Genomic DNA, 72,089 nt, shown 5'->3' with positions numbered 1-72,089 from the left:
CCGTAGAAAAACGCAACCGGATTTGACCTACGGCTTGTGTATTTGACGTTTCTTCTGTCCGTTTGACCTACGGCTTGCCATACACACTCTTGACATTGCCTTAAGACTACCTAATGGACTACAGATGGTTTTGGTAGGCATAGAAGCCATTTTCAAAGTCCGTTTGCGTTTTTCCATAGAAAAACGCAACCGGATTTGACCTACGGCGTAGAAGCCGTTTATGAAGTCCGTTTGCGTTTTTCTGTAGAAAAACCCAACCGGACTTCAAAAACGGCTTGTATTTTGGGCATTTCTTCTATCCGTTTGACCTACGGCTTGTTCTATGCCCCCGCCCAACCTTTTTTGAGGAGAAAGCTTGTCTCTAAGAGTAACGACGACGCTGTTGTTGCTCCCTAAAGGACTTTCATGTGTAAAGGTGAGAGTTGAGCTTCGAATGTATTTTGAGCTGGTCAAATTAAGTCATAGGCTGCATCAGACGATCCAGGTCACTTTGCTCGACATGCGCAACGCCCGGTCAGACTACTGACCATGGAGGAGATTAATGAGGTCCGCCAGCGACAAATGCTGGATCTCCTATGATCTACCTATCCCAGCTAGCTTTTTTAGCTGCTTGGTCCACACCCAGTAGTTTAGGATTCCATAATATTTTATTTTGTCATTTTGTCATCTTGTTATTCTGACTTTGTATCAGTCTACCACATTGTAACTTTCTGGTCTCATAGGTCACTTTGGCCTTTTGAAGAGTTAATATAACATTTCATTTCATTTCTTTCTTTAATTTTAATTTTTTACGCAAACCATAACTCTCTCTCTCTAGTTTTAATTTTCTACGCACATTTTTCTCTCTCTATCTCTCTCTTTAATTTCCTACACGCACACACACACTTCTCTCTTTCTCTCTCTCTCTCTCTCTCTCTCTCTCTTTCCTACACACACACACACACACACTTCTCTCTCTCTCTCTCTCTCTCTCTCTCTCTCTCTCTTTCCTACACACACACACACCTCTCTCTCTCTCTCTCTCTCTCTCTCTCTCTCTCTCTCTCTCTCCTACACATACACATATACACACACCGCTCTCTCTCTCTCTTTTCTACATACACACACATACAACGCTCTCTCTCTATCTCTATCTCTTTCCTACACACACACACACACACACACACGATGTGGAGAGAGAGAGAGAGTGAGAGAGAGGGGTTGGGGGGGGGGGGGGGGGGGGGGGAGAGTGGCATAATACCTGCTGCGCAGGTTTCGGCCAAGATTTGAGAACGCACGCGTTGAGGGCGAAAATGGCCCCTTCGAGCGGGTTCGGCTTTTTTTCCCCCAAATTTTTTGCGTCGATATGTTCGTCGATATATGGGTCGATAACTGCGTCGATATACACGTGGAAAACTTTACCTTTCTACGCTTATATCCACCCTCATATCGACGCAGACATCGACGAATGGTAAGAACGTCGATATGGACGTGGAAAGGCACGGGCGTCGATAACTTTGGGTTATGTTGTAGTGATGGTAGAGAGAGAGAGAGAGAGAGAGAGAGAGAGAGAGAGAGAGAGAGAGATAGATAGTTCTATTATCGTCTTGGGAGGTCAAATATGACCTATGGGACCAAATGAACATGTCACGTGGTGTGAGTGGAGTTCATAAGTGACTCTCGATGCTCAAAAATGGCTGAAATGAGCGTCGCAATAGAGAGTCCACATCGTGGTTGGGAGAGGAAGGTATGTAGAGAGAGCTCATGGCTGAATATATGGGGAAAAGAGGACCTAATGTGGTCAAAAGCTGAGCACTCAAGTAGTGTGTGGTACTCACTCTCTCGCACTTGACGAGGGCATAAGGTGCAAAGTCGATGACACTCCTCGCCAGTGCCCCAACGTCCTGTCTCGCAGCGTAGAGAATGGGAGCTAAGACGAATGGAGGCAATGGTGCGGATCGCACTCAACGGGATGGGCTCAAGGATATAGGAATGGGTTCGGTTACCTCGTTCCGAGAAGAAGAGAGATTTGTAGTTTGGGGCAACGTGTGTGGTGTAATGGCTGAAGCGAGAACCTCCGGATTTCTCCCAAGCCATGATACATTGGCGTTGTAAGAAGGCCTCATTAACTTGGGAGTCGATCGACGCATCCTTGACCAAGTGACATGCATCCCATCTTCCAAACCATTTCTTGATATCAAGCATCCATCCCGAACTTAGTATTTTGCTCTTGCATGTCTTTTGAACCTTTTGACTTGCTTCATATGCGATTCTAGGAAGTCGATGCAAAGGGCTACGTTGTGTCTTACGCATGTACTCCACAACCCTTTCCATGCCCAAGACCTCAATGGGAAGCGATCCGGACTCAAGAAGTAAGAGCATGTAGGGTGTTTGTGTCTTGACTTGGAGAAAGTTGGTGAGAAAACGCTTTTGTACATTCTCAAACTCTTTCCAAGTAGACTTCCCGATGCTTCCACCCCAAACCTCCACTCCATAAAGAAGCACCGGTGTCACCAATGTGTCAAAGAGGTACTTTTTGAGAGCCCAACACTTGATCTCTCCTGCATTGCACATGTTCTCAAATGCATAATAAGCCCTCTTTCCGGCTTCCAAGCGACGCATTGCACAATCCTTCCATTTATGATTGGATGGAACCTCAAGGCCAAGGTACTTGAAGTGATCTACCACTTCAAGTTTCTCATTGTTGTATACAATGCATGGATTTTCGTCATTGAGGGTCTTTACAAGCATAACCTTGGTTTTGGATCCATTCACGATCAGCCCGCTATGTAGGCAAAAGCGTTCCAAGACACTCATAAGCTTTTGTGCATCTTCTAAGGTATGTGCCAAGAGCACTACATCATCGGCATAAAGCAAAAGCATGATCACCGCATTTCCAATCTTAACCTCTTTTATGCCTTCTTGCTGCATAAAATCAAGAACCATGTATTCCAATTCATCAATGAGTAGCCGAAAGAGGGTTGGGGAAAGTGGGCATCCTTGTTTGACACCAATAGTGCTTGCAAAAAATTCTGAAATTCCATCTCCCATACGTAATCGACATATCACTTTTTGGTAGATGCGAAAGACTGCATGCATAAATTCTCTCGGCACTTGAAGGCTTTGCATACGTCTCCAAAGATTTCCTCGCGGTACCATGTCAAAAGCTTTCTTGAAATCCACAAAGCAACAATACAACTTTTTTCCTTTCAATCGAGACGCTTCCATAAGAACTCGAAGAGTGACAAGGTGATCAATAATTCTATGATGCTTTCGAAAACCTGCTTGGCCAAGCGCACGTTTGCCATTCTTTTCAGCCCATTCACTTATCTTCATCTCCATGATACATCCAAATAACTTTGCCATCAAAGAACCAACCATTATAGTGCGATAGTTGTTCACATTGTTTACATCTCCTCCTTTGTGCAAAGGTTTGATCCAATTTGCACTCCAATCATGAGGCATGCCATATTGAAGTGCAAGGTTAAACATATCGCATATCCAATATCGTGTTTTCTTGCTTGTCCATTTAATCATTTCAGCCTTGACACCTTGAAGGTCACCTGCCTTGCGAGTAGCAAGTTTCTCAAGCGCGCGGCATATATCTTCAATGGTAAAGAAGGGAGACATAAATGAAAGGGAGCTACAACCCTCCATCTTATCAACATTGGGTTGCTCATAGAGGTTCTTACAATGCATATACATATCCTCAAGAGTCAAGTCACCAAAGCTCTCAACGCGCTTGCCTTTTAGATTTTGCCAAAACTTGCCACATGCATGTGCTTTCTCTTGTGCTAAAAGAAGTTGTTTTTCGACTTCCCACCTTCTCCTCTTCTTTTGAACAAGTGCTTTGTATGTGTGTGAACATTCCAAGTAAACTTCCTTGTCTTTGATTGCATCCAATCTTAGCAAGTGTTTTCGGGCTTGACTACATTCCATGTCAAACCATTTCTTCTTGGTGCTACCCTTCTTAGACCTTTTGCAAGACATGTGTTTCGCCGAAAAGCATTCCTTCGCACAAGAGAAAATTACTTCTTTGAAAACTTTCCACTTGCATTCTAATGTTGGGCTCCCTTGATGCTCTATCATGCTTAACATTTGGTCCACCATATCAGCATATATAAGTGCTCGTTTGAAGTCTAGACGTAGGTACAAATGATTCACATCATGATTGGAGGCTACATGCTCGGGCCGTTTACCACACTTGAGGTCAATACATAACATCCTATGATCCGATTACGGCCTCTTCGTTGCTTTGCATTTTTGGCCCACATCAAAGAATGTACATCGTATTTGTCAAATCCAAGAATTCGTTGCGCATCATGCTCCCATGTTTCGACAAGAAGTATCACATCGGAGTCATTGGTAAGCTCATCAATGTCAATTCCTGCATTCCATGGATACCCGTTACAATTCCAAAAGCTTATTCGCAAGCGTGAGTTGGTCTCATAGATCATGTGTCCCTATTTTTTGGGTGGACTTGCATCCTCCTCAAGTGCCTTTTCTTCTTGAGATGATACCTTAACCTTCTTGCTTCTTTCCTCGTATGCTTTGCGACGTACATTTTGTTGCATAAGAGTGCGATCCTCATATACATTACAACCCGTTCCTTTGAGGTAGATCCAACCATTGTCAAGGATAATCTTTCTCTTTACCTCATCAGCCATGGTACATACAATAGGTCTTTCTCCCGAGCGAGGGACTCCTTGTTTTCCAACTCGATGTGCACCATAAGCCATGATTCCTGACATGCCAAAGTGTGTAGCAAAAAACTCTTCAATAGCAGCCGCAAGAGATTGGGGTGTTTCCATGCTTTCCTCCTTGATTCCACGAATGACGATGTTCTTTGAGCGTTTTTGTCGTTCTTGCAATTCTTGAGTGTCCACATTCTCTACATTCTTTGCTTGGACAACGGCTTGCGTGATAGGAGATGTAGAAACCACATTATCCTTACATATATTAGCCCATGATTTGGATGCATTTCTCATCTCACATACATCATGTCGTATTGTATCTATCGTTTCCTCTTTCAATACATGATCACTCTCAACTTTGCTCAAGCGCTCTTTCACTACATTCATGTCCACAAGAGAGCGTTTACATTCTTGAACTTCATTCTCAAGATGCATCAAGCGTGTTGTTTGCATTTCAAGAACCTTCTTGAGGTGCTCATTCTCCACAACGAGAACTCTTAAAGTACCATTCTCCATTGCAAGTGCGCGCAACTCTTCACCTTGCTTGTTGACGGTTTCTTGTAACGAGATCAAGTAAGCCATGATCATTGCTTCCGTTGTTGTAGACGATGTGGTTGGATTAGCATCCAAATTCCTTGGAGATTTTGCATCATTCTCCATGGCGAGTGTGGCTTTTCCACCCTTGCGAGTTTTGTCTGACATTGCCTTCAAGTCGGCAACAAAAATGCAAAGTTTTGACAGTTTTTTCAGTTCTGAGATGCTGTTACAGCAAAGCCTTCCATTACACAGAAAAATTCTGTCTTTACATCAATGCGTAGAGGGCTTCGTGCTCTTCGATTGAGGCTATAGATCACCTAAATCGGAGTTCGGATGAGCAAGTTATGGTCAAAAGAGTGAACTGCTGTCTACTAGGTCAAAAAACGGCTCTGTGTGTGTGTGTGTGTGAGAGAGAGAGAGAGAGAGAGAGAGAGACCAATCATAGCCATCTATACTTTTCTTTTCAAAAAAATGATAAAAAGGAGTTCGCTTCTCCTTTTTAAATGTCCACCTGAGATCGTCACTTCAACTAGAGGGTTTTGGGGGGGGGGGCGAGGGGAGCATAGAAACTTTGAATGTCATAGTTATTGTATTGCAACAATAGCAAGATGCCTCAAGCCCTATGTGACAAATCTTTCCTTCAAGCATATATGTGTGTGTGTGTGTGTGTGTGTGTGTGTGTGTGTGTGCGCGCGCGCTCGCATGCATGCTATGTGTGTGTGTGCGTGAGCGCGTGCTATGTGCACATATAAACATAATGGGAACATATCAAGATGCCTCAAGAAATATGTGACAAATCTGCGCTTCAAGCATATATATATATATATATATATATATATATATATATATATATATATATATATATATATATGTATGTATGTCTGTATGTATATGTGGGTGTGTGTACTATGTGTACATACATCAATACATACGTACAAGGATAGAAGCAAGTAAGAGAGTGGAGCAGAGACATTGAATCCAATTACATTCCTATCATTGAAACCAATTCTAGAACCCACTCCATTTATATAAAAAAAGTTTTATTATTACATTGACTTCTCTTAGCTTTCATCTCTTCACACCATGCTAACTTATCTAATCTTTATAATCAAGCTTGGTATCATTGCTAGATCAAGGTAGACCAAAAGGACAAATCTCTCTCTCTCTCTCTCTCTCTCTCTCTCTCTCTCTCTCTCTCTCTCTCGACACACACACACACACACACCAATAGAATTAGAGCACTCCTAAGTTTTTTGAACAAGTACTAGCAACTCATGAAAAATAATGTCTATGAGAAGCTTCCAATCTTGGTATCAAAGAAGGCTTTGCAGCATCTATTAAGAGGTCCTGATTTTCGTGAATTTTTCAAAACCGGGCACACATAGTGGATCATCATTCCTTGGGGGTAAATCAGTCCTGCAAAAGAAAATTATTAGAGAGGACAATGCGTTTAGGTAAATGTAGCTTCCTTTTCATTGTGAACCATGCTTTCCACAGGTTGACAGTAAGTTGACTTCCCACAGGCTTGATGTTCCAGGAAGAGTTGATCATATCCCAGATGTTCAAGTTGGACCAGGCTCTGTAATCCTTGAGGTGGAATCTTGTGATGTCTCTTTTGATGAGACAAGCCCAAAAATCATTACTGGAAGCTGCCTTGACTATCCATTTCCGTGCCTTTTTTTTAGCCATGTATTCTAGGTTGATCACTCCCAATACTCCTTTAGTCTTATGCATACAACAGATGTGACAGGCCACTTTGGGTACTTTCTGAATAATTTCATTCCCTCCCCACATAAATCTTCTTGCCAACCTGACAACTTGCTTCAATTGTACACTTGTAGGTTTCCAGCAAGATAATAAAAAGATTAGGGAAGGCAGTAAGTAATGATTTAAAACAAAGTCCTAGTTGCTAAGGAAGGTTGCATGGATGGCCACATAAAAACCTTTCTCCTAAACTTGGATTGTAATGGAAATGGCCTATGAACTTTGAAAGTAGCAGAATTAGGAAATTAGGTGAAGCACTTTTGAGAGATTACTTTGTGAGCATAGCGGGTGAATTTAATTGATGGTAGCAACATAAACATGGTACTTAGTTAACTTGGCATGAACAATACTTTTGCAAGAGAGAGAGTTTAGAGAACATGACAATAGTTGAGGACCGGATTCATATGGAGCGGGTCCCCCCTCCAATAGGCATTTGTATCATAGTTTCTCCCATCAAGAGAGACTTGGTACAATACAATCTTTGTGTTCCTTGTGACCTAAATGATGCAATGAAGATTGAAAGCTTCATGCATCGCAAGCATAACATAAACTTTGTAGAAAGCATTAACTATCCCAAGCCTCAGTCCCAAGGCCTCAAACACCTTCAAAGGTGGAGAGAGCTAGTGGGGAATGAGGATAGGGAAGAGGACGAAGAAACATTCCGTAGGAGAAAGAAATAGTTCCTCACTTATCATTACTCTTCTTGCTAGCATACATAATAGCATAGTAATGAAGATGGAGAAGATGGCAAGCTTAAGCATTGAAGCATGGCTCTTAGTTGGATTTGCATTCCATAGCCAAGAGTGTTGATGTAGGCTCTCACTTTTCACAAGCTTGGAGAAGGAGGTGGTGTTCCTCAACTTTCACCAAGTGAGAATGGTCCACAAAATGAGTGTGTGTGTGGTGTAAATCCCCCTAGCACCCTCCATGCTTGCTTTGGGCGAGTGGTAGATTTTCCACATGCCTCAAGCTCATTGGACCCCTCGCCCCCTAGCCAATCACATGCAACATGTAGTCAAGTACATGGGTAGTCTTTTGACTCAACAAAATCAATAATATATCGAGACCCCCTTACCCTAATATAATTAACAAAAACAACCACTAATAGGCTACTTAAGGACCTCTCTTCTTAAGCAAGAAAAGAGAAACCAAATGCTCTGATACCAATGTAATGGAAATGGCCTATGAACTTTGAAATTAGTGGAATTAGGTAATTAAGTGAAGCACTTTTGAGAGATTACTTTGTGAGCATAGCAGGTGAATTTAACTGATGGTAGCAACATAAACATGGTACTTAGTTAACTTGGCATGAACAATAATTTTGCAAGAGAGAGAGTTTCGAGATCATGACAATAGTTGAGGACCGGATTCATATGGAGCCGGTCCCCCCTCCAATAGGCATTTGTATCATAGTTTCTCCCATCAAGAGAGACTTGGTACAATACAATCTTTGTGTTCCTTGTGACCTAGGTGATGCAATGAAGATGGAAAGCTTCATGCATCGCAAGCATAACATAAAATTTGTAGAAAGCATTAACTATCCCAAGCCTCAGTCCCAAGGCCTCAAACACCTTCAAAGGTGGAGAGAGCTAGCGGGGAATGAGGATAGGGAAGAGGACGAAGAAACATTCCATAGGAGAAAGAAATAGTTCCTCACTTATCATTACTCTTATTGCTAGCATACATAATAGCATAGTAATGAAGATGGAGAAGATGGCAAGCTTAAGCATTGAAGCACGGCTCTTAGTTGGATTTGCATTCCATAGCCAAGAGTGTTGATGTAGGCTCTCACTTCTCACAAGCTTGGAGAAGGAGGTGGTGTTCCTCAACTTTCACCAAGTGAGAATGGTCCACAAAATGAGTGTGTCTGTGGTGTAAATCCCCCTATCACCCTCCATGCTTGCTTTGGGTGAGTGGTAGATTTTCCACATGCCTCAAGCTCATTGGATCCCTCTCCCCCTAGCCAATCACATGAAACATGTAGTCAAGTACATGGGTAGTCTTTTGACAAGTGTCCTCCTTACCTCTTAGATAGAGAGACAGAGAGAGCTTGAAAATATCTAGATATTTGTTGGATGGAAGTAGAAGCTCATTGGACCCCTCTTTATCCCAACCGATAGCATTCAAGCACACCATGTGGTTAAGCTTAGTGAGAGTCTGACATGTGTCCCATGTGTCCTTTTAGAAAAGGGGTGCCCTTTGGGTGAGTGGAAGGTTAGGTCAAAGATTCCCCTAACTTTGGGACTTTCATGCATAGGAAACTTCTCAAGCAACTTCCTCATTAAGTTTGTAGGGTCTCTTTTTGACTCAAGCACCTTAACCCCCATGCATAGGAAGCTTCTCAAGAATCTTCCTCATTAAGTTTATAGGTCCTCTTTTTTACTCAAGCACTTTACCCCCCATGCATAGGAAGCTTCTCAAGCACCTTCCTCCTTAAATATGACAAGTACCTCTCAAGTACCTTAGCCATCAAGCATGACAAGCACCTTAGATGGAGTTCCCACCTCAAGCTCAGCGCTAGCTTGCCTAAGGTCAAAGGCAAGTTTCGGTCGGGTTCCCACCTCAAGCTCAGCCCTAGCTTGCCTAAGGTCAAAGTCAAGTTTAGGTCGGGTTTCCACATCAAGCTCAGCCCTAGCTTGCCTAAGGTCAAAGGAATTTTAACACTAACCATTGGAGGTCTTTAATGAATCTAACCCTAAGGTCTTTTAAGCTCCATTAGTTAACCTTGCTCTTTGACAAACCATCTCTCATCTGGGCCCCTTTACCATTGGCCCCGTGTTCAGATAGATCCGTAAGCACATGTCTATATTCTAACCATTGTTCCCGTTTATTATCCCACATTAAATGATCAATTTAATATGAGAAAATCATTTGGGTTGGTTAGATATTAGATAGTTAATGACATTACCTCTCTCTTGAAATCATAGTCGTCGTTGACTATGAGGTAAAAGAGATAAAGCCATAGTCATTAGTCAATTTGTCTTGGCGGGTAGAGGATCCCTTTTTATCCTACGACATCATTCCAAGATGGATGACTATTGGACGGATACGCGGCGACGGATGTCAGCACAGCGAGAACTCACCTAACAATATTTGTCAGCTAAGGACGAAGCTTGACCCGCAGGCTCGTGGAAGCAAGCTTAGGGTGTCAACCTACACTCGACCGACTTCTAACTAATTCCTACAAAGGTCTCTACCCAATGTCTAAGCTACAGTCTCAGGGGTGCTTAAGAAGAGATTTCCTACAATGCTTACAAGAGACGAATACCCATCAAACAGTCTCGAAATGCCACAGAACTTGAAGGAGACCCTACTAACACCAATAGGTCGCTCTCCCTAAGGTCCATGAACCAAAACTCCAACCCAAAACACCCTGTGTAGAATTGCGTAGGATGTTTGGCCAAAATTTGCAGGTCGCCGTTTTTGAAAACTAAAGTGCCTAATGTGTAGTTCTACTCAATGTGAACGCGTGGATATGCTGAAATGTAGAAACGGACATCGTATGCTCACCGAATCACCCCATGAAGCTCGCAAAACCGGACCATACTGCGCAATGTAGGTATTGGCGCGTAGCTCTCGTCGGAGGCAACACGCTGCACTTCTCCGCACTCGATTTCGACCATCGATGCTCGCGTAGCGTCAAGAAGAAGCTCTCACTCTCTCTCGTACACAGTACGCTCACTCACAGACAGTATTTTTTTTCAAAATGACAAAAGGTCTTTTATTAAGGTCAAAAAGTGGCATATATACCTTACAATTCTCAAAACCTAAAGTTCCAAATCAATCATCTACTCAATCTAACTGCCAAAAGTGGGATACAATCTGGAAACTTCTATTAAGCCCCATTATTTACAAGGTGAAAAATCAAGTTTTCTCAATAAATGAATAATTACAAAAAATGATAATCTTCCGAGTAGTCAGTTTCCGTAGGGTGTGTCCAGCTTCTAACATTCCCCCCCTCCTTGCTCATGTCGTCCTCGACATGGCTGTTGAGCTGCTTCTTCATCTTATGGTTTCGCGTATCTTGAGGAGTGACTCGTATCTTGCATGTAAATCTAGCAATGTGGGGCCAAAAATATCAGTGTTGATGGGGAAGAAGCTAGTGTATAAAGCTTCTTCAAAGGCCTAGAGGTGATAGGATGGCAGAAACATTATCCTTTGATACAATGCATGTATCACCTCCTTGGAAGGCTGACCAGACAGATCATAGGCGCATCTGTAAGTATCTTGAAAGAAGAAGATAATGTCTGTCACCTGGCCCTGCTTGAATGTCTCGAAGACTGCTAAAAGGGTTTTGTAGATCTTCCTCATCATTATGCAATTAAGGTCAGGCGAGCCAATGAACAATTTGATGCCACCCGTTAGGGTTGTCACCATGTATTGAACACTTATTCTCTCGCCTGCCTTCAAGCCTGACAGCTTAGGATAGTTCAGCCAAGTGGGTTGGCTTCTTTATAGTATCTCTTGGGCCTTCCACGTCCGTATCCTTGGTAGAGGGCATAAGCTTAGGTTATCTCTGATGATTTTGGGTGCCTCTACCAAATGGATTAGGTAGTGCGGGTACTTCATCAGCCACGCCTTTCTCCACCTGGGCTGAGAGTCGACTATTAACTTGGCCCCTTCAGGCTGGGAGATATCTGCTGTGTAGAATGGCACGGTCAGCTCTTCTCTAATTCTCTTATTGATGGTGGCGGCTTCGTACTTTAGCAAAGGATATGGGAGAGAGGGCTGTAGCCATTCGTGCTGGGGGTTGCTGGCGTCGATCTTTTGAATGGTCATGGATTTAAAAACCCTCTGCTCCCATTCCAAGGCTTCCTTGGCCGTTTCTCTGACTTCTGCCTTTATTGCTTTGCGCAGCTTCTCTTCCTCTTTCTGTGTCAGATCTTATGGCTTTTGATAGAGTCCTACTATGATTTCCTCTTGCATGGGTGTGTCCACAGGATCTGCCACATTCTCTAGGTCTATGCCCTCAGTGACTGCTGGCCATGTGCCTGCTTGCTCTTCCGCCTGCTGTCCTCTCAGCTCTTCAATCTGCTTTAGGAGTGTCTGTTTCTCTGCTTCAGCTTCTTCTCCCATGTTCACAAGGAGGTCGTTCAACTCGGCGTTTATCTTCTCCGCATCCTCGAGCTTTCTCTTGATAATTTCTAGCTCATTTTGCATTGCTTTCTGCTCTTCTTCCTTACGTGTTTGCATAACCACCGATCCTTCTGCCATCATTAACCTTTTCTTTTTCTCTAAAGCCAACTCTTTCTGAAGCTCTTTCATCTGTTCTTCATAGATCTGGCTTTCTGTAGTGGAGTGAGTCGAGCTAGTAGCTCTGACTCTGGCTGGAGATGCCCGTAGCCACTGGATGGTTTGATCTTTAACTTTAAGCTGGTCCTTGAGCTCAAGGACCTCATCCTGGCTAGCCTCCTGGTCTAATTCTGTCTTTTCTTTGGCATTTTGCATGGCCTCAACTTCCTTGGACTCCTCAGCAAGTTGTAGGGTTAGGTTAGCCCTTTCCCTCTCTGCATCTGTCAATGACTTGCTAAGTTGTTTATACTCCCCTTCGGCTTCTTGCAGTCTTTGAGCTGCTGCCTGATTTTCCCTCTCCATTTCCTGGCATCTTTGCAATGCTTTTTCTAGACTAGCCTGTAGCTCTGCTTCTCTCTCCATTTGCTTTTGACTTTGTTTTTGTAAAGTGTTTACTTCCAGCTTTATCTGCACTTCAGTGGCTTTGAGAGTTGCCATTTAACTTTCTGAGGCCATTGACTGTGCTCTTAACCCGGTTAGCTTTGTCATCACCACATCCCAATCATTGGTGGGCGAGTGCAGGACCACTGTATCAGTGGCCATCTCCTTTATCTCTATTAACCATATGCTTTGCATCTGCTCTTTAGATCCCGTGCTTGCCAAGTCGAATGCGATTGTGGCAGCCTCTTCTTTTGTATATCCGGCAGCTAACAGATTGAGAAATGTGTTGTATGCTTCATTTGGCTTTGGCTTCTCACTTTTAGGATTAGCCTCTTCCTTTTGCTCCTGGCTTGGTTCTTGCTTGGACTCTTCTTGGTCTTCTTGTTTGTCTTGCTCCTCTTTGTCTTCTTGTGGAGGGCTACGAGGAGGTGGTGCGGGCGGTGGGCTGCAGGGCTGGCCCGTGGAGTTGTCAGCTTTTTCTTTAAATCTCTGTCCGCATTTCTCTTCCTTTCTCTCTCTTGGCCCTCCTGCTCTTCTAGCAGTTTCTGTCGGACTTCCTCCACTTCCTCTTCTGTAAAGGGTACATGCCGGATATTCTCTGATGTGGTGTCAATAATCTCAAAATTATTAATGTAATCATCGAATCTGTCTCTGTGCACCCTTTGGGATGATCCCGACATTGCTTCCAAAGACGGCTTCCAGAGTTCACTCAAATCTCCTTTAAGGGCTCTTTCTGCTCTGAAGCTTTCCATCAGCCTCTCTAGTCGTGCCGCTTTTTGTGACTTCGTCTCTTTTATTGGGACTTGGACAAATTCCTTCTTTCCTTTCTTTTGCTCTAGCTGCTCTTCTTGCACGGGCTCTAACCGTCGTTTCAATCGAGTGGCAACCCTTGGTGCTTTGGGCTGTTCCTCTTCCTTATCTTCCTTGAGCCTCAGTCAGTCATTCTGTGATGGGGGGTCGGGCCATCTTTCTTTGGCGTGCAATGCCGCATAAATCACCTTAGTGATTAGCTCGCCCGGCACAATGTATGTGGGTTTCTTGTTACCCATCTTCACTAGGTTGTCATGTATATATGCCTCATAGTTGATTATCTTTGGAGTGCTCTTCAGCATTGCCCAGGTGAATGTCATGGCAATTGCTCCAGGCATCATTCTGTACTTTTGTGGCTGCTTCGTACACATATGAAAGTATTGGTTGTACAACTGACTCGTGATTGCCACTTTAGGATTGGCAATGTCTTCAAAGATTTAGTTACTTTTCTTTTCAGTGTACACCCTTACTTCATCTCTTCTTTTTGTTACACTATCCCCCTTGTTGGAGAGGTCTAGTGCATCTGCCACTACTTTCTCTGTGATGACTATTTCCGTCTCTGGCTTGCCCTGTAGGTCTGTAACTTTGGCCACTCCATTTTCTTTGATGGTCGTCACAAACTCCCAGACTCTTTTGATGTCAATTCCTGCTGGTACTGCTTCAAAATAAGTGTGGAGATCAATCTTCTCCAAGTACTCGGCCGTCTTGCTCCTGACGAATTCATTGAGTTTCCGCGATAGCATTGTTAGCTCGATCACATTTCCTTCGGTGTCTTTGAACACGCCTTGGTAAATATTTAGATCATTGGACTCTAGCAGATCTTCTTAGATCCATGTGCTGGTGGGCTTTAGAGTTCCTTCTGGTATGATGAAGGGCTCTACTTCTTCTAGGTAATCCTTTATGGTCATCCTTTTCTTCTTTGCCGTTGACTTCACGGCTACCATAGATCCTGTTGCACTCAGTAGTCCGAAGTTAGCATTTTTTCCATCTTAGCTGAGAAACTTAGTTTTAACTATTCAAATGACTTGAAAATTGAAAATAAAGCTTAAAAGGAACTCTTGAAACTGTGCATGTGCTCACAGTGCAATTCAGGCCAAAAATTTTCCTCTAGACATCCTACGCGTAGGATGTCTTTTTCATCAGATTTGGGTGATACTTGACATGCTGGTGGTCCTTGGCCTGTACAACATGGCTATGTGCTTGGATTTGGATTTGGGCATCAAAAAGTGGATTTTTTGGGCTGATTCAGGCTTTAGGTCATAATTTGTGTAGAAAGTCCACAACAGGTAGCAAGTGATGTCCAAATGGGTTGAAAATTGATATACGGGCTCATTGCACCATGGTATTGGCCCCCATGATGTCACTCTTTGCACAGAAGGTCAAAAATATGCTGGAGACATCCTACGCGTAGGATGTCTTTTTCATCAAATTGGCTTGGGATTTGTTCTGTGGGTAGCCTTTGGCATGTGGAACATGGCCATGCTTTTGGAATTTTATTTGGACAAGAATTGATGTGGTTAAGACCCTGGGTAGTTTTTGGGCTCAAAAAGTGCATCTTGAAGGTGTTTAGGGTTCATCTTGATTAGAATGGCTTCAAAATTGATATATGAGCTCTTGATGATGATGTGAAAAGATCTGGAGTGAAAAAACAACCTCTGCAGGCCAAAAATGTCAAATAGACATTTCATCAAATTTTGCAGGTGAGCACACAGATTGGTTGGTTATGTGCTTGTGAATGTGTTGTGCAAGTTTCATGTGATTTGGACAAGATTTGGTAGGTCTATGGCCCATTATTGCCTCTATGCCCTAACTTTGTGTTTTTTATGCATATGAGGTCAATGTTGGTCCAAATGGGATGAAACTTGGTGGCTAGCATGTAAAGGCTATTCAGAAAATATGTGTGATGAAAAATGTTGGGTTCTGTGCCCAGAAATTCCCTTGAGACATCCTACGCGTAGGATGTCTCCTGATGATTTTTTCATGGAATGTGTCACTGGTGCTTGCCTTAGTCCCCCTGAGTCCCTTTTAAGCCTAATTTCAACAAAAAAGTCAAATGGATAGAAAGTAACTCCCTGTGTGGACTTCAGAGCCTTCGAGCCGTTTTCTGACTTTTGAAGTGCTTTTCGGCGATGAAATTTCTTGATATTGGTCTTCGTAGCTTCCCGATCCCGTGGGGATCCTTGCCATATGGTTTTTGTCGACTTTGGCTTCACCGGAGCTCCCTTTGGTAATTTGTCGCCCTAGAAGCACCTGTGGTTGCGTTTACATGTCTTCAATGACTTGTGGTGGTCTACCACCATAGGAGTTGGTTGTTGATGGTCTAGGAAAGCCGCTCATGTAGTTTGGTGGCAAACGGACATGCGGTTTGGTCGCGAGACCTATTTGACGCTTTGTGTGTCTAATGCCGTTTCTGAAGTTTAGTGCCGCTTCGGGTAACCTTTTGGTCATGTGGGTTATATAGACTTGTCGAGCATGTTGAGATGCTCCTACCCATGAATTTTGGTGGCATTTGGGCGCCTCTCCGCCGATTTCTCATTTGGTGGTCTCTTGCGGGGTTATAGGAATTAGGGTTTTTCCTGATGGTTTTCTACTGTCTTTGGACATCCAAGACTGGTCTCCTATGCTAGGGTAAGCTGCCGATGAAGTTTCATTGCCTTTGGGTTAGCCATTAGGTGGCCACTCCTACTTGTAGGTCTCTTTCGCCCGCTTTGTGTGTGATCCCTACGCTAGTTTTCGCGACAAAACGACAAACATGCGCGAAAAGCTCAAGGTGGTGAGCCTACCTCTCATGTCTGAATCCCGTCGGGTAGTCATGCGCGTCGTAGGAGCTGCTGAAAGTTCCTTCGCTCTAGGTGGCAGAAGCTCTCTCCAAAAGGTCAATAGTGGAAAGGAGCTAAAAATGAAGTGAAAATTTCTTATAATGGGGGTCCCCGAACCACTTTTCATGAAATTTGACTTGTGCTCCCATCTTCTTGCGAGATGCGGTTTAGGCTCGAAAATTTCTTGATTTGGACTCCATTTTCCCAGTTTACAAGAAATTTGACGTTTCGATCAAAATCTGGCCAAATCACGCTTTCCGCTCCAGTCTCATAATTGCACCCCCACTGTACCATGGGTTTTCTTATAGTCACTGATCATCCCCATATTTTTTGTTTTTCATTGCGACTGTTTTTCACCTGCTTTTTGTATTTTTGAAGTTTTTCTGTCGAAAATTAGTAAAATTAAAAGAAAAATAGAAAATCCAATCCAGAAAATCTCCAAAAATTATAATAAATCAAAAACATCACCGCAAAACATTATATACACTCACATGCAATTTTTATGGCTGGATTTCTCTGTTTTACCAATATTTTTTCCGAAAAATGGCTATTTCTACTTATATACACACACCTCGGGGCTTGATTTGGCGTTTGGCCCCATATACTTGTAGATTCATGCTGTATAATGGCATATGTACTCGGGTTAGTCCAAAAAATTTAGCAATCAAACAAAAATCCTTAAAAATAGTCGAAAAACATGCCCTTTTTTGCTTTTTCTGCCATTGGGTCCGCATTTGAGAATGCCTCCCCCCCCTCCTAGCCGGAGTCCTCCCAGACGACAAGTTATTGCCTCGGAGTATGTGCGGTGCATAGGTTGACAAAATTGTGCTAATGCTTGGCCGTGTAATGTGGCCCTATACAATGCATACTCGGTCAATGCATGGAAAAATTAATGTTGTGCAAGAGAAGGGTATAAGCAAGATGCTTATTGGCATTTGTCGTTGAGGTTTCCTGTTTGTTGTTGATTTGGTTGGCAGAGTTTCTTTGCAAGAAAAAGTTGTAACTCTACCGCTCTTTGTTTGATCGTCTTGATCGCAAAAGTCTCTTGCTTTACTGCTACTGTCAATATGGCCATGGTCGTCGCCTTGGAATTAATTGTCATGGCCGAATTGGCCGTAGATTTTGTCTCTTTGGCTCTCCATTGGTAGCTTGTTTTTGCCGGTGTTTGTAGGTTGCTTGCTACTTTCTTGGTTGCCTTTGTTTTGTTGCCGATTGGCACCCACATAAATCTGTTTGCCGGTTGCAAATGTAGCTGTCTGCCTTCCGATGTTGCTTGTACTGAAGGGAGTTCCTTTTGCTTCGGTTTTTTGATCCAGATGCGAGTCGTATTTGAGTTGTTACTGAGCATTTTCTTTGGGATCCATATCTATTTTATTCCCTGGATTTTTGGTAGAACGGTCTGCTTCGGTTGACTTCTTCTGGTGTCTTGTATTTTCTCTAAATATATTGATGTACTTTGACATGCAATATGATCCATCCCATTGTTTTTAACGATTGAGATGTACTACTTTCTAGCACTTGTGGAGTAGGATGTAGTTGACCTGCTTGCTTGAGCTGTTTGTATAATCCGTAAGAGATAAAATTGGCTTGAGCTCCAGAATCAAGCAATGCCGTCGATTCAACTTGATTGCTCCCCACTTTGACTGCAATTATTGGTTCCACTGTGTTTGCATCAAACTGCGTTAGTCGAATGACATTGATTCGCAATGGTGCTTCGCATTGTTGTTGTTGTCATAGAAGTTTTCTTTTTGCAATGCGTTCTTTTGCTTTTGCTTGAGCTTATTCTCGTACCCTCTATTTCTCCTTTATTCGTTGTTTTCCTTGATGGATTTGTTGAAGCATATCCTGTGTTAGTGGTAAATGATATTTCTTTAAGCGACACCCACTAATCCAGTTTGGCATTTCTTCACCTGCTAATGTAGCAAGCTTGACAGCTCCACTTTGTGAGAGATCACTAATCACAAAGGGTCCCATCCCTCGCTTTTTAAGTTTCTTGGCATGTTGCTTCAAAGTATAAACAAGTACATAATCACCTGTTTTGAACTTCGTGTGCACATGCTTCTCAAAAAACTCCTTTTGTCTTCTCTTTTTATCATAAATTGAAGCTACAGCCCTCAAGTGGAGTTCATCTAGCTTTTCAAGATCGTCTATTCTTGAAGAGAGCTCATGCCCTATCCATTCTAAGCGTTTCGCTACTCGTAGAGTTGGAATTAAAAACTCTATGGGTAATATAGCATTTAGACCAAACACCATGTTGTGCGGTGTCGTTCCTATCGATGTTGTGTAAGCTACCCTGTATGCCCATAGTGTAGAGTGTAGTTGATGATCCCAATCTGTTCTTGACTCTGACACAATTTTAGTGAGTACCATGCATAGTATTTTATTAGTGGCCTCAGCTTGTCCATTTGCCTGTGGATGGTATGGAGCAGATTTCCTATGTATGACCATAAATTCCTCTAGCAGATATTCAATGACTTCATTAAGAAAATGTGTTCCACGATCACTGACAATTTCTATTGGTAAACCGTATCGTACAAAAACATTTTCATACAAAAATTGTGCAGTGGTTCGTGCATCTGCTTTTTGCGTTGCCTTGACTTCCGTCCATTTTGTGAGATAATCCGTAGCCACAATGATATATTGGGTATGCGTGCGATATGCAGGGGGTGAAATAGGTCCCACAAAATCAATGCTGTATTTTGCAAATGCCCTTGCTCCCATCATTGGTCGTAGTGGCATCTCATCTCTCTTTATTGGCACCTTTGTGTGTTGACAAGCGACACAACGCTTTACAAATTCGTCAGCATCCATATGCAATGTAGGCCACCATATTCCTACAGTTAAGACAATTTTTACCGTCTTATTGCCTGAAAAAAGGCCTCCACTTATTCCGTTATGTGTATGTTCCAGAATCAGCAAGTACTCACTTTCACTTGCACAGATTCTAAGTTGATTGTCCTTTCCTCGCTTATAGAGTTGATTCCCAATTAACTGAAAGTCACGAGCCTCCATCTCTATAGCCCTTTTCCTTGCTTTTGTTATGTTTTCAGGAAACGTCCTTGTGGTTAAGAAGTCAATGATATATTGACTCCATGCAGGTGCAATGTTTACCTGAAACAACGTTGCGTGATCCATTGGTCGTTTGGCACTACATATAGTACAATTGGTAACATAAGCATGTGTGTCCGTGTACATAGTTGGCCAATAAACCCCTAATTGTTTGAGTCTCTGGTGTGTTTTCATTGTTGAACAATGAAATGCACAATCCTGGACATGCACTTCTTCTAGGTAACACTCGAATTCCTCTGGATTTATATATAATCGTAGAATTTGGTCCGCCGATCCTAGATGATACAGCCATCCTGCTATCAACTGGAAGTTTTTGGTTTGTCGAACTGTTTGTTGTTTGGATCTGTCTTTTGTGTTATCAAACTTACCTCCAAAGGAAAGAATGTTAACAATTTCTTGAGACCATTTGGGTATCATTTCAATATTGAAAAGATAAGCATATGGCATGTCATCATCTACTCCTTCAGGAGCTTCCCCGTTGTGTAGCCTTGAAAGATGATCAGCCCGTAGATGAGTTTTACCCTTTTTGACCACCACTGTGAAATCAAACTCTAGAAATATAATAAACAAGCATACAATTCTCCCTGTATTGCATGGCTTATTCACCAGATACAAAAGAGCTTGATGATCTGTAAAGAACAAAAATTTGTTTGCAAGCAAGTAATGCCGAAATTTCTGTACAGCATAAATCATTCCTAACCCCTCTCTTTCGGTGGTTGCGTAGTTCTTTCCCGTACTATTCAACTATCAGCTTGCATAACAAACTAGAAAATCCATTGTTCCATCTCCAGGTTGAGCCAGAATACTCCCAATTGCATATGCAGATGCATCAATGTGAACGTGGAATATCTTTTCCCAATCCGGTGCTTTAAGTACAGGTGGTGATACAAGGTTTTCCTTCAACTTTTGGAATGAAGTTTCACACTCCTGAGTCCCATCGAAATTGACTAACAACTGATACAGAGGTTGTGCGATGATTGCATACATGTATATGGATCTTCGATAATACCCACAGTGTCCCATGAAGGATTGCACTTGTTTCGCATTAGTAGGCCTGGGCAGGTCTACTATGGCCTTGATTTTCTCTAGGTCAGTGGTTATGCCATTTTTTGAAACAATGTGTCCTAAGATGCGGCCTTGCTTAACCATAAAAATGCACTTTTTCGGGTTAAGACAAATTCGATATGTCCTACATTTTTCAAATACCTTTTGCAAATGCTCATTATGTTCCTCTCATAGAAGAGAGTGTACACAAAGATCATCCATGTATATTTCTAAGAATATTCTCAGGTATTCTTTGAATGTGTGCGTCATTAACCTTTGAAAGGTAGCTGGGGCATTAGTTAAGCCAAAAGGCATAACTCGATACGCATAAATTCCCCATTCTATGGAAAACATTGTTTTGTGTTGATCCTCCATTGCAATTGCCAATTGGTTATATCTTGAAAACCCATCTAGAAAGGAATAAGCCCTTTTCCCGGCCACCCTCTCAAGTACATGTTCTGTGATCGGCAAGGGATAATTATCCCTTATGGTGCCTGCATTTACCTTTTTGAGGTTCACACACAGTCTCAGTTTTCCATTGTTCTTGGGGACAACCACAATGGGTGACACCCAATCTGTATGTTCGATTTCATAGATGAATTTGGCTTCCATCAGCTTGTCTATCTCCTCCTTGATTCTCTTAGCAAATGTGTCATTATATGTATAAGGACGCTATTTGTTAGGTTTTGCGTCTGATTTTAAAGGGATTGTATGTTGGCATATCGATGGATCAACTCCTTTGAGGTCTTTGTAGGACCAATCAAACACACCTTTATACTTCTTGAGAAGTTGTGTTAGCAGTTCTTCTTCTTCAAGCTCTAAATCGGTTGCTATATAGACCGGCTGAGGGTTCTCACCTGGTTCCTCGAGGTCTATCGGTTTTGCGTTTTCAGACCTATCATAAGATTATTGGTTTGTTCTTTCCCTGACTGGTGGTGTCATTATGACTTTTCCATCCTGGATGGTAAATTTCCGATAGTGTGATGGTACATTCATGTTCCCCTTTCCTGACTCCCCTTTACCATCACTATCTTCCTCAGTAGTCCATACCTCTCGTAAAGACCGTCTCAGTTCTTGGTATTTCTGTTTACGCTCCAGTTTGGTCCACTCTGGGTCTTGTTTTGTTTCTTTTTTTTATTTTTGAGAATTTTGTGATTTTGTTTCTGTTTTAGCTTTCCGTGCTTGTCTTATTTCATCGCGCGTTTTTTTCCCTGTGAACGTTTGAGAATATTCCTGATATTTGATCTTTTACACAATCCTCTACTTTTACAAGCATCAGATAGTGAGTTTTATCTTTTATCTTGGGCATCAGTTTCTCTCTCAATTTGTTTCCTGCTCTTTTTCTCCTATAGCGTTCCTGGCGTCTAGGGTGCTGATTAGCGAAATCATAAAACTTGATATTCTCTGTTTTCTCCCCACGCTCACTTGAGTTGTCTGAACACTCATTATGTGCATCGTTATCTACCTCCGGATGTTCAGAGGAGTTATAAAACTCTTCTTGTTCTGGTGGTTCTATCATCTCATCTCCTCCTGGTATAAGGTTTACCATGTAGTATGGTATCACATCATAGCCATCCTTATCGCAAAATTTTGTTGTTGGACTATTTGTAATGGTACAGACATCCAATGTTGCTAGTATGTGTTCCCATTCTAGAGGTTCCAAGGCATCTTCAGGAAAAGGTTCCGGAATATAATCCTTGTCCTCAATCTCTCTTTCTAAGACGCATTCATATCTTTTTAATCTCCCACAATGTGAATCTCCGCACATCCATAGCTCTTTTTGTTGCCCTAACCATGCTAGGAGCTCTGACCCTGCCACTGTAGCTGAATTAAACTCTTCCACTAATGTCTGGTTCACATCCTTGTAACTGTGGTCTTTCAAGTGAATTTTGTTTGTTGTCTCACCATGTCTGAGGTATATGTGGTCATAACCCCAATCCTGGACCATCTTTAATTGTCTCATGAATGGTCTTCCTAAGATGATCTCGTAATTGTTCTTTTTATCGAAATCGACTATTGAAAATGTATGCTCATACTCGATTCCGCATGAAGTGACAATCACTTTTTCTAAGAGTCCTAGAGGCTTCTCCATGAACCCATCCTCCAATTGCAATTTCATTCTGGTAGCTCTTAAAGCTGGTTTGCCCCATTTTTCCTAGATTTCCTTGGTGGCTATAGCAACTCCCGCTCCACTGTCAAGAATAGCTTTGGAAATTACTCCTTGGAATTCTACTGGTAACGTGGTGTTTCCATCTTCTCCCTCGCAATACTCTTCAACCTTGTTTAATGGTACTGGCCTAGTGTTTAGTTGAGGCCTGTCCAATTCCCCGATTCCTTCTTGAAGCTTCGTAGTGGGGTCTTTCACTCCAAATTTTTCTAGGCATTTCCCTATTGTGGCCCACATATTTGGTCGTAACCTTAGGAGTTTGGCTAACGTGATTGTGCATGCCACCAGGGTGGACAATAACTCAATCAACCCTTGTGAATCCATCACTTTGCTAGAAGAAAGTCTTTGATATGGGATTGCTCTCACCTCAGACTTGGCTTCGTACTCTCCTAGGTAAGAGGGTAGGGTTTTTAGCGAGTCTAGTTGGCTGTGCCCCGAACTAATTGATCCCTGGTCTCCCCTTGTGAATGTATATCAAAGTTCATTTGTGATCTTGCCTCAAATTCTTCAATAGGAGGAAAGATCTCAATTTTCTCTTTTTTTGAGCTATTCATGTGATAACTCTCCCTGTTAGCTTCATTGGCGTCACGGATTTGCTTCCACAGATCATCTAGACCGTTACAATCCTCACCCATTTTTGCTAATGTCTTAGGCTGGAACCCGTCACTTGACTCATCTGTGGTATTTGGCACTATGATAGGTTCTCTCCTAGACTCACAAACATTCGTGAGTCTTCCCTTCGTCTCTACTTGTCCCTCTGAAGTTGGTTTGATAGGGTTTGGTGTTGGTATCTCATGCCAATTTGCAGGTTTACCCAACGGGTTGTCTATCAAAGATTGAGCTGTTTCAATCATCCTTCTACACATTTCAAACCTCTGTTTTTCTATTTCAGCATATGGATAAGTCATCCGTCTTTGCTCTTGAGTTTGGTTCTTTTTGAGTCTCGCTTCATAAGCTTTTAGAATTGCATCTAACTGCTCATTTACCTGGTCTACCAGTACTGATCCTCTTGATCCTGCACTTTTGGATTCTACTATTTCTTTTGGTGCTATGGTTTCCGCAGTATGTGAGGTTAGGCTTGCTAGATCCTCTAACTGCTCTAATCTATCCTTGGTGTGTTTTAACTCCTCGGATAGAATAGTTTGCTCTTGTTCTCTCTTGGCTTTCATACGTGACTTTCTCGCTTTCCAAGTGCTTCTCTGATTTTTCGTTCCTGAACTTGGGGCATCGGTATTTGGCTCTTCAATTATGGGTTCGTTCATCATTCTTTGAGCTTGGGCTCGAGTCACTGTCTGAATCGGTATGATTATCTCGTTTTCTGACCCTCCACTGGAAGGCACTGCTTCAAGCATGTTCAAGGTGGTTTTTGCTCCCTTGCCCGGATTCTTTGGGCAATCCGGAATCAAATGAGTAACTCCACACTTGGTGCAATATGCGTTGACTCTAATGATTTCATCATGAGAACAGTCTCTTAGCTAATGGTCTCCACCACACTTGTAGCAGGGCCCCTTGGGTTGTTGAGGTGCTCCTTGAGCTCCTCTTTGTTGGTATGCATGTCTCTGCCCGCTCATGCCTCCGTTGGCTATGAACAACAATTTTCGCTCATCCAAGCTATATCTTCCTTCTCCAGCTACCTGTGCAGCAGTTGGTTGTTCTGCACCTCCCATCATGCTCCATGGTTCTGGTGTTGGGGTTTCTTCGGGTGGATAATAGACAGGGTTTTCCGCATATCCATTGGGATCTTCATAATATGCATGCATAGGTATCAACGCCTTCTCTTCTGGTTCGGCTACTTTTGGTGTGTATCTTATGCCAACTGGTCGTAATCTTGGTAAGGGTGGTTGCTGCCCCAACACTGGTTGTGGTCTTTCTACACCTACAGGTCCTGGTAGGTTGCCTGCTTGGTATCTAGGCATCGGTGGAACTTGAGGAGATGCTACCTGAGCTTGGGGAGCATAAGGTCTCTCTCTCACAAATCCCTTGTTATAATAACATTCCTCCGTCCCATGGTTTTTTCACTTTCTTTCAATAGCACACCACTTGGGCTATTTAGCCTAGGGTTTGGCGTACAAGTTAATCTTTTTTAGCACTTCCTCTACAAGCAGCTCTTGGTTTACAGCTACTTTTCCTTTTGGTGCTGTCTTAGAAGACTTGCTTCCACTTTGTTGTGAGGAAGAATCATCATCAAGATCCTTGAACTCACCCTCTTTGTAGACTGCACAATTGTCCACAAGGTAAAGAGCCTCTTTTGTTAACTCATTCAACATCGTGCTTCTCTTCATATGTCATTCCTTGGAGATCTGCATTCCTTAGTCCTTGGATAAATATAAGCATAAGTCTGGACTGAGTTGGCAGTTCTTCCACCGGACATAACTTAACATACCTTTTTAGTCGTAAGGCTTCCTTTCGCACAGATTCCCCATCTTTTTGTTTGAATTTATGGATTTGTGAGACCGTGTTATGAGCTATCCCTCTTTGTGAGAATTCCTCAATAAACTCGTCAAACACCTCCTCCATAGACTCAAAATCTCTACACTCCACAGAGTCAAACCAAGTAGCAGTGTCATCTTCTAAGGTTAGGCCAAACCCTGCAAATTGGGTAGGAAAGTCTAACACCTCTTCCGCTCTAATTACACGCACAAAGGCTGCTACATGATCTCTAGGATCTCTATTTCCCGTGTATTTCTTGTTTACCCATTTTTGCACTTGAGAAGGTCTAATCCTACGATGGTCTACAAATCTCATCATTGGATCTCCTCGTCCTAATCTATATACCTCTTTTGGTCTTCCGTAGTAGGTTGGTTCCTCTCTTAGTGGTGCTCCTAAGCCATAATTTCTAACAGTTCTTGCAAGAGATGGTTCATCTCTTGGAACTCGTTCTATGGGTGGTCTCCCAGGCTCTGTTGACCCTTGAGTCTTTGGCTTACTCTCTCCTTGATACCGTGAATAGAGTGGTGGTTCTTGTAAATCCCTTAGCCCTCATGCAACTTGATAACCATCTCGGTTTCGGTCTTGCTCCAATGTTGCCGACTGTCGTAGCCGTGCCTGTAATGATGGTTGGTTTGCTGGTTGGTTTTGGCATGGACTCCAAGAAAGATTTGGGAGAAAGCATTATAAATGGAAGGGCATGAAGCCTAGAGTGGTGTGTGCAGCAAAGTAGTGTGGTACAAATACCCAAGAGGAAACTTCATCGACAAAAGAGTCGACGGCCGTCTTGATAGTAGGAGGAGAATCACAAAGGAGCACCAGAGGAGAAAGAGTGTGGCAAAGAGCACTCATTTTCAATACCCTTTATTTCGAGATGAACACCACATGAGATTACAAAAGAAAGTCAACAAGAAGGATCCAAGCAAATAGCTAAGATGGATGAGTTTTCTATATGAAAAAAATTAAAGTAATTACCACTCTCAATGATCATGGTGTAGCTATTTGAGCAGGTGCCTTGGTTTCAAGAGCAAGTGGTTAAGAAAATCAGTTAAGAGCGTAAGTAGAACAAAGAAAAATACAATGCCGAGAGGGAAGACATACATATCCATTCAGGAGAGGTGATGCTGCCAGAGTTGTATGATAAGACGATAGTGATACTCAACATACAAGAAGTGAATGTGTCGAATGTATTGTTGGATGGAGGTTCAAGAGTCAATCTACGATCGGAAGCATTGTGTGAAAAATTCGACACCTTTGTGATTGATGCCATAGTATTACGAATGGAAGATATCATTGGTGCTGACTTGGGAGACCTTGGTTGAATCAAGCTAAGGCAAAATAAAATTAGGCAGAGATCACAATGACCATAAAAAATGGCAAGAAGAAGCTTAAAATATGTGTTCACACATGTACCACAATTTTCGGAGCATTCAGCGCGCTCCGAAGCTTCGATGTCAACGAGACAATCTTCACACTAGTCTAGGCACCGGCGCTCTAGTGGCGGCGGCGGCGGTTGTTGTGGGAATGCCGCCGCCGATGCCTCGACACTGTCTCGTGTTTGATGAGGCTCTTTATCCTCCCCTTCTTTTCACGCCCCCACACCAGCTATGGCATTGCCATCTACACCAGGTTTTGCGTGGCTGACGGCCGTTCCTAACAGCTACACATCACTAGCTACTCCTCTAGGAGTCACTCCGGTCGCGACACTCCTCGCTTCGGGGCCCAGAGGAGACACCTGACGTCCGTACCCCATCGCCACGCCGCTAGAGACCCCTACCGGGACACCCAGGTTCATGCGTCACCGGCGAGAGGGCTTGCCTTATTCTATCAACTTCAGCGGAGGCATCATCTTGGATGATGAAGGCAAGAAGGGGATCTCTTGCATGCGTGGTCTTTGCTCTCAGGTGTTTAGACACTATATACTAAACACCTGGAGTGAAGTACCAAGTGATTTAAAAGATAGAGTCATCAGCATGCTGCATGATGAGTTTCCCGTTTCAACACGGGATGACCGCTTCAATGAAGACCTGATGAAGATTCGAATGCGTGAATACTGCAAGCACAAGCGTTCCAAAGTGCAAAAAGGAATTAAGCATGGGTGGAACACTAGATTGGCCGGCCAAAGAAGATTGGAAGAATGCGAAGAAAGCAGCGTGCGAGAATCCCGACAAGTGGAAGCAACAAAAAAAGGCAGCCAAAGCGCGAGTAGAGGCAGGGAGCTTGCACCACTTAGGGAGCGGCGGGTGGGCATCATTTGAGGCTGATTTTGTAAGTATTTTTGCATTGCTCTTTATGTTTGATAGTTTAGGGGTTTTTAAATTCTAGCATAATGAATTATTTGTATGTTTTGACAGTGCTCGATGACAGGACGTGACCCCACACTGTACGAGCACGAGTACGCAGGCAGGAAGGGCTTAAACACCTTGATGGACATTCTAAGTTCTCACGGTGGCATGGTTAGTATTAGGGTTTACTCTTTTCTATTTGTTGTATTTTTATAAATTATATGTTTATACTTACAAAAAGCTGTCTTATTGTTTTTTTTTTGCAGAATCCGACAGATACGCCGCTTGGACACGATGAGACGTCTGATTAGACGACATCAATCTAGCCGTAGCTAGATAGCATTAGTTTCCTTTTATCATAGCATATGTATCATGAGATGACGTTTATACGTCTTTTTGTAACTATTGGAAAACCATGTATATTTTTTTCAATAATGACAATGGTGTTGTAACTATTACATTTGCAAAGTTTAACAATCAAGTGATTTTGCCTATGATTGTCATTGATTTACTTTCATCAATTTACTTTTGTCGGTTTTGTATCTTTATAGTTTTGTATCTTTATTCTGCAAACAATACTATGGATGATGGAGTTAATGGTTATATTGTCTTGTGGGTGACTACTTTGGGTCTATATCTAAGCTTGCACTTTCTTTCAAAGGTGAATCTGGGCTTATCTTGGATTCATTTAGGTTTACTCAATTATTGAAACATTCAATGGTTGATGGGTGGCAGGGCATTCAATGTACTGCCACCAAAAAAAATTCTCTCGGGTGTCGCTATGACCGTCGCTATATAAGGCTTTGCAGCGTGGCTAAAAACATCGCTATAGGTGACCTGTAAACGTTGCTATGATCGTCGCTATAGGCATCGCTATATATGCTCTATCACCAAAAAACAATTCTCTCGGATGTCGCTATGACCATCGCTATATAAAGCTCTGCAGCGTCGCTATAAACGTCACTATAGATGGCATGTAAACGTTGCTATGATCGTCACTATATATCGATGGTTATAACGACGTTCCCGTATCGACGCTATTAATGACGATCTTAGCGACGCTGGAGAGTATAAAAACCCAATGTATTTCCGTTGCTAACAGCGTCACAAGTGCACACAACCTCTTGTAGTGAAACTAGCTTTGGATCATTTTTGGTATCAAGGTTGATGTGTATAAACCCTTCTTCTTTGACATGCTTTGAATATTCTCATTCTTGCCAAAATGATTTCTCCTTGGGAAGGATTTTGCACCTTTCCGATGCCTTTTCTTCTGAGCTAAGCTAAATATCTTCCTCAATTATTATTAAATGAGGCATTCGCTTTGTCCTTATCTTTACCACTACTTTAGCCTTTTCCCATTCTCATTTTGTGGCGCTTGCTGTCAGCATCATTCTAGTCTTCTTTGACTATGCCTAGCTCTAATTTTCAGGTGGGCTCATTGGATGTGTCTATCTTCTTAAGGAGTTTGGAAACATCAATTTCAATAGCCCAACTAGGCTCTTGTTGACTTGCATAGAGACGCTGAGAAGCAATAGTAGTGCTTCTTAGTGTCTCTTTCACCTGATCAGCTAGATCTCGCGGTGGGACGAGCAACATCTATATTGAGCAGACCTTCGCGATTGCAGCTTCAGTCTCCATGGCACTCGGAGCACTGTGCTTGTAGTCCCTGCTTGTGAGAACATACCTAGAGATAACATATTTGGAGTGGACGCAAAGACCATTATATACAATGATGCAATGAGGCATATAGACAGAAATGGACAAAAAGCCACGTGAATACAATATATATTATAAAACGGAGCAAAATTGTTCAAATACAATATTTATGGCTTTAAAGAGGTCTCTCTCTCATCCTCGCAAAGCTCTGCATAACTTCCTATATTTATATAGAGCTCTCCGTTTAAACAAATGTCCTCCGTTTCATTTTGTAGATCCTCTGCATGCACCCCATAGAGAGTAGCAGCTTGATGCTTGTCTGACAGCACCTCAGTGGCTTCTAACTAAGCATCTTCTTCGATCTCGTCCATTGATGCCGCTGTGATTGGCACATGGTAGCCTTCATACGTCCGTGCACTACACGGGGCTACCTCTATGACGCACCACCAGTTTGATGCAGACTTTTAGGATGAAATATCACCTGCCAGAGCCACATAACTTACATGAGAGCTTCCAAGCACATAACTTCTAAAATTGGATGTTAACTATTTACATACTTACTTGTTCACAATGCTCGGGTAGTACGAAAGTGTCTCTTAAGTCAATCCATTTCTTAGTTGAGTCCACCTCAAGAAAACCAGACTCTCCTCTACGCACATTAGCGTTGCAACCCTCCATGATTATCTTGAACCATTGCACGTCAAACAAGTCGACAAAAAATCCTCTATAATCGATCCTCAAAATCTCTTGTAGCGTGCCGAAGTAAGTGATTTCCACCACTACAGTATCTGCATCAGAGGACCGTCGTCGACTAGACTGTTCAAAATTTTCCATGATTCCACAATCTTGAGTAAAACGCTTTTTTTCAATCCGTTCCACCCTAAAATGTCAACCTTTACACCATGCTACTGTGTATGACTTATACTACAACCAACAAAGATTATGAGTGACCGTTCAAACATCTAGAAAGTCACTAGTCGTACATTGTAAACTTACCTTGGTCGGCAACCCCGAGAGTACTCCCACTCCTCCTCAGTCACTTCTTCACCGCACTGTTATGCACTTTTCAATTGGTTGTGCAACCATCTTAAGCTCATGAATATTGGTAGGCTCTCCAAGCCCGTCGGATAGTGCATTGGTGGTCGTCTTCCCCGTCTCCACTCGATTTGTGCCTTTTGTCGCTCTTGCTTTGCATCCTCATATTGTTAAATCCACTTTTGCATCACTGGATTGTGAAGCATGCAAAACTGGTTGATTTTAGACTCTAGATCTTCCATCATCTTCTTCTCAACACCGAGATTGCATATGACAATCCTAGATATGCACTTATCATCTATGGTTCGCCATAGCGTGTCCCGAGCTTTATCAAATCCGTCTAGCCACTCTCCAATGTACACTAGGGACTCTGATACCAGCCAACCTTCTGCCATCCTACCCTCCGGACATGCCTTCTGATGCACATATCCCTTGAGAGTTTTCATGAAACGTTCTATAAAGAATATCCATTTGGAATGTACTGTGCCAGCTATTTCCACCTCATCAACTATGTGAACAAGAAGATGCACCTGAATGGTTAGCATGGTAGTAGGAAAGTGTTTCTCAAACATGCACACAACCTCCACAGCGTTTAGTTTGGCGAATGGTATGGAGTCTACGTTGATCTCCTTTTGTGGGATCCATTGCACCAACTTTGCAAGTTTGTAGATTGTGTTACGGACATCAAGAGACAAACATCCCTCAATGGCCACCGGTAAAATCAACTGCAAAACACGTGCAACAATGATATTAAAGTCCGCACACGAATTTGTTACATAATTCCCACTATGATATATTCCACTATGAACATACCTGACACATTTTATGCCAGTTGTGTGACTTCAAACCGGTAAGCTTTCCTTCTTTAGTAAAACATGTTCGGAGCGAGTGCATTACGCCAGTGGGGGTCCACACAGATCGAATGGTCTCTTTTATTTTGCGTTCTTGGGCTCCATTGAAAATCCATGGCGCTTTAGGGAGTTTTATCGATCCATCGGATGCTGTCTACGACGAATATTGCTCCATACGATCCACATTTCTAAGGTAATCCATCCCCAAGTTTTGCAAGATCTTTCTTGCTTCCTCTCTGGAATCTGGAATCACATTATCAACTGGCAGTATGTGCTCTTTGAGCAGTCTACACAACAAAAACAAATACGATACAATTGTGTAAAAATCTATCAAATCATTATACATCTAGATTTTTTTATTAAAGTAAACACATTGTAATAGATCACTTGAAAAGTGTTGTGACGCTAGTGTCACTCCATCCAAACTTTTTCTGCATGTTGAGAAGAACCAGGAGCGCCTTCAATCTACACACACGTGCTCCATCATACAATGGCGTATCGGCTTCACTTTTCATGTCATCATAGATAAGCCTTTCTGAATCCATGATTGTCTCGATCATTTCATCGATCTCGGGCTCAAACATTGCCTCGTTGGGAATGTGGTCTGCATCATCATCCCTCGAGCTCTCAGAGGCTACATCTTGTGGCCTCACATATGCTACTTGACCAAAGCGCCTGCGAAAACGTCTATTGGGTTGCAAGATTACTGCCTGTTGGCCAGCGTCAGAGTCCGACGAGTTATAATTGGCAAAAACTTTATCTATACTAGATGGATTGAACTCGCCAAATTTACGAATGTGCTACAAAGAAACGCGTCTTGTCCATCTCACAACATGCTTGCATTGATTACAAGGACATAAGATCCTCGTTGAGAGATAGGTGTTTCGGTTGGACGGCCCCACATCCTCGTCGCTACTCATAATGAGGGTAAAAACCTTATAACCTAGACAACAAATTTAATCTTCTATTGGCATTCTCCATCTTTTATCTCTCTCTCTCTCTCTCTCTCTCTCTCTCTCTCTCTCTCTCTCTCTCTCTCTCTCTCTCTCTCTCTCTCTCTCTCTCTCTCTCTTTTGTTCACATTGTAAACTACCTCACATTCTCTAGTCATGTCCAATCCCCATACACCTTGGTCTAGAGGTGCACGGAGATTAAAACCACCAGAATATAATCTCGTCTTTATTGGTCAATGCTTATATTTGTGGGTACAAGAAATCTACACATCCATGTCTACATGATAGTGCACGTAGTGGACAAAACCCCTTTGCCTCTTCTCTAGCTGTAGCATTTCACAGCATCTTAACATCTTTTCATAGTAGATCTTTGTCTGTAGCATGCAGGTACGCCATTCTTGCAATGTAGTTGATGCCTGTTCAAAGCACTTAATTCTTACTCTAGATTTGACGGGCTGTGTAGTGTGTGTGTGTGTGTGTGTGACCGTTGGAATCGTTATCTTGCATCACTAATTTTTGTGTAGGCTAAATTTGCTCTTCCATTGGCTGATCATGACGGCTTATTGTATGACAGCAGCAGTCGAACATGCAGGTGGAATTGCTTGTCCGCATGGACTGTCGAGGCTATGAGCGTAGAAAATTTTTTCATGTAGGAAAACGGAGTCTTTTTCAGTGTTTTTCATATGAGCAAGTGTTTTTCATACAATGCTTAATATCATGAGCGCACCTTCATTGACATGCACTAAAATCTAACCTAAATCTAAAAAAAGCTAGTCCATCGAACATAAATATAGATCTAATTTAATCTTAAACTCAAAATAAACCTAAATCTAATCTAATCTAACGTAAATAAACCTAAATCTAATTTAGTTTAACTTAAATAAACCTAAATCTAATTTAACGTAAATCTAAATCTAACTTGATCTTAAACTCAACGTAAACATAAATCTAAATGAAATCTAACGTAATCTAATTTAAATTTTAACATGATCTCTTTCTCTCTTTGTTTTCTCCCCTTACCTCTCTCTTTCGTCTTCTCCCCTCATCTCTCTCTCTTTGGTTTTTTATTCTCTCTCTCTTTCTCTTTGTTCAACAGGTCTTGAGTTCAACTCCTCATTGGCTAGATCTTCAAGGTCTCTTGGGATAGTTTTCTACGACGTTAAAAATCTCTTCTTCTCGGATGTGTGTGTGGGTGGGTGTGTGCGTGTGTGCCAATAAAAAGAGGATAATAGTATAACCTTTCTGTCACCCAAGTGTGGTAGATTGGTTATGCCATTTCCCTCTTGAATAGTAGGTCTTGAGTTCAACTGTCGGCTAGATCTTTAAGGTCTCTTGGGATAGTTTCCTACGATGTTAAAACTCTCTTCTTCCCGGGTGTGTATGTGTGTGTGGGTGTGTGTGTGAACTCAAAATAAACTTAAATCTAATCTAATCTAACCTAAATTTAATCTAACGTAAATCTAAATCTAACATAATCTTAAACTCAAAATTATGCTAAATCTAATCTAATCTAACGTAAATAAACATAAATCTAACTCAAAATAAACTTAAATCTAACCTAAATAAACCTAAATCTAATCTAATGTAAATCTAAATCTAACCTAATTTTAAACTCAACATAAACATAAATCTAAATGTAATCTAATTTAAATTTTAACCTAATCTCTTTCTCTCTTTGTTTTTTCCCCTTACCTCTCTCTTTCGTTTTCTCCCCCTCTCTCTCTCTTTGGTTTTTTATTCTCTCTCTTTCTCTTTGTTTTCTCCTTTCTCTCTCTCTCTCTCTCTCTCTCTCTCTCTCTCTCTCTATGTGTATGTGTATGCATTCTTTGTTTATGCATGTGTGTGTGTGTGTTTTGTTTATGCATGTGCTCTCTCTCTCTCTCTCTAAAAAAAACACAATGTGTGTGTGTGTGTGAAAGAGAGGGAGAGAGAGAAAGAGGTGAAGGGAACATGAGAGAGAGGAGAGGGAAGGAGCATACTTGGCTCTCCTTCCTCTCCTCATGTGTGTGTGTGTGTGTGTGTGTGTGGAGAAGAAAGAGAGAGAGAGGGGGAGAGCGCGGGTTACCTCTTTGCTTGAGCGTCGCAAACTCAGATCTCAGATCTGAGTTTTCGGGCGCTCACTGTTTATTTCTTACCTATGTTGGCATCGCTATGGGCATCGCTATGTTACAAATGAGCTAGCGACGCTCATAGCGACACTAATAGCGACGCCGTGAATTTTCACTTTTGAGCGTCGCTAATGTGAAGCACCTCTTGTAGTGTTTCCCGCAACACAGGATCATGTTCAGTGAGTATGAATGACCAATTTGGCAACAGAGGTACCATAAAAATCCCGATTATGTTGTTTGAGTAAAAGAAGAAATAGATAAAATTGCTTAGGGTCAGATTTATCACAGTGATAGGTAAAGCTACCTGGCTGTTGCTGATTATTGTTGAAGATTGAGGTAAGTTTGGTAGAGAGTGAGGGGAATAAAACCCACATGCAATGTAACAATGTACGTCCTGGTATAAAAGAGGTTCCATTCCCAATGAAAATCTATTCAAGTCTGGTGAAGTGCAATGCTTCTTATGAACTTGTGATCACTTACACTTAGCTCAAAATCTTGTTTGTGAGTCCAAGATAATCTATCTTGGAACCTCATTCGCTTGAGTCACATAATTTGTTCACGCTCCTCTCTCTCACATACATTATGATTAGGCATCACCCACCCTATTTCTCTTGAATCCATAGTATTTAATATGGTATCAAATCCATGGTGAAGATAGCTAGGGTTGAGCAGCGTTCTTATAACCATAGGTATTTAGTGGAGAAGGACATCCTACTAAGCTACAAAACACCGATTCAGGTATTGGGAGATTTTTCATTAAGCGTGTGTAAAGCTTGAATTTAATTACTCCATTTACCTTTAAGTAAGCTCTCTTATCTCTCATTGGGAGTGTCTAGAGAGAATGCCCAGTACAAGCTTTCATTTGAAGCAAGACATGAAGCCACAAGGAGATTTGGAAGGTGTTTAATGAACTAAGGTAATTTTTTCACAGAGTAAAGGTTTCCTTACGTTTCCTTGATCTAGGTAGCGTTAAGGCATCGACTCCCAAAGGTTTGGTTAAATCTCATTTTCTTGATCTTGCCAGTGAAGGCACCAAATCCCAAAACTTTGGTTAAATTTTGTGTGCAAAACCTAGGACACTTTGGTTATAAGCCTATGGTAAGTCCATATTATGAGTTGTGTATTGTAATCACATGACCCTTGTATTGATCACTTGTATTGTAATCGCATGACTTTTGTATTGGTCACTTGCAATCGTGGATGTGTGCGGATTGTAAGAGGTCTATAGACACTGCTTGAGTCGAAGGTGACCAAGTAAGACCACCTCATGGAGCACAAGTTAGCATGTGTGGCTACGTTTAATGGCAGTATTTTCTTTACATGGAAAATCAAAACCAAGTACTTACTTATGCACAAAGGTTTATGGAATTTCATAAAAGAAATGATGAAGCATCAAGCTGAACAACAACTGCATCCAATCAAAGATCCCTTGGCCTAATTGCCCAATAATTAGGAGATGATTTCATCTCACATGTTTCTGGGATCATGGACGTCAAGTACGCTTGGGATGCTCTCAACCAGGAGTCTGGCATCACATCAAAGAGCTCAAAAACAAATTTGTTGATGTAGTTCTACAAATTGAAGAAGAAGGATGATGAGTCGCTTATGGATCACCTTAACAAGTTGAAAGCATTGAAGCAACATCTCCTAGGAGTACAAAGGAAGATTCCTAATGATGAAACCAAAACAGGTTTACTCCAAATAGTGTTGACAAAGCAACATTTGACATGCTTATGTTTACTTTGCAAAATATGGAAAAGAAAGCTTGATGAAGTAATTGATGCACTCTTGGAATTTGATTCAAAGCATAGGATGGAGCCAGAAGGTGAGGATCTAATAAATGTTCTTCAACCAAGGAGGATTCAAAGGAGGAAGAGAAACCATGACAAGAGGAAGAAGACGAGACCAAGGTGGCAGAAGAGGAGAAGAAGAAGAAGAAGAAGAAGAGACACCAAGAAGGGAAGAAGAAGAGAAGAAGAAGGAGAAGAAGAGACACCAGGAAGGGAAGAGGCTATGAGGAGGACTAGGAATTTATTTTAGAATATGGTGTAAACCCCCATGATTTATGTATATACATGTCAAGACTTAGACTAATCTATAGGGATGGGAAGTCCGGGCTAGATTATAAAAGTCTCGGGCATCTTTTGCGGGCTACTCATTATGGATTAAAGGGATAAGGAAATTGCAAAGATTGTATCTTTGAGGGGGGTGTTGAAGATTGCGGTAAGTTTGGTGGAGAGTGACGGGCATAAAATCCACATGCAATGTAACAATGTATGGCTTTGTATAAAAGAGGTCCATTTCTCAATGAAAATCTATCCAAATGTGTGTACATGAAGCACAATGCTTCTTATGAGCTTGTGATTACTTGCACTTAACTCGTGTTTATGAGTCTAAGCTACTCTATCTTGGAACCTAATTCGCTTGAGTCACATCATTTGTTTACACTCCTCTCTCTCACTTATGCATTATGGTTAGGCATTACCCACCCTAGTTCTCTTGAATCCATAGTATTTAAAAACTCATTAGGAGAAATATGGACTTCTCCATGGGCTTTGTAAGGAATGTTAATAATAAAGGAATTAGGTTAATGTTGTGTAGGGTTAAGGGGACAAGGGCATTCAAGGAGATAATTTTGAATAGGCTTTTCTAGCCTTTTTTTTAGACACATGTAGGATGTGGACATAAGAGGTTACTTTCTCTCTCTAGTCTTTTGAAAGTGAAGAGAGTACACGGCTGTGCCCACATCATCAAAAACGTGGGTCGCTAAGGGTCAAAATTTGTTATTTTTTCAAAAAAGTCAAATTTACTTTTTTACTTTGACTTAAAACTCCCTCCCAACATATATAGATATAAAAAATAAATTTTTGATATTTTTTAAAACCTACAAGCATTGAAAGTCCATTTTTTTAAAAACTCTCTCTCTCCCCAAAAAGAAAAAACCTTTGTTCTCTCCTCCTCGTCCATCCTCTCCCTCTTGTCCCCTTCTCTCCTCCTCCTCCCCTCTCTCTCTCCCTCTCCCCTCCTGTCCCCTTCTCTCCTCCCATCTCCCTCCCTCCCTCCCTCTTTCTTTTCATCCTTTGCTTCCTCACGCAACAACTACCATGGTGCTTACGGACATCACAAATCGTGTGCCTCCACCACCACATACTCCACACACGAAAAGCGTACATATTTGCTTGCCCGTGATGTTTGCATCGAAGGCCGCATATGTGAGGGTGGGCAAAGATCATCATAGGAACGTTGTGCCGCTAGTGAGACAATTGTTGACATTTGGGTGGATGGCCATTTGGACCCTTATGATCCTATAAGCCGCTTCCACCTATCCTTTAATAGCCTTTCGACGTTTCTTCAATATCTTGGGAGGGGAGAAACAAGCTTGTTAGGCTATTGTAAGTGGTTGTGTATGGGTGCATGTGTTTCTTTGCATTCGTGGATGCACAAATGTCAAGCTCTTCATCTTAAGACAATGGCATTACAAGAAAGTATTGTCTCTTTGGAGAGGGAGGTTGAAACTCTTCAATGACAAATGCAAGAAAAGGATGCCCACATTATGAAGTTTGCCAACACCATCACATATTTGAAAGAAACACCCTTTGGTACAAGGGAGTGCAAGCACAAGTTTTCATCCATTGAAATCCTTGCACATTCGGGTGGCGCACGCAAACAACGAGTGATAGCCACAAGGTGCTTTTTTATTCACTTGGAAGATACATTTTTGCTTCACACTATTTGCTAACATTTATCTTATTGATTACTAGAAACTTCATCCAGGAGGTATGCGATGGAACAAGCCAAGATGATCGAGTCAATCTTCTCAATAGTTGTCTCAATATCCATGATGTGATTTCTATCTTACAATCACCTGGTGGGAAGCACGTTAGGGATGCAGTCACCAAGAACCTTATGAAAAAAATGAGAAATGTGGTTAGTGAAGCTGACGTGCAACAAGCTTGTGATGAGGCTGGAATCAACACCAAACCACCTAGAAGGCTATTTTTCAACTCTTAAATAATGCACTCAAAGAGCGTGGCATTATGGAGAACCTATTTTCCATTCCGCACAAGGTTAAGGCTTGCAAAGAAGACCACAAACAAAGACGTGTTCTCTCGCATTGAGGCATACCTACACATTGAGGACACAATGCTAGCTTCGCTTTATGCTTCATGCACACCAAAGGCAAGTAAACAAGGTAAGAAAAACTCCATAAGACCTTCGAAGAAGGGCTTCCCTTACACAATGTGAAACAATATTTTTGTGGACCTTAGAAGGCCTCAACAAGCTATTCTTAGATTCTACGAGCTACCTAAAGAAGGTGACACAATATGCTTCTTTCTTTTGGTTGTGTTCTTCTATCATAGACTTGAAATCTAAGGTCTCACCTCTACTTATTTTGCAGTGCTTGGCACAAAGGTTGCTTTTGTGCTGAAACTCGATAAGTATCAAATAGTGAAAGGTCAAAAATTAAAGAGACTTAGTGTCACTCTAATGAATGAAGCCCTATTGCAAACCAAGCCCAGGGATTCAGTCGAGCCATCTCCCTCCCCGTCTTTTAGTGTGCAATTAGAGAAAGAAATTTGGTGGTTGGGTGCTATTGAGGTGCCCAAAGGGACTAATGGAGTACTTTCATGGATTTTTGAGAGAACTCTATGCATCACATAAGTAATACACTCCCAAGTTGCAGGTGAGAAGTTGGAGGTTGATGGTTTTGGTAGCTTTGATGTGGAGTGGCACCTAGGCGGGGACTTGAATACCATAAAGTGTTTGCTTGGTTGTAAACAAGGGGCTTCTTCTCTCTTTTCTTGTCCATTTTGCACTCGGGGATACAAACCTAACAGAACAAAAGCACATAAGCACTCTGCAAAGGATGGTTCAATGCTTCCATGGCAAGAGGATGGACACGAAGGATTGGACAATCTTGATGTCGGAGATGAAGGTAGAGAATGGGAAGCATCTGTTTTGAGGTGTCTTATGCTCAATGCCCAAGATCGTGCACAAAAGGACAAGGCTGAAATCCAATATTTCACTTTCCTCTATCAAATGTATATTTTTGTACATTACATGCATTCATGCGTATTTTTGATAGGCTATTGAAGCTCCACATTGACTATGCTTTCACAATGAAGCCATTGAAAGGAGTCCCAGGAAGCGATCAAAAGGGTGGAAGCGCTTCTAAATTCCATTGGCTGTCATGGTGGAAATGTGTCAATTGTTGTTGCAAAGAACATAGGGGAGGCCCATGAAAAATCCCAAGTATCAATAAGTGGACAAAAAGCCAGACACTTTTTGAAAAAAGCAACCCAAGGAAACCCAAGCCGATATGATGCTCAAACAACTCCAACCACCAGGCATGTAACCTTTGGGAACTCTGGAAGGAATTATACAAAGCTATTACTGACAATGACTCAAATGGCGAGCTTGCAAACAAGCGCAAGCAAGTTTGGGCAACTTTTGATAAAATGGTCAAGCTTATGGGTCTTACCAGCACAACGAAAGAACAACGCCAATCATTTCAAGAAGTCTTGATAGATTACACCAAGGTCTTTACCCTTTCTTGGAGTGAAAATAACATCACACATTACATGGTAAGCCATGTCACATAGTGAACTTATTACAAGAGATTGTTTTCATTTGATAATGTGCATCATTTTCTCATGTGAACATCATATCTTGTTTGCACATGGTGCATTTTTTATGCACAAATATAGTTTGCTTGAGATTTTTAGCACTCAAGGCAGTATGGATAAGTCGCATTATCGAGCAAGGGGGGTGCACTTTAAAAATCCTAGACATGGTGGTGGTATGGTGCAATCTAATTATTTGGAAGAGATGTTCAACTGGTTTTTTTGCACGGCTTTTGCTCTAAGCTCACAATGGAGCATATGCGACAATCCAAGAATGCAAGGGAAGTGCACAAATTGAGTCATCAAGAGAATAACAACAAGTGGTGAATGTCGCAAGGCCCCGTCAAGCATGCTGCATGGTGCCAAGGAACAAGGTGGATTCTCCGCCAATGACAACACATGAACGCAGGGTCCAACTCTTCTTTATATATTTTTTAATAAAGTTTGGGACACCCTTTAAAAAATAATATCTTTTTGTAAAAAATTATAGTATGAACGGGGCCCTTTTAAAATGGGCTCTTATAAATATTAGATCCACTCATAAACCACTTATTTCTTCAACACATGTGAGCTCTTACCATAACCGATGGCGCACACCAAACAAACCGCAAAAGAGAATCCACCTACCAACAGAAACACTCTCCAAGGCTGCGAGAAGCTAGCGTGGCTTAAAGGCACAAGGAAACGATCGCAAACACCTGGCCGTTCTAGGTGCTCTTCAAACAATGGGCATGGAAGTCGGACCCAAGAGTCATTGCGGGCAGAAGATTTTTCGCGTGCACAACAGTAGACACCGCAACATAGAGTTAAGCAATGCGACGAGCGCTGACGAGAAGAAGAGGGTCCAACATCATCGGAGTCTGACAGGGAGCAACCACCATGCCACCAATCGCAAGCAGGACCATCTAGAGCTCGGATGGTTTATATAGATCCCGAGTTAGAGACAGAGCCACCATATCAGTGTGTTGAGATACCGCACACAGACCGGGTGCCAGTGACGGGGAAGACACTACCTCGTGGCTAGGGAGCTCTCCCTACAGTACAAGACTGGGAGGCAAGGGGAGAGGAGGACGATGAGGAGCCAGAAGAGGCGGTAGATCCAGCACTAAACATGTAAAAAGATACAAATAATTTTTTTTAAAGAAGCCAAAACGCCGCCCACCAGCAAACGTGCAAGTGCCCCCTAGACAACCTCACCAACGTTGCAAAATAGCAAGGGAATTTGCAAAAATTTGGCACTACCAGAAGGCAACCGAACTGCTGATTCAACGAGCCCCATTTTCTCACACGGTGAAGGAGGTGATCCAAATCTATGGCAATCAATACAGAATGTAAGTAATGGTGCTCGAGACATTCAAGAAGCTGCAAAGGCCCACATCATCTCTGAGGTGGAAGATACCAACCTCTGCGTCATACATTCAAAGAGAGTGATGATACAACCAAAGGACATGCAGCTTGCACACAGATTGCGGTGGGACTTTGAGCATTAGGTGAAGTGATGCCTACCTTTTTTTGTATTACCCACCTTGCTTTTGTACTCAATCTATTCGACAATGACAAAATGAGAGTTTTGTATCTACTGTCTCAAATCTCATTTGACTTTTTGGCTTCTTAATGTGTTTAAGTTAAGCCATATCTATGCATTATATAAACTTTGAGTCCACGAGTGTGAAGAGAGAAAGTCTGTACATGAACATTTAAATTCAAACTTAATATGAGCATTTTTGGTGTCATGGAGTGCAAACAAGACCAGAAAATCCCAAAAGGTGCGTGGCCACAAGGACGCACAGATGGGCCAGATAGAGACCCATGTCTGGCCCATCTGCGCGCCCTTGTGGCCACCCCCCTTTTGGGATTTTTTGGCCTTGTTTGCACTCTAGGACACAAAAAATGCTCATATATTCTATGAAATCAAGTGCTTATGCAACAACACAATGTAATCTCTAGCACAAGGGACCTAGTTAAAGCTTGATCAATAGTTGAATTGAAATTGCAAAAGTGCTTTTTTGGTGTCCAGACCTGTAGACAAGGCCATAAAAGTCCAAAAGGGGGGTGGCCACAAGGGCGCACACATGGGTCAGATATGTATTCCACCCCCAATTTGTGCATCTTGAGCGCTGGCACCCCTAGGACCTGCTCGTCCAAGATATGGCTTGCATCAATGGCAATTTCTTGGAACCGTCTCAACCGCTTGGAAAATGGGTGATCACCTTTGTGTCATATTTTATGATGTGCTCCTCCATGAACGTTGAAATCTCGACAAATGCATCTATGTGGAGGGCAACTATGGCATCAAGGTAGGGGAGACGAGTGAAGAAGATGTGGAAATCCAACTTCCCCTTGTAGTTGGTATCCTCGAGGAAGAGGGTGAAGGTGAAAAAGGGGTGGATGTGGGTGCAGATGCAGAGGCTGTGGAGGTATCTATATCTAGTCCGAGGTGTAAGCAGAGAGTGGAAGAGCTCAAGGGTTGCGAAAGTGAAAGGCTAGAATGAGTTATGAAGCCACTCTTTTATAATGTTGCATTTTTTAAAGAAAGCACTTTTTATAAAAAAACAATTTTAAAAAAAGACACTTTTACCAAAAATGAACTTTCGTCTCAATGTGACAGGTAGATTTCAATAATAACAAAAAATGGTTCTAAAACACGTTGCACACAAGACAGCTATTGTAGAACGAAAAATTATATTCAAAGTCTTAAATTTGTTGAAGCAAAGAAAATTGATTACAGAGGGGATTGTTTCCAAAAATGCAAGAGTTACAAAGCTATAACAGTGACAGCATAGTTTCATCCATGCTGTAATCCTCGTTAACCTTCATTTTGTCTTCCATTCTCTTTTCAATCTGCAGATATTCTTAACAATAAGTAGGCAATGATTGTCAAATTTTGATGGAGTGAAAATTTGGTGGAAGGATTCTCACCTTGTGACCTTGTAGACAAAATTGCGCTTGTTGAAGGTCTTCAAAACCCATAATAGCCAAATGTTCTCGCACATTACTGAGAGTCCAATGCTTGTTCACTTGGACAGTCTTCAAAGCATCATTGGGCATCCTCACTACAATGTCAAAGCTTGCAATAGCGCCATCTATACTCTGTAAGAGAGTCCATACTCCAAGCTTGCACACCCAACGATCATAGTGAAAGCGTATGTACAAGGAGGTGTGGGATTTTAAATAGCGCATCCTAATACCTGATGCTTCAACCTTACAACGGTACCTATCCCCATTGTGCATGCCCTCCACAAAACCCCAGTCCTCTTCTAAAAGCCTCCCTAAATCCTCATAATACACATCTTTACATACAAGCATTGTGGTAGTCTCCACAAATCCAAAATCTTTGAAGATATGCATAAAATAGTGAATAGACAAACACCAACTCAAGCCCACAGACGTAAAAGCTTTAGAATATTTCAAGGAGTTTTGGACATCTATTATCATCTTTTACATGAAAGATACTATCGACCATAAATCTGGTTGTGGCCACTCCATACTTAAGGAAGATACCTTGATGGGTTCAAGCTTCCCATACCCTTGTGCAGAAGTAGGCACAATATAGGAGTGAGAATATAAAAAAAATCTTCTTTGCATTAGGAAGAGAATGCGGTGTAGGAGAGCCTCTTTATTTTCGATGAGCTTATAGAGGTGATTAACATTTTGACGAATAGGTGTACACCATGTGTGCGAGAATGGTGGGTGTATAAGAGATGTGTAAGAGTGGTCAAAGGATGCACTTTTTTTTCCCAAAAAGGAGGTGGAAAATTTTATGATTTTCGGCCTTCCATAACTCCCACATATGATCTCCAATGGGAGCGGAGATCGTAGATCTGTAATCTATGCATCGAGCTCTTTCCATAGATATGCTACATGATATGGTTTTATCCGCTAGATTTTAAATTCCTTTTTGGGGGGAAACTTTGAATTCAAATAAACTAGCTGTTTTGCATGTTTGAATTCAAAAGATGTCCTTTGATTACTTTCTTAATACTAAAGGTTTGACTTCCTTAAACTGCCAAATAAAGAGGCCCTCCTGGACCCCATTCTCTTCCTAATGGAACCAGTTTGGTTGGATAAAGGTGTGCGAAAATTATTGCTCCAATATCCAATGTATAACATTAAATGTGTGAGAGAGGCTATGAAGTGGTTACTCCTCCACCAATGTGGATGGAGATATGACTGTAAAATCATGGAAAATTATAATATGAATCCATAAAAACATTCCACTGTGATTTCACACTCAGCTTTGTATTCTCAAAACATGTACTTACAATGTGTTGGAAATCGAGTTGGTTGTTGAAATTGCATGCTTGATATTGAAAAAACATTTTGTACAATGGCTACGGTCTCTTTGTCTTAACGATTCTTGAAGCTAAGGAGATTTCCTTTCCAATTATGATCCAAGTTTGCACGATTTCGCACACGGTGAGGGCTAATAGCAGATGGCTGCATGTATACCCAAGCACCTTTGGTGAACTCTTGTGGCACCCACTCACCATCTATACATCTTGTGTTGTGACATGCAAGTGATGTGGTCTCATCCTTTGGCCGTCTTTGCGGAGTAGAGCTAGCCATGGGCGATCAAAGAAAATTAGGAGGAGGAGGAGGAGGAGGAGGACCTTGCTTGTTGCTACAATGTAAGTGGGAGAAAGTGAATGTGTCTACTTGGTGGGGCAATGGGAGGTGGTAGTGGTAGAGGGGGAGAGGAGCGTGGTGGCAATGGAGATAGGAGAAAGTGGATGATCCTGGCTTGTTATGGCAATGGGAGGTGGGAGGGGAGGATAGAGGAGCTTCTTTTTGCTGCATCAATGGAGATGATGTAAAGAGAGAGTGTAGGAGTAGAGGGTGAGTGTGATGGTTGCAACCAAGGAGGGCTTGGAAAATGGGTTCTAAAGAAAGAAAATCACTTTTTAACTAATGAACAGTTTTGGGGAGGTTTTGGATAGTAGAAAATGATGTTTCCAAAGTGTTTGAAATTTTTTGAATTTTAGGGTTTTTGGGTGCACATTTTGACTTTTGGAGGTCAAAGAATGTTCTTTTGGCCATAAAATAGGTTTACGGAGGTTTTAAGAAGATAAGATTTTATTTTTAAAAATTGAAATTTTTTTTCAAATTTTCGAGGTTTTTTCATAACCGGGTTAAAAAGGAGGGAAACTTGGAGCTCCAGGTACCCCCCCCCCCCCCGCTCCCCACCTTCTCACTAAGGTAAGAGGCCACTAAGAAGTGTAAGAATACACACATTTTACCCGAGTGACTACATCCATGCATTCCTCGTTGCATATTCTGAAAGGCTTTACATAGTGGTGGTGACGAGCTCTCTTGTCATGAAGAGGTGTTGAGCAAAGAGCACAATAAAAGAGCTCTTCTTCAAAGGAGTCTTAAGTAACGGAAGCACTCTCACACTGCACACAACACAAAATACACATATAGGTGTGCCATAGCTGGTAGCGATTACTAGTTCTACTATAGCTACTGGTAGATATCCTAGGTGGTTAACAGGCAGGAAGTGGTAGCTAGTAAGATATGAAAGCATATAGATGTGGCATGACTAGATATCTCAAAGAGTGCACTTTTGTGCCGCTCATACAAGAGAAGTCATTACAATTACACTTTTCCAAGGACAAATACACAGGCATGCCCAAAAGGTGTGCTATTTGCATTGTGTGTGTCTTTGATTGTTAGGGTTCAACTAAGAATAAGTGGCATCATTGCAGGCACAAATGGAATTAATATGTATCAAGCACAATATTTATTTGGCTAAAAAGCACTATTTTATCAAGACATTGTTGCACATTCCAAAAACCATCATTTCTTATGATTGTTTGTCATCAAGTGAAGAAAAATGTGAACATTTAGAGTTGGCACTATGATAGAGAACACAAATGTGCACTAGTGAGCTCAGTAAGCATGCAATTATATTTATTTGGCTAAAAAGCACTATTTTATCAAGACATTGTTGCACATCCAAAAAACCATCATTTCTTATGATTGTTTGTCATCAAGTTAAGTGAAGAAAAATGTGAACATTTAGAGTTGGCACTGTGACAGAGAACAAAAATGTGACTAGTGAGCTCAATAAGCATGCAATTATATTTATTTGGCTAAAAAGCACTATTTTATCAAGACATTGTTGCACATCCAAAAAACCATCATTTCTTATGATTGTTTGTCATCAAGTTAAGTGAAGAAAAATGTGAACATTTAGAGTTGGCACTATTGACAGAGAACAAAAATGTGCACTAGTGAGCTCAGTAAGCATGCAATTTACTCATATTGTAATTAGACTATCAAGCGTTCAATTTGTGCTTGCAAGTATGCACCAACTTGTGAATGCAACACAAATTCACACATATTGTCTTTAGTTCCATCAATGACTTTGAATGCAAACGGCAAGGTACCGTCGATGAAGCCTTGCCTACACCTTGCATTGGAACTTTGATCTCCAAACCTCATACAAAGGCGGAGTGGATCAATTTAGGGTGATTTTCATTAGGGTTTGGGATAGCTAGTTGTCGCTACCCTAAGTTCTTTATCTACCCCCAAACTTCTGATGAAGGGGTGTTAGAATGCCCGTGTGTTAAAGGATTCGACGATGTGCGTTTTACATCAAGTATTACTATATTCAGATGCACAACAGAAAATCTCCAGTTCCAATTCCTGCTGTCCAAACGAAGTGATAATTTTCCAATTCTGATTAGTGTGAACGAGCACTGTCATGTCATGTCATGTGTGGCTTTGGGAAACTAGCTTAAAATTTCTCCCATTCTGAGAGCAAGATGCCTGACCAAAATTCAAGTCTGCATCTTGGTACTGTTTGAGGCCACTTAAGGCCTGAATTTGGCACCACTTTTTCTCATCAAAGAAATAAACTAAGTAGTCACCATATTGACTGTTGGAGTCAAATCACATGAACGTGAGAATGTTGAAAGACAGATCTCTCCCTCTCTCTCTCTCTCTCACACACACACACACAATGATATTACCATTGAAGAGAATTTGCCGGTCTCAGGGGCATCAATGCACGCACACAGAATAGGAGGACCCTCATTCATCAATGCTTTTGAGTTGAAATTGGTACACAAGAGTTAGGACATTTGGCTGACCTTAAGTAATGAATGATACATGAATCCCATTTGATGCCACTAGGAAACAAAGCATTGCAATAAGCTCCTGTGACTCATGAATACAAATTATTGTAAGAATACTATAGTACAGTAGTTGTTTTACAGCTCTATAGGTTTCAGAGACAATGAATGTAGACAAAACTGACAACTGATAAGGCTCTAAAGAGCATAAGCCAAGTCTCTGGCATTATTGATATAGCAAAAGCAAAGTAAAACCTGCTCCCTTACGTCTTCCAACTGCTTGCTCAACCTAGCATGGCAATTGGTAATCTGTGCAGCGACTCCATCAAACATTAAAGGGTCATCTCTCAGAATGTCTATGAGATGTTGGCTCAGACTTTGATTATGAGCGCCTGACAAGAGAGGTATCAAAGTGTCAAAGGTTACGCCAACAGCATGCATAGTTGCCTCGATCTGGTGAAGCCGCATGTGTAGCTTATGTAGGGAGCTCAGTGCGTTGCATTGAGAGCTTTGGCTTGTGGAAGACAGCATACCGGAAGCATCCCTTGTCTTGTCAGAATTAGCATCAACATCATCAACACCACAATCATCAGCAACATCACCATCATGCATATTCGAGCAGCTGAGAAATGCCCTCAGACACCTAAATGCCGGCTTACAGTGCAAGATTCCATTCTTTGTTCCCCTCTTCATGGCGCTCAATCCAGATAGAGTCCGCACTCTGTTTTTTTCCTCATATCTCTTCAGATCCCATTCAAGATCCCTGAGCAAGAGCTTTGCATGGCGGATCCTCGAAACCGTCCCCTCAGAGAACAGGTTATGGAGATCAGTGAGGGTAAGAAGGAGGTCGCGTACCTGGCTATGGCACGAGGGAGAACTCAGGATAATCTCAATGCGAGCAATGGAGCACTTAGCGTCGAGGATGTCCTTAAAGAGAGACCCGCAGAGAAGGGAGGAGCGCCAGCTGCAGTAAGCACAGAAGCGGAGGAGGTGGATCACGCGGCGAAATCTGATAGGATGGAGATGCTGCTGCTCGCGGAGGCGGGTCTCCACGGCCTCCTGCTGACGGCTCGAGAAGAAGGTAGCGATGGCCTCTGAGGAGGAGGAGGAGTCATACCCGAGCTCGAGCTTATCTGCGCGGGTCGAGAGGTCTTTGAAAGAGCGCCTGGCTTGGATGACCTTCTGCAAGACGGAGGTGTGTCGTCTCAGCAAGGTATGAGAGAGGGGGTCGGCAGCAGCCGAAACCATGTCATTTGCATTTGCCCATCTACACGGCTCTAATTAAGAAAACTTGTTCTCATTTCAAAAGGATCGAGTCAACACGCCAGACTTGGCCCACCCTCGTCACTAGTATATGGCACCCTCAAGACTACCTATTATCATTTTTCCAAACATACAAAATTCCTTTCCTTGATTTTGTCAACACGAAATTTTAGGAAATCAAGTTATTTTTTTGGGTTTTTACACTGTTTTCCTCTATTTTAGGACGGAATTTCTCCTTTTCCCCTTCCCCTCAACCGGCATTTTTTAAATTGAAAATGACACGATATTAAGCTGAGACACATTTTCCCCGAACAGTGGCCCCTACTGCTGGCTCTACAAAAAAGGAACTCAATAAATTTGAAGATTCCTATTGTCTGATCCTCTTTTGTGCCCACCCTCCACACCTCCCTCTCCTCCTCCGCTCACCCCTCCCTCTACGGTCCCGTCCAATAGCCCCTGACAAGGGTCTTCCATCTTGAATGTCTCCTCCTCCGCTCACCCTCCCTTTGAGGTCCCTCTAATACAATACTCCTTGATAAGGGTCTCTCATCGTGAATGTCTCCACAAGAACCCCCAATTGACAATCTCATCGTGAATTTTCTCAGCACGCGCACGCGTGCACACACGCATAGAGGGGGCCGAGATATGTGTGCCCTTTGATCGCCTGCCTATTCCCTCGATCCCACCTCTCTCTCTCTCTCTCTCTCTCTCTCTCTCTCTCTCTCTCTCTCTCTCTCTCTCACACACACACACACACACACACACACACACACACACACACACACACACACACACAGCACAAGCTTGGGCCTTGAAGGCATACGTTACACGAGAGAGACAATTTTGCATGGGGACTGCCACAAAGAGAGAGAGAGAGAGAGAGAGAGAGAGAGAGAGAGAGAGAGCACAAGCTTGGGCCTTGAAGGCTTGCGTTACACGAGAGAGACAATTTTGCATGGGGACTGCCACAAAGAGAGAGAGAGAGAGAGAGAGAGAGAGAGAGAGAGAGAGAGAGAGAGTTTTCAAGTGAATCAATAGAAGAGAAAGAGAGAGAATTCTTGTTGATTCTACACTATTTTGTTTTTCCAAAATGGGTACCACATACTTGGCCACCCTCAAGACTAAGTAACGCGGGGTCTTAAGTGAAGGCGAAGCGATGAGATCAAGGGCAACGAAGCTAGGGGGGAAGGCAGAGGGGATCTCGGTGCTCCACGTCATTATAAAAAGTAAACTCAGATAGAATTAGTAAACTCGGACGAGCCTACTGATGTGGCGCGGTTTGGTGGGGTGGCGGAGTTGACCTGGCTGAATCATGGCTTGAGGTCGAAGGAATTTGGATTTGATTTGGCGCGGGGGCATCCATGCATTTTTTAATGCTAGAGTTTGGAAAACATGTGCACCCCTACTTGGAGTGCAGGACCACCCTCCTTGCTTGTTGATGCATTTAGGGAGATCACCCATCACCCATTTTCAAAAATTAAATTGTCACAAAAATATGGGATTGGTTGAAAAGCGTGCCTATTAGAAAGATAGCCAGTCAATGCATTTTTTAATGGCTTGAGTTTGGGAAACATGTGCACGCGTGCTTGGAGTGCAGGACCACCCTCCTTGCTTGTTGATGCATTTTAGGCAAATCACCCATCACCCATTTTCAGAGATCTATTCTTTAACAAAATATGCGGATAGATGTAGAGTGTGCCTGCTAGAAAGATAGCTAGTCGGTAAAGCTGCTAATGCTCCTCAACGATGGCCATTAAGATTTTTTTGATGGGAGGTGTACCATATGGGTGCCAAAGAGTATGAAACAGGATAGCCTAGGAACTTAACAAGTCTCTTTGAAGAGGCTACACACAATGGAGTCCGAGGGCATGTCAATCAGGTTCTCTTTTGATCCTTTTGTCTATAAATGTCTCTCCCATGTGTGTGTGTGTGTGTGTGTGTGTGTGTGCGCTGCAATAAGCATTTAAAGCAAGGGACTTTGCTATTTTATGGATCCCCTTGTCTACCAAAGTCTCCCTAATGTGTGCATGTTTGATATCAACAAGTTGGGTTGCATGCAAGGGGTTAAAATCGCCAGGCTTGCATTGTTATGTTCCTGATGTCATAATAACTAATATCTAATTCTCCTAAATGATTTTCGCATGTTAAACTGATCATTTAGTATAGGAAAGTACCAGGGGAGAAAAAGCTAGAATATTGGTTAAGCTAGCAAACCGGCCATAGTAGGGATCCACAAGAGGGAAAATAGGGATCCAAAGGGGGGGGCCATCTGCAAAAGAGCAATGTGCAACAATGGGCTTTAAAGACTTCCAAAATTCAAAGGTTCCAAAATTCAGACTTCCAAAATGCTAAGGTTCCAAAATTCAAAGGTTGTGTCCAAAAGTCAAACACTAGGGAAATTGGATGCTTTGTGTGTATACCAAAAAGTCTTCAAAACTCCTACAAAGGAGGGGACGAGCCTTGCAAGTAGGGGATGAGGGAGAAACACACACACACACACAAGCTCCCTTACACAAAAGGGCATAATGGACACCTGTCAGCTCCCTAGGCCAATTGCCCACAAAGTGCACTCAAATCCTATGGATGGCCATGGAGGTGGACCAATGAGAATTAGGCTAGAGTAAATCTAGTTTAATTCATTTAAAAACACTTGATAAAAGAACCAATAAGAATTAAGCTCTCTAGAAGTCTATTGGACAGTCTCCCAAGGGGTCCAATGAGAGTTTAGTTGCATTTATTATTAGCTAAAGCTCTCACAAAAGAGGAAAGGGGGACACATGTCAGAAGGCTATCACTTATGCTACTTAATTCTTACTGGCTAAGCCTGGCATGGGCCAATGGGGTGCCAGCAAGAGTAATTTGCAAGAGGGGTCAACCAAGAGAGAGAGGGGGCTGAATTTGTCAAGTCATTATTCCACACACACTCACACTAGCTCATGTGTGAAGCAAGAAGACTCTCTCTCTCCTTCTCAAGCTTTAATGGAAAGCTTATCACCTACTCCAAGCTTGTGAGAAGAGAGGCCTACACCAACAACTCTTGGCTTTGTGATGCAAATCCAACCAAGAGCCAAGCTTCAATGCATGCTCATCTCCTCTACCATGATAATTACTAAGCTATGCTATGCTAATATGAGTAATTATGTGAGGAGATATACATATTTCTTGTAAGACTACTCTTTCTTCTCTCAATCTACTCTCATACCCGCTAGCTCTCACCATCTTCAAAGGTGTGTGAGGTCTTGGGTCTCAGACCGTGAGGGAATTGATGTTGTATTAGAAAGTGTTTGCTAATGCTTGAAGCTTCCATCTTCTAGTTATTGAAGGAACACAAAGAGTTGTATTGTAAAATGTCTCCCTTGATGGGGGAAACATATAATACAAAGCCTTTTGGAGGGGGGACCGGCTCCATATAAATCCAGTCCTCAGCTGTTGTCAATAGCTTAATTTCTCTCTCTTTTGAAGTATTGTTCATGCCTATCTAACTAGGTGTTATGCTTTTTGTTGCTCTCTCCACCCAAGCACTCTTGCTATGCTCATTAGGAATCTATTCTAATGAAATGCTCACTATGTCTATGCTATTTTCTGCTACACACAAGTTACTAGGCCATTAAATGTTACATCGGTATCAGAGCACAAGGTTTCTCTTTTCTTGCTCAAGAAGGGAGGTCATCAAGCTAACTATAAATGGTTGGTATTAATAATTGCAATTGAGTAAGTAGAATAGGGATTTTTCAGCCTTGCAATGTGCTTGCCTTTGTGCAAATAATGGGGCATTACCGTCAAGACCTATGGTCTTAATAATGGAGTCCTACGGGGCTTGCCTACGGGTTAACCACTATTGAGCTATTAGAAGCTTGACAGGAGCCGGTGTTGTTTTGGTGTTGAAAGACTCTCTCTTCTATTCCTTGCAATTAATGGTATTCGAGCCACGGGTACAAAAGCTTGAATGATTTTCTACAGGGGTAAAGAGGAGAAGTAACTAGGGCTTGAAGTGCCCAAGTACACCTAAAAAAAATGTTAGAACGGCTGACAATAGTAAAGAGAGTGAAATTAATGTTGATAACTTTGATTTTGCTAATGAGCAAGCTACTGATGATGCCCCTATGCTTGTTAACTACCTTGTTTCCAGGCTTCAACAAGCCATGGGCAATCCATCCCTCCAAAGTGAAGTGCAACGACAGCTTCGTGCTCATGGGATTCTCCAAACTCCCCACCATGACGAGAGAGTACCTAGGAAGCCTCCTTGTGAGACTTCCAAAAGAGGACTCTCTCCGATTCAGGAAGAAGAAGAGGATCCATACGAAGGGCTCAAAAAATTTTCTTCTTGATGATGCATCTCCTTCCCAAAGGAGAGCCCCCACCAAAGGAACGAGAAAAAAGTGAGTCTCTTGCCACCTCACCGGAGATGGCTCCACGAAGACAGCAGGCAAAACGCTTTCCATCACCTCCTAAATGGAGAAGACAATCGCACACTTCTCCACACCATTATTCAAAGAGGTATGACAAAAAGCAAGAGAAGAAAAAGGCGAGAAAGAGGTCACCCTCTTCTCCATCTTCTTCATCCACTTCCTCTTATGAAGAAAGTGATGGTGCAGACAAGGAGGAAAAAGGCGAGAAAGAGGTCACTCTCTTCTCCATATTCCTCAAATTCTTCATCTTTTGAAGAAAGCGATGGTGCAACTTTTGAACCATCAAAAAGAAGAGGCCATAGGAAATCCTATGCCGCGTGGAAGAGATCGTCCAAGATCAATAAATTCAAAGAGGGAGGAAGAGAATCTCTTTCCCTACCTACGATGGCACCTTTGGTGCTACGGACAAAGTCTTGGCTTTCATCCAACCATTCAATGTGGCCTTTGGAGATGAGGGATTCATGGAGTCCTCTAAGCTACGCCATGTAGCTATGCACTTTCAAAAGTCCGTCAGGCAATGATGGTCTAGCCTACGGGCCAATGGTGAAGCTCCACAAACATGGAAAGCTTTAAGAGCTTCCATCATGAAGAAATTTTTGGCCACCGATGCCGAAGACAAAGTACTCACCGAATGGCGAAGCTTGAAGATCTCTCCCTACGAATCCATTCACAAATATGTAGACAAGTTTTGGGACTTACATCTCAAAGCCACTTTCTTCAAAAAGATGGATTGTGGAGAGAAAAAACAACAATTTTGTGTGGGCTTAACTAAAGAAATGGTGGAGTATGTCAACTCCCAAAGTCCACGCACCATATCTGCGGTTATACACCATACTATCGTGGCTTCTCAAATCAATTTCCATATAGAGTTTCTCAAGCTCAACAAGAGGAGACTATGCGGCAAGTGCATGAGTTAGTTGAGAAGGGCATGGTTAGGCCTAGCTCATCTCCATTTTGTTCACCTGTTCTACTAGTGCAAAAGAAACATGGCACATATCAAATGTGTGTCGACTATAGAGCACTAAATAGGATCACTATCAAAAATAGGTTTCCTGTTCCACGGGTAGAAGACCTATTCGATAAGCTACAAGGGTCGACCTACTTTAGTAGAATTGACCTAAAAAGTGGATACCATCAAATAAGGATAGTTGATCAAGACATTGTAAAGATCGCATTTTGCACTATGTTTGGTCTTTACGAATATATATTCATGCCTTTTGGCTTGACCAATGCACCAGCCACATTCAATCGCTTAATGGAGAAGCTATTCATGCCTCACCAAACCTTTACTGGAGTGTTCTTCGATGATATTATCATATAATCTAATTCACTAGACGAACACAAGCAACACCTCCAGGTAGTATTTCAAGTCTTAAGAGAGAATAAACTTTATGTTAATCGAAAGAAAAGTGAGTTTTTCTTACAAGAGATTCATTATTTAGGTCACATTATCTCTCAAGATGGCATCCAAATGGATCCATCAAAACTAGAGGTAATAAAAGGATGGCTAAACCAAGGAATCTTCATGAACTAAGAAGCTTTATAGGTATGTGTGCATACTATAGACGCTTCATAGAAAAGTTCTCACAAATCGCGGGACCATTACATAACCTAAAAAAGAAAAATGTTAGGTATACATGGTCTGTCAAGGAGAACAATTCTTTTGAAAAGCTTAAAGAAAATCTTATCTCTCAACCTGTGCTTACACTGCAGGATCTCTCAAAGCCATTTGAAGTCCAATGTGACGCTTGTGGTGATTGCCTTGGAGCTGTTTTGCTCCAAGAAGGGTGAAGGAGTACGAGCGGAAGTGCGACGCGAGAGAGAGTGCGAGAAGAAGAGCACGACGATATGGTGAACTCGCTCTACTGTAATGTGTAGAGCATAGTGAGTTCTTATTAGGTTTTTACAAAAGAATATGTGTACATACCTGGCGGCCCGCCCACTTACCTGGGCGACCACATTGGGCTTTATACCCCAACAACCTCCCACTTAAAGTCCAATGTGGTACTTTAAGTGTGAGAGAAGCTACTATACAAGCTAATATACAAGAGATGTAGAGAAGTGATGTACTACCCTACACCTAACTGCTTGCGAAAATGCGCAAAGCTCTCTGAGGGAAGTCCTTTTGTAAGTAGATCAACAGGATTTTCTGTGGTGTGAACTTTGACAAGCTGAAGTTGCTTATCCTCGAGCATTTCCCTGATGAAATGATACTTCACATCGACATGCTTTGTCTTTGAGTGATAAACTGGATTGGGAGCCAATTGTATAGCACTTTGACTATCACAATATAACACAGGCATCTCTTCTTTGATTCCCAAATCTGTTACTAGTCGATTAAGCCAAATTGATTCTTTGCATGCCTCTGATGCTGCAACATATTCAGCCTCTGTAGTAGACTGAGTAACACAATCTTGTAATCTAGAACGCCATGATACTGCTCCACCAGCCAATGTAAAGACATACCCTGACGTAGACCTTCGGTTGTCTAAGTCACCTGCATAATCTGAGTCTGTAAAACCCTTTACACTTAGCTCGTGACTCCCATAGCATATACGCATACTCTTTGTAGCTTTCAGGTATCTCAATATTCCTTTCACTGCCTCCCAATGTTTCTTGCCTGGGTTTGACATGTATCGACTTACTACTCCCACTGCAAATGCAATGTCTGGGCGAGTAGCAATCATTGCATACATCAAACTACCCATTGCAGACGCATATGGAATCTTATCCATTTCAGCCTGTTCTTCCTCAGACACAGGACAATCTTGTTTGCTAAGTTTCACATATGGTGTCAATGGAACACTCAGTGCCTTTCCCTTCTCCATATTGAAACATTGCAAAACATTGTCAATATACTCTGTTTGAGATAACCAAATCAACTTCTTTGATCTGTCTCTCTCAATACGCATACCAAGTATATGACTTGCTTCACCCATGTCTTTCATGTCAAACGATTTTGCCATCTTTGACTTCAAAGCTGAAATTTCTCCCAAGTGCTTTCCAGCAATCAACATGTCATCCACATACAAAATAAGGATCAGCCAACTACCATCCTTAGCCTTCTTTGTATATAGACAGTGATCGAACTCACTACGTTTGTAGCCTTGAGAAAGCATAAACTTGTGGAATTTATGGTACCATGCCCTCGGTGATTGTTTTAAGCCATAAAGACTCTTTAACAATTGGCATACCCAATCTTCCTTGCCTTTCTCAACAAACCCTTCTGGCCGCTGCATGTAAATTTCCACATCTAAATGACAATGCAAGAACACTGTCTTGACATCCATTTGGTGCAACATCAAATCTAATATGGCAACCAATGCAAGAAAGCATCTCAATGTATTCATTTTGACCACCGGAGAGAAGACTTCATCAAAGTCAATGCCTTGTTCTTGCTTAAAGCCCTTGGCAACAAGCCTTGCTTTGTACTTTGGCTGACTATCATGAGCGGTGATCTTATACCTGTAAACCCATTTACAAGGTAGAGCCTTTTTGCCCTGTGGTAATTTAACTAGCTTCCATGTCTTGTTTTTATGCAGAGCTGTCATCTCTGACTGCATGGCCAATTGCCAATTCCTAGAGTCCTTCATTTGCACTGCTTCGTTGTAACATGAAGGCTCATTGCAATCAGTCAACATGACATAGTTCATAGATGGAACAAACCTATTGACTCACAAAAGTCCTGAAAGGCCTTTGAAACGTACTCTCCACCATTGTCAGTGCGTAAGCATTTAAGCTTCTTGCCACTCTGATTCTCCACAAGTGTCACAAACGTTTTGAAAACACTAAACGCTTCATCCTTGTGCTTGAGAAAGTAAACCCATACTTTCCTCGAGTAATCATCTATAAATGTCATAAAGTAAGAAGCTCCCCCTAGAGATAGGTTAGGCATAGGTCCACACAAATCACTATGAACAAGTGCCAACTGTGTATCTCTTCTACTGCTTCTATGCTTATGTGGCTGCTGAGTTTGCTTACCATACAGACAATGTTCACAGAATTCAAAATCATTAAATGAAAAGCCAGGAAAATAATCAGAACGAGGCAAGATTTCCATTCCCTTCATGGACATATGTCCTAACCGGCTATGCCACAAAGAAACGTTCGGCTGCTTGGTTACATTGATTACATTTTTAGAGACATTTGATACATAAATCATGTAAAGTCCTCCAGACTTTACTCCATGTGCTACTGTCATAGAACCCTTGGATATCTTCCACATGTTCTGTCCAAAAATGGTGACGTAGCCAGCATCATCAAGTAAACCTGTGCTGATCAAGCTCTTTGTAATTGCGGGAACATGTCTCACATTCTTCAGCGTGAAAGAAGAGCCATTCTGAAACTTCAATTGAACATCTCCAACACCTAAGATCTCACATGTTTGCCCATTGCCTAGCCGAACATGATCTTTAGTGGTCACATAATAAGTAAACCACTCCTTGTTTGGAGACACATGAAGTGATGCCCCTGAGTCTATAATCCAGTCACTCAGTGCATTTCCATCAGATGCTGTAAGAAGAGCTGAGTCCATTGTATTCTTCAAGAGGTAGATGTCTCCTGACACTAGACTGTCATCCTCTGCAACAATGTTTGTCACATTTATTTCTTGAATCTTCACTGAGGACTTGTTCTTCTCACCATGGTCTTCAGCTTTCTCTTTGCCTTTTTCTGCTTTCCATTCTCTGCAGTCTCTTTTCATGTGACCCTTCTTGTCACAATGGTAGCATTCTATGTCACTCTTGCCTTTAGCACTGCGGGACTTGCTACGAGACTGATTCCTCTTTCCACCTTTGTACTTTTCTTTGGTCCTTCCCCTGACAACTAAGGTTGTTCCTTTGCCTTTGTCCATTGTCTTTCTATTGGTTTCTTCAGTATGCAGACTTCCTTCTACACCTGCTATGTTCAAACCATCTGGAGGTGCAGAATTACTCAAAGCTCTACGAAAAGTGTCCCAACTTGCGGCAATGTGATCAACAGAAACATAGCTCTAACAGGTTCATCAAACTTGACACCTTGAGCTAACAACTGACTATAGATTGTGTTGAATTCATTCAGATGATTGGACATAGGTGTCCCTTCTTTCATCTTCAAGTCAACAAGCTTCTTAAGCCAGTATACCTATGAAGCTACACTCTGCTTCTCATAAAGATCACTCAGCTTTAACCATGCTTGATAAGCCGACATCTCGTCTGCTACATTGAAGTAAACGCTTTTTGCCAAAGTCAGCATAATGGTAGAAAGTGCCAATTCATCCATTTCGCTCCATTCATCTTCGTCCATATCTTCTGGTTTTACCCCCTTGAGCTTTATAGGTTTTATCTGCTTCTTTTGTACCAACACGTGTCAAATCTGCTTCTTCCACAATGGGAAATTGGTTCCATCCAGCTTCTTGATATTGTAAAGAGCAGTGTCCTGTGATCCAGCCATAGCTACGCTTCACAGTAGTTTACTTTCCTTGGAAAAATTCGGCAGAGTTTCCCCTGTAAACTGACCTCTGAACCAATATCAACCTGTCAAATGAACCAAGAAAGCTTCAGATTCTGCAGAAATTTTGACAGAGTCTCCTTTGTAAAATGGCTGTGGTGTACTAAAAACAGACCAAAAAATAGCTCAAAAAACCGCTGTCTCTCTAACACTGTAAGCTGTGGGTAAACCTGTCCTGCACCTGTACTGTCTCTGACTGTCCTGTCACTGTCCTGTAAGCATAGACTGTGACAATGCCTCAACGGCAGTAAAGAAAAGATGCAATCCCAACTGTCTAACTCACAGTCAATACATCCTAGCTGCCTATCTAAGGGTGCTCGAGGGATCGCTCCAAGACCTGTATCACCGAAAGGATCTCAACATTCGAGAATCCCCCAGCTCAATAAAACCTCACTCGACCCTCAACAAAGGCTGCAGTAAATCTGACAGTACATAGACTTCCCACAAAGTCATACATCCACAAATTTCCCACTGTATGCTGTAATCGTTGTGGCGGTTGTTGCTGCGTGACTCACAGCCAGTAAACCCTCAACAGACATACATCATCTTTGACAATACATCCCATGTGGAAATACCTGCAATGTCAGGATGAAATCTGGAATATCAAGCAGCAAACACAAGCTACCTGATGAACTAGTGGATGTCGCCTACAGTCTGTGTGTAGATGCGCCCGTGTCGTATGTGACACGCCTCCAAGAACTGTGAGCCGTCCTTCGATGTGTAGACAGCCACAAATCAACACTCTGGGAGTGTCGATGTCCTCAGCACCTGCAATTGTAGGCCAAAAACCCCAAGTTTGCAGAGTCGAATCTGCACCCGCTGAGACCACGTAGTCAAAAATGGCCTGTGCAGAACTTTGTCGAAGCCGAACGGTGACCGAGATGACCTCAGAATGAAATTCTGAGCACACCGAACTCTACGGGTCTGCCCACAAGATTTAGGGCCATGTCTTTGCCTGTTGAATTTCACTCCAATCTGAGCTGGTGACTCTAGCCTCCTGCAGTGCTGCCCGAGCCTCGATCTGAGCTCTGATACCAGTTGAAGGAGTACGAGCGGAAGTGCGACACGAGAGAGAGTGCGAGAAGAAGAGCACGACAATATGGTGAACTCGCTCTACTGTAATGTGTAGAGCATAGTGAGTTCTTATTAGGTTTTTACAAAAGAATATGTGTACATACTTGGCGGCCCGCCCACTTACCTGGGCGACCACATTGGGCTTTATACCCCAACAAAGGGCACGCCATAGCCTATGAAAGTCAAAGACTTGACCCTGTTGAGCAAGCTCTAGGCATGTATGAAAAGAAACTCCTCGCTATTCTACATGCCTTAGACTCATGGAAACACTATTTATTGGGGACTCCTTTCATTCTACGGACGGATCACCAAAGCCTTAAGTACTTCATGACACAGACCAAGCTCTCCGACAAACAAATGAGGTGGGAAACTTTCCTTTCGCAATTTCATTTTCATATTGCTCACATTGCTGGCAAGCAAAATCAAGTAGCCAATGCACTCAAGACGGCCGAGAGTGACCGAGAGTGAATGCGGTTTCCATAGTAACTCACAATGATCTATCTTCTATGATAGATGAGTGTGCTACTAATCTCGATTTTAGAGATGTGATTTCAGCCCTTGCACTAGGGAAGAAAGAGGAAGCATTTACTTTACAAGATGGTCATCTTCTCTATGGCAATAGACTATGCGTTACTAACTCACTACGTGAGAAGGTAATGTATGAATCTCATGCTCCCCCTTGTGCAGGGCATAGAGGGATCCATTCTACCCTAAAAGGGATTGAAACATATTTCAATTGGCCTACCATGAAAACAAACATACGAGAGTATGTTTCTAAATGTGTGGTATGCCAAAAGACAAAGTTTGATAGAGGGAAGCAACCTGGATTGCTTCAACATTTGCCAATCCCTAATTCACCATGGGAGAGCATATCCATGGATTTTATCTTTGGATTGCCTAAGTCTATTCATGGGAGTCCCCCCTTGCTGCTCCATAGCTCCCCCCCCCCCCCCCCCCTCCCCCAGCGCTGCTCGTTGTCCACCCTCCCGCTGCCCTGCCCCGCGTTGCCTCCTGCCCGCCACTGCCCGCCCTGTCCGCCTGCACGCGCTGACTGTCGGCCGCTGCCGCCCCCACCACCCCCCGTTTCCCGCTGTGGTTTTTTCTTCGCCCAGTGAGCTCCTTGAAATTTGGCCCACCAGTATTGCGTCAGTCATTGGGACAGTGCTTTGTGCGCCTCATTGCAGCATCTTCCCGTCGCCTTCTTCTCACGCCACAGAAGTAGACACAGATGGAGGCTCCAGCTTCGCCACAGAGGGACTCGTCAGAAGCCCCCTTGCCTGACCCCGCTGAGCCCACCATTCGACTTGCTCTCTCACCGACGACAGAGCAAGCTAGCCTTGCCGCAGAGGTAGAGCAATTGCGGGCGACTTTGGTCATCTGCAAGATTCTCGGCACCCGACCTAGCAGAGGAGAGCTGCGAGACCTTCTCCAGGCCTGCCTTCTCGTAGAGGTGGGCAAGATCTTGGATGTCCAGATTCTCGGACGGGGTTACTATCAGATCAAGTTTGAGACCTCCGAGATAGCGTCCAAGGTCATAGCTATGAGTCCACTAGCCATCCGAGCATCACGCGCCCACTTTCGACAGTGGCGACATGGTTTTGACCCGGCTTCGAATGTTCTAGTAGAGGAGGCAGACATCCCCATCTCAGTTTGCTTTCCGGGTCTACGGAGGGAGTACTTACCACTTCTTTCTAGGATTGGATCCACCATTGGGACTGTCCTGGAGACACCTCGTATGGCAGCATCAGTAGCAGCCAAGGCGGTAGGCATCCTCTTAGTTCGAGTTTTGGTCAGAGATACCCACACGCTCCCGAAGGTTATCCGTCTGCCTCGGGTGAGTGGGGGTTGGTTTAGACAGAGTGTGGAGTACTCGAGCCTCCCGAACAAGTGCTTCATTTGCCGACAGATGGGCCATCTAGCGAAGGCCTGTCCACGGAGGAGGCCGCGACCTGCACCATAGCCTTAGCCCCAGCCTGCCAGGGCTTGGCCCGCAGACACAGCGCACAGATTTAGAGCCACCCTCTGAGCCTGGGGCTCCAACGGAGGAGGGGTGGCAGCAGACCCGTGGCCGATGATGCCAGGGGACACAGCGTCAGCCTGGCACTCAGAGTGGCCCTCAGGTGCCTACTCAGCAGCAGTGGGTTCCCACGGGGAACCGCTTTGGTCCTCTTGATCAAGAGGAGATCCCTGTGCCAGCCCCCACCTCTGCTTCACCCTCGACAGCCGCACCCCCCCCAGAGTTCCCCCCCTCTTCCTCATCCTCCCCGCCTTCTGCTCCCGTCGCCTCTCCACCTCGCCCCTCTACTTCTGTCGCCCCATCCCTCCCCTCTTCTCCTCCGTTCCCCCCAGCTCCTTCTCCCCCCCCTCCTGCTCCAGTTTCACAGTCGACTCAGGAGACTGGTCCCTCTCCGACGGCTAGGAGATCTCTTCGCAACGCCTTTGCCACGAGTTGCCTAGCGAGAGAGGGTCAGCCCTTCTTGCGGCCCCCTTTGCAGATTCAGACATCCTCCTTTGCAACTATCCCTCGTGGGCTGACGATCATTGACATCCGACACCGCTGGGACTTCTTCGACTACGGGTTCACTCGTTTTCTCGGTGATTCCGCAGCAGACCATGAGGCAGCCTGCTTCAGGGTCCATGTTTTGTTCCTCGCCGCTAGGGGGACAGAGGCCTTGGACTCAACAGTTGGTTTCTCCTTCCCCCTCTATGGTAGGGCCGAGAGAGAGTGGTCCCTCGACTCAGTGGTGGGATGGTTTCATACACAGGTCTTAGAGTTCTCTCACCACATGGGAGAACTTGAAGTTACAGATATGCTGCAGACTTTGTGGCAATTGGCCAAGTTTGCGGTGACACCCCCAGACTCAGCAGGATGTAGGCACATTGTGGTGTACTTCTTTGCTGATACGCAGTGTTTGCTTTGCTATGTATACATTCATAAGGACTCTTGGACAGAGGTGGTGATTTACGCACAGCTCACTCTGCTTGGGCTTGGGCTTGGGCTAGGCACTCACTGTTGTCACGCCTATCTAGAGGACGCTCGGATGCGGATGTTAACCCTCACGGCTCACGGACACCCTTTCACCTACGAGACGGACGTTGTAACCTACGGTGGACATTGTATTATTTATTTGGTAGAGTCAGGTACCGGGCTTGTCGGTCCAATAGAAAAAGGGTAAGAGTGATCGCCAATGAGAGGCGCACTCTAACTGGGACATTCAAGGGATTAGTTGGCTAAGCATGGGCGCCCAAGTGTGAATGGGGTGAGCTCATATAAAAGCCAACTAAACCTAAAATTCACTCATTCTCTCATTTGTGCAATAGAAGAGTGCTCTTGCTCCATCTCCATCTCCATCTTCTTCTTCTTCACCTCCTTGTGTGTGTGTGTGTGTGTGTGTGTGTGTGTGTGTGTGTGTGTGAGAGAGAGAGAGAGAGAGAGAGAGAGAGAGAGAGAGAGAGAGTGCGATCGAGCATTGCGACAGCACGACGGCGGTGAAGCGGTTGAGCGCGATGTAGCGGCGTCTCCTTCTTCTTCGCGTTGAGGAATCCTCCACGGCAGGAGCATAGAGCGGTGAGTGACACACCATTGCCCTCTTTTGAGCTTACTAGTTAAGCTAGTTGTGTGCTTCGAGCCGTCTATGGCTCGCATACAGTGTTAGGCAAGGCCCTTGCTTCGACAGTGCGGCAAGGAGCGCACATTTTTGGCGCCGCTGCCGGGGAATCGCCCTGCACTAAGCCCAAGAGGCACTTTGTGCTTCTCCTATGAGTTGTTTGTAGTAGGAAAGAAGAGGAAGAGGAAGAGGAATGAGTTGTTTTTCTGCAAGTTGTTAATTTTTGTATTGTCTGCAAGTTCTATGATTTCTGCATAATGTTGTGTTTTCTGTTTGCACACAGTCTTTGCACAATTAGTAGTCATTAGCTTGTTTGCAGTGAATGAATAAGTAGGAAGGAAGTTAGCAATTCTGTTTGCACACAGTCTGTACACAGTTTTCTATCAAGGTTTTGCCTGCACACAGTCTTTGCACAGTAAGGTAGTGAGAGAGGAAGTAGGTGGACAGTTAGCTCACTGTCAGTAAGCAGTGAACAGATTAGTTAGTGGTTAGCAGCACTGTTAGTAAGTAGATAAGGTAGTGAGCTGTCTGTGAGCTGTGAGCTGTTGACAGAGAGGTTAGGTAGGTGTTGTCAGTGTGTGTGGCCAAGAAAGGGTCACCTAAACCGCGTGCGGTCGTCGCCTCAAAAAAAAAAAAAAACCGAAAATATTTAAGCGTGAGTGACTGGGGGGCTACACTAAAATTTTGATCGGGATCACTTCCCCAAGTCCAAGCCTCAGTCCTCAGTCTTATGATATATACTAGACTCACTCTTATATATACCCTACACCCTCAAGAGGGAATGAGAGCATGTGGGGCAAGTCCTCCACTCTCCTCCCTTCTCTTCCCACTTGCACCCTTAGACTTTCTAATTTGGGCCTAGTTCCCTACTAGAAATTGACGGTTTTAGGGATTCCGAGGGCATAAAGTGACCAAACGGAGGGTTGTAAAGCACGGCACATCCCTCTGGCCGAGACGCTCGTTTTGAGCTATCATACGTTCTATTCTATAGCTGGGTAAAAAAAAAAGGACCAAAAAATCAAAAAAATAAATAAATAAGAAAAGACTTGGGTTGCAAAACACCCAAAATTACTAGGTGAGCGGCCTTCATGGGCACTCACTGACACTTCTAGGGGATCCAAGTCATATGAACCTACGCTCTGGACGAGTGTTAGAGCACGAGCATATTGGTAGTGCCTCCATTTACGCGGGCACCCATTATTCCTCCACCCTAGGTTCTGGACCTTCGGTTGGGACTCAAGGTAGCGCGACCCAAGATCCTCATATCGCGTCTAGTGATTCTTCCTCTAACTACGAATTCATGGAGGGGTATCCTACACCAAACCCTGGTATTTCAAGTCAAGACATGCATGCCATGGGCCCACTGTCCGGGTCCAACGTGTTTAGCCGCTTAAAAGAGACCCTTAGTAGAGCTACTCACTCCGAACATGCGGTTAATGAAATAAATGAAGGGAGTGGGGAAGTAAATTCGTCATTCATGCCTAAAATAGACCCTATTCTTCTTGAGAGTGTGCATGTGAATGTTCCATCCACTGCACCTCCTGATCCTTTAGGACTATCTCCCTCTGAGGTTGTACTACCGGATGGTAGGAGTCTTGCCGAAGTGCAAGAGATCGAACGCTATATGCAAGCAACAAGGGAGAGGGAAATTGAGAACCTACGAAGGCTAGAACAAAGTCGAGCCCTGAAAGAAAAGGCTCCTATGACAACAATCATGCCAGCCGAGCAACCGAGTGCTCCCAAGGTAGCAGTCACGGAGGGGCAAGCAATGGGGAGCAATAATGCTTCCACTTCAAGGGAAACCTCCAGCACGCCAGGCCTAGATGGGATATTCCTAAACGAAAATTGGGAGTATGGCCTACAAGAAGAAGCTTTAACTGATCGGTACACAGGACACACCTATCATGTGGGTTGGTTAGATGTTCTACAATCCACATCGGGTGCTACTAGCATAGATGAGCAACAACAGAATGTCTGTGATGTCCTCCATAGGATTGTCGAGTTAGAAAGACAGAACACAAGGATCAACATGCCTTCAACAGGCCTAATGAGATTCTTGGATACGGGAAAGGCCAACCAACCAACCCTATCACAAATGGAGACTCCCTCAGTGAGCCCCATTGACCCTCCATATGTTGTTTCGCCAGGAGCCTCAGTACAATCTGAGCCCACAAGTGGCAGCTTTACCTTCCCAGATCTAGCTCATCTTTCTCTTAATGACACTACGGCTACCATGCATATCCTAACGGTGAGCATGACAAGAAGTACACCATGGAGTTCATTTGTTAACACTGCGCCGATGCCTAGTGGCACAGTGCCCCCAACTATACCTACATGTATGTATCAATCATGTGCACCTGTCGTACCTCAGCCTCATGTAGCTCCTACACCTCCGATTATTTCAAGAGCTTACAATCCACAATGGAATTATCCAAGCTCTTATACAAAGTGGAGCCATGCCATTTAATAATAGCATGCCATATCAGGCACCCCCTATGCCTAGGGCCACACCTGTAAACTTTGGACCACCGTCTGGTACACCACCATATGAAATATGGGACCCAAAAGCCGCGCGTATGCCAAGGCCAAGGCCAACTCCCATCTCACATGTGGTTCAAGGAGCACATACACCCATTATACCTGCTCAAATAGGATATTTGGCAGCGTTTGCTCAAACTATCGGTCGCTCTATTGCGGAAAACATGCGTAGTGCACCTGATAGAGAGCCTAGGAGCAAGGCAGTTCAAGTAGCTAAGCTCACACAGAAATTCAGTGGAGACGGAGATGCTAGAAAGCATATGGAAGTCTTTGAACATGTGTGCGATTCCTTGGAAGAGCACAATGAGCTACATAAGTGTAAGGCTTTGAGTTTGACCCTAAGCGGAAAGGCTGGAGATTGGTATAGAACCTTAAGAGTAGAAGAGAAAACGATCTACTCTACTCTTAGGAGACTGTTCTTAAAAGAATACATACGAGAGGGAGTACTTTGGGGTGTATCCTCTCAGCTCCAGAAAGCCCAACGAGAAGAAGGTGAATCCGTGAGAGACTTCATTAGTCGCCTATAGAATTTGAATTCTCGATGCAATCCAAACGAGCGATTCAACAACAACCAATTGCTTGATAGATTCATTAGGGGACTACGACATGAAAGTATTTATAATGGCCTAGTCATTAGAGGTATCACTACTTGGGAAGCAGTCACCATGAATGCAATCCAATTGGAGGATAATTTAATGATTGCAAGAGAAAGAGTGTCTGCCGAGCCGAAGTCTAGTATCTCGCAAGCGTCAGGGCATGAGCCAATGAAGATAAAGCCAATCGTGAAAGAGAAAACGATATCTGAGATGACTTTGGCAGATCTCACCAAGGCCATCCAAGAAAGCCTTAGGGGTAATCGTGCTCCACAAAACACTCATATGTATCCAAGAAGGGAGCAGCAATGGTGCTCAATCTTCTTGGGCCCACATACTACGAGTGAATGCCCTAATTTCAGAGTAAAGTTTAATGGGAGTTGTAACGCGTGTGGTAGGTATGGCCATCAAGTGAAGTATTGCCTAATGCTTAAATGCATCATGGAAAATAGACCACCTATAGCTTGGGCAGACTCACCTCGAGTTCCTGCATTGATGCCTACCCCACCCATGGAGCAACAGTTTCCATTACAACACATGGTCCCTAGAACCCAAAATGTGGTCCAAACCACACCGTTGCCACCTCCAGTGCTAGGACCGCAACCCCCTCATCCAAGAGTTACACCTATGAACCAAATAGGTTGCGAGTCATCTAGTACTTATGTAGATTGCGAAGAGGACATAGACTCTAGTATCACCTATGGAGTCGACATGCTTGATGAGTGTCCCATGTACTATATGGAAGACCATTGGGGACAAATCAAACCGGTATATCAAGCTACTGCGCTAGCAGCAAGAGGCCAAAACATTAATAGTTTTGCCCAGGAGACCACCTCTTTAGTGCTACGAATGTGGTGGACCACATCGAGTAGCTGAGTGCCCCATTAGAATGCAAAAGAATGCCGCACTAATGCAAACAAGTCAAGGGAGTGCATTGGCAATGCCAATACTCACTTGTAATCGTTGTGGCATAGATCATTTGATCGCACAGTGTCCTAACAATCCAAACGCACCGAAAATCACACCATTGAACATAATAGAGATTGTTGATGGGACACCACCAACTATAAACATAGCACCAATGAATGCACTCACACGGTCGATGCTCCAAAAGCAAAATTACATCCTCGAAGAGAGAGATGCTGCATCCATTGGCCAAGCGAGAAAGAAGAAAACACGAAGAAAGAAATCCCTTAATGCTTCTAGCTCAAAACCTAGTTCAAAGACTAACATAGGGATAGGAGAGGATCCCGTGTATATGAATGACCCTGAGGATGACTCAGATTCGATAGAGACCACAGAGACCAAAACTGTTACTACAAAGGAAAAATCCAGTGAGGAGGATCACGAGAGGGAATTACGACGAACACCAAAAGAGTATTCAAAGTTAAACCACCCAGTTGCGAACCCCCAAGATAAGCCACGAGAGACAAAAAATGAGGATTGAAAGAGAAATATTGGAACCTATACAAACCCGACAGTGGAAATTGAACGAGTCCAACAACTGAGGGGTTTGGTGGAAGAAACTCAACGAACATTAGAACCTGAACCCAAACATATCCAGATGTCAGACACAGTGTTTCCCACACAAGTTCAACCTCACAAGAACTACAGGCCGTTAGCTATACCCAGTATCATTCGGGAAGAGAGTGAGGGTAGGACATCTGAAAGTGGACACACACCTTTCCTACTAGAGAGAATGTTTGGTGAGGGAATGCCCGACCCCCTTGAGGAAGTGGAGATTCCATCTTCACCATTCTCTTGTCAGGGTCCTACGTCCCACAAGATGCCATTAAATGTTGCCAAATTGATGGATTTCATGTCTTTAGAAGTTAGAACCACCATCATGTCCAAACTATATAAAGACCCCGAGCTAGTCTCAGCTCTTCGAGCCTTCCTCAATGGAGAATTACAGGCCGGATTACCACAGTTTGCACATATGAACAAACCTGACTCGGTAATGAATGATGAGGAACATTTAGCACCACCATCTGACCTAGCGGGACATGAATCTGTAATTGAAGTACCCGTTAACAAGTTGGGGCAATACTTTGAAGGTGATGAATCTAATGCTACTCTACCAATCACTACTAAAGGATTAACTGTAAAGGGGGTCCTTGATGGTGGTGCGGGAGTCAGCATGGTGACAAAGAGTTGTTGGGAGTCTATGGGGCGACCTCACCTTGAAGCCACAAGCGTAGTGGTAAAAATGGCTAATGGATCTATTGTTACACCTATTGGAATGCTAAAGGATCTCAGGATCAAGGTCTTGGGACACAAGGTAAGGCAGACTTTCATTGTTATGGATTTTTCCAAGCATCCTATGTCATTTGAGATGATCTTAGGGCGTTCATTTATGAGGGAAACAAAAATGGTGCATGATTGGTCCAAAAACCATGTCTACTTACAGTTCCAAGACTCTGTCATTTGAGTTGATCTTTTAAGTGGTCGAACGCATCCTCTAGGAAGTAAATTCATCATTGATAATCGATCAGACACAACAACATGTAACGAAGATACGGATATTGGGGAGAACTCTCCTTATATGGATATCCTACCCGGAATTGCTGCGTCAGACAATGTCGATTGGGTACACCTAGCGGAAACTATAGATACATGGGGAGCTAGAGGAACAACCTGGGTAACACCAGATGGGGAAGAGATACCACACATTGCACCAGTAAACATGTTAGGTGTAGCGCATGTAACATCCGATGATAAGAAAGAGACACACCTACCTGAGAGTGAAACCGATGATTCCTCAAAGGCTTCAGGCCAATACACATCAGAAACGGAATCTCAGGGAGAAATGGATTCAAAACCTGAAGAAACATTGAGTGAACCAAGTATAGAAACTGAACACTCAAGGCCTAGTGCGACCATCTATGGTAATTTATATGAGAGTGAAGAAGATACAAGCGAAGACCTATCAGGCGAGTCGAGTTCAAACATTTACCAAAATCAAAACCTTAACAAGAAACAAAGGTCATATAAGAGACGACGATATCGAGCAAATGTGAGAGCTAGGATAAACAAGGAAAGATCTACTGTAGAATGGCTTAGCTATCTAGGAGCATGTGATGCTCATCGAAAGCTAGTAGACAATTGGGGTGAACATCTCCAGAGTGTCATGTGGTGCATCCCGCGACCCATTGACCTCGCTCAATTGGAGGTTACCGAGCCGAAATTGAGTCGAACTATAAGAAGACGTCAAAACCAAGAGTTAGCACAACAACAAAAGGAGGCAAAACTAAAAGAAAGGTCTCCGTCAGGACAAGAGCCTGCTGACTTACATACGGCTCCTGAACATTTTAAATCTTATACCACGGGGGAGCGAAAGGTTGTGTATGCCAAAGCCCAACGAATACCTACCAATGGAAGCAGTGGAGTCTATGATGGTCTAGCGGTAGTTAAAGAGATATAATTAGCAGAACCAGGTGAGGAGTCTAAACCAGTCTTTATTGCTCAAGACCTTACCGAAACTGAAGAGGCTGTACTTAAGGAGCTCCTCAAGGAATACAAGGATATCTTTGCTTGGACATATCATGACATGAAGGGCGTTCCACCTTCTGTGGTGCAACATACAATTCCCATGATCAACATTGCTAAACCCGTCCAGCAACGACCCTATCCAATGAATCCTAAGTACGCCAAAATTGTACAAGAGGAGATTGAAAAACTTATCCAATGTGGATTCATATACCCTATTGAGCACTCAGAATGGGTTTCTCCAATAGTCATTGTGCCAAAAAAGAATGGGAAATTAAGAGTGTGTGTGGACCTCAAGAAAGTTAATGCAGCTACTAGGAGAGATCATTATCCCTTGCCATATTCAGAACATGTGCTTGAGAGAGTTGCGGGCAAGGAAGCTTATAGCTTTTTAGATGGGTACTCTGGTTACAATCAAATCACAATTGCATTAGAGGACCAAGCTAAAACTGCTTTTATCACAGTGTTTGGAGTGTTTGCATTTCGTGTTATGGCTTTTGTCTTAACAAATGCCCCTGCTACATTCCAACGATTAATAAACACTGCGTTTAAAGAATTTCTAAGGGAGTTTTGTGAAGCTTTCCTAGACGACCTTTGTGTTTATTCTTCTTGGGAGAAGCATTTGTTATATCTATGAAAAATATTTGAAAGGTGCAGATTTTATCGCATCTCATTGAACCCTTTCAAATGCCAATTTTGGGTTAAGCATGGAGTCATTCTAGGGCATATAGTTTCCAAGAACAGGATATCCACAAATGAGAGTAAGATTAAAGCCATTGCCGATTTGCCACCACCTACGAACTATAAAGGAGTTCAAAGATTTATGGGCCATGTTGGTTATTATCGAAGGTTTATTTTAAACTTTGCCGAGATAGCGCGTCCATTGTATAAGCTTCTTATCGAGTTTCACTGGATGGAAGAATGTCATCAATCTTATGAGTTGTTAAAGAAGGCCCTAACAAGTGCTCCAATCCTGTGAACACCTGATTGGAATGTACCTTTTCATGTGCATATTGATGCATCAAATTTTGCTATTGGGTGTGTTCTAACTCAACCAGGAGAACATAAATTGGACTACCCTATTAGCTTTGCAAGTTGCCAATTAAATGATGCCGAGATGAACTACACTACTACAGAGCGCGAAGGTCTAGCTATGATTTACACAGTAAAGAAATTTTTCTATTACCTTCTTGCTACCATGTTTGTGTTTTATGTTGATCATCAAGCATTGCTATATTTGGTAAACAAGCCGTGTTCCACAGGTCGAATTACACGATGGTTGTTAATTCTTCTTGAGTTTGACTTCACCGTTGTTGTGAGGCCTGGGAGGAAACATGTCATGGCGGATCATTTATCTCGTATCCCTAATGGCGAAGCTCCTACGGGGGTTGATGATGAATTTCCCGATACTCCTTTGTTCATTGTTGAGACAATGCCTGAATGGAGTGAAAAGATTGTTAACTTCTTAGTTAAAGGTTTTCCACCCAAAGAACTGCGAAAAGATATAGCTCAAAAATTAATCAAGGAATGCGAACCCTATTGCTTACTGGTTGGAACTCTCTATAAGAGAGGAAAAGATGATGTTCTTAGACGCTGTGCCCGCGAGGATGAGTATTTATATATTCTACAAGAGGCACACATGGGCATAGCTGGTGGTCACTTTTCAGGAAACTTGACTGCCCAAAAGATCTTACAGTCAGGCTATTGGTGGCCTACTCTGTTTAAGGATGCATCACTTTTTGCAAAGGGATGTGATGAATGCCAATGCTTCAAGAAGCCACAAAGAAGTGATAGGATGCCTCTACATCCCATCAAGGTAACGCAACCATTTGAAAAGTGGGGCTTAGACTTTGTAGGACCGATTAGTCCGGCTGCACGTAACACGCAATCACGATATATCATTGTGGCTACCGAATATGTAACCAAATGGGCTGAAGCAAAAGCAACACGAAAGGCGGATGCAAAAACAACAGCTAAGTTCCTCTTTGAGAACATTATCACACGTTTTGGATGCCCCTTTGAACTTGTGAGTGACAATGGAACTCGTTTTATAAATGAAGTAATAAAAGAACTCACATCAAACTTCATGATATCTCACCACAAGTCTACACCCTATTATCCCCAAGCAAATGGCCAAGCTGAGAGTACCAACAAAACTCTCATCTCCATTTTGACAAAGACAGTTGAGGCTCATCGCACTGATTGGGACCTAAAGCTTACATCAGCTGTATGGGCTTATCGTACTGCGTATAAAGTTGCTATTAATTGCACACCGTTTAAGATGGTGTATGGCCAAGAAGCAGTTATGCCATGGGAGTTTGTCATTCCTAGTCTTCGAGTAGCTTCTCAAGAAGGTTGGGATGGTAACCCCTTAGTTGAGCGATTATATATCCTGGAAAGGCTAGATGAAGAGAGGCAATTAGCTGTACGAAATGCTCTAGTGGAGAAGGATAGGAGAAAGAAGTGGTTCGATAGCCATTTAAAGGATAAAGACATCAAGGTTGGTGATAAAGTTCTTATGTACAGGGTACGTAATGAAAAGAAAAAATTGAAATATGCTGGTAAGGGACCATATCGAGTGTGTGAAATTACCCCGCAAGGTACCATTCGTGTGGAGACTCTAGATGGAGTTGAAACCATTGGATTCCTTAATGGGAGTAAATTCAAAAGATATTATGATCCTCTAAGCCAGGAAGAGTTGAAAGCCATCCATCAAAAGAAGGCTGCCAAGGAACAAGCAGAGCTTTAAAAAATCCAAGCAAGAGTTGAGGCTCGAGAACGACAACAACGTCTTAGACGCCAACGAGAGGCTAATCTGGGAATCACGCAAGAATTTTTCGAGGACACAGATGACGACTCATTAGAATCTAAGCCACCCCTACGATACCCAATTGAGCTAAATAGCCCCTATGGGAAAGTACTATACAATGCCTTATTAGATACGAGAGCTAAACACAATTTGTTGTCCTATGGAGTTTGGTGTCAATTAGGGAAACCAACCCTATCCCCGAGTACGATACAAGTCAAGGGCATTAATAAAAAGAAAACTGCTATTCT

General features: G+C 42.9%; 1 protein-coding gene across 1 annotated transcript; it reads right to left on the bottom strand.

The window, feature by feature from the left end:
* Positions 1 to 46,516: 46,516 nt before the first annotated feature.
* LOC147439981 (uncharacterized) lies at positions 46,517 to 47,841 on the bottom strand. Its single transcript, XM_086484443.1, has one exon. The coding sequence runs from the start codon at positions 47,817 to 47,819 to the stop codon at positions 46,770 to 46,772; it is 1,050 nt and encodes a 349-aa protein (XP_086340569.1). The 5' UTR covers positions 47,820 to 47,841; the 3' UTR covers positions 46,517 to 46,769.
* Between the last annotated feature and the right edge of the window lie 24,248 nt (positions 47,842 to 72,089).

The sequence above is a fragment of the Adiantum capillus-veneris genome, chromosome 16 (assembly GCF_014529385.1).
Source record: "Adiantum capillus-veneris isolate H3 chromosome 16, ASM1452938v2, whole genome shotgun sequence".
Lineage (NCBI taxonomy): Eukaryota > Viridiplantae > Streptophyta > Polypodiopsida > Polypodiales > Pteridaceae > Adiantum > Adiantum capillus-veneris.
This window is presented reverse-complemented; position numbering and strand designations above follow the sequence as displayed.

Excerpts from the sequence above, each read along its gene's own strand:
- LOC147439981 (XM_086484443.1), bottom strand. The coding sequence starts at position 47,819 with ATGGTTTCGGCTGCTGCCGACCCCCTCTCTCATACCTTGCTGAGACGA.